Source organism: Camelina sativa, chromosome 4 (assembly GCF_030686135.1).
Source record: "Camelina sativa cultivar CO46 ecotype springtype chromosome 4, ASM3068613v1".
Lineage (NCBI taxonomy): Eukaryota > Viridiplantae > Streptophyta > Magnoliopsida > Brassicales > Brassicaceae > Camelina > Camelina sativa.
In genome coordinates, this window is record NC_141883.1 from 15,068,392 (window position 1) to 15,124,528 (window position 56,137).

The following is a 56,137-nucleotide window of genomic DNA, read 5'->3' on the forward strand; positions in this document are numbered from 1 at the left end:
ACACTAATTTTGTAGTGTTGGAGATGGACAAGGAACCTGAAGATCCAATTATTCTTGGAAGGCCATTCCTAGCCACTGTTGGAGCAGTTATTGATGTCAAAGAGGGTCTTGTGACCTTGAACATAGCTGAAGATATAGCCATGAAGTTCAACATCTATAACCCAACCAACCTTCCTACCATTGATGATCAACCTTTTACTATAAAGGACAAAGGGGGTCAAGAAGGTTCAAGTGGTGAAGCTACTCCAAAGGTTAAGCTCTCCTTTCAAGATGATTCTGTGGAAAAGCTTAAGAGGTCAGTTCAAGAGTTGACTAGTATGGTTGAGGATCTTCAAGTTAAGCTGAACAAGAGGTCCTTAAGGAAGGCAAGACCAAGGCTCAAGATCAAGAAGAAACATGGTTTGTGTGTTAAGGGTGAGGTGATCAAGGATCAACTTCACAGTGATCAAGAGGTTCCAGGGAGGATTTCATCACCTCCTTGGTATCTAAACCAAGTCTAAAAAGGACACCAAAGTCAAGCTTAGTGACTTTAAACAAGCTCACTAGGGAGGAAGTCCCTAAGGTATCCTTTGTAAATATGGTTTATTTTCCTTGTAGTTTTGATGTGTTTTCTTTTATGTTTGTGTTGGACAGGCCTTTAGGTGAAAATGTAGTTGGGTAAGGAGAGATTTAGACTTGGAGAAGGAGACTCGCAAGCCCACTCGACCTACCCACGAGAGGCACTTCCACAAAGCTCTTGCCAACACCTTCTTTGCTAGGAAAGAAACTGGGAATATTAATGAGGGGGAGCTAAAGATGATTGATTTGGCTCTCAATGGAGTCATCTTCCAAGCAAGAAATGGTACCATCATTCTTGGGAGCACTGTGGAGACTGACCTAGCAATGGTGCTCATTGACCACATGATTTACTTGAGAAGTTGGGTAGGCAAGTTGGAGAATAAAGGATCAAGAGGAGCACTAACCATTGGAGGCATCATTACTCCAATCCTACAAGCTGCTAAGGTTCCACTTAGAGGAGAAAGGGTTTCACCAAGATGGATTGACTCTAGCTACCTCACCTCTACTCTCATCCTAGCCAAGGAGATGCATCAAGGGAATCACATTTTCAATTTTGAACTTCCAACACTTGGGAAAAAGCAACTGATTTTGCCTAACCAAGAGCTCACCACCATTCAAGAAGGAGTCAACATTGACTTTTGGCCAGCTGAGGAGCATTTGTTTGATGGGATAGTTCAACTTAGAGTTGATGAAGCTGGAGATGTGCAAATGGCTGATGGGGAGGAGCAATTTTACTTTGAGGATTATGAGCTCAACCCAAGAGATAGTAGAGGAGTGAGGGAGGCTACCAAGAGATTAACCCTTTTGCAAAAATGGAACAAATGGCATGGGAAGAGGTTTGACAAGCTGAAGAAGAAGGTGACCAACATGGCTAAGTCTATCAAGGGCTTAAAGAAGGAGATTGCTGAGTTGAAGAGTGGGAATTCTTCACCTACACCATCGAGCCCTTTGAGGAGGAGTAGCTCAACTAGAGCACTTTCTAGAGTTGCGAACCCTGTGGAACCAGCTAGGGCTTCAATGTACGAGCCAAATCAGAGGAAGAGGAGCTCAAGTACCCGAGAACAACCATTTTCAAGGTACTCGACCGGGTCACTCGAGCACCCACTCGACCGAGCACCTCCAATGCACTCGGCCGAGTTCCAGCCCAGATCAACCTATGGCTTCCCACCTCCAGCTGCTTATCCAGGATATCAAGGTTACCCTCCCATCCCACCCCAGTACTTCATGGATCCAGCACTCTACCAGCAGTTCTACCAGCAGCAAGGTCAACATTTTGACACTCGTGGTCCAGCTCGACCCCCCCACTCGAGCACGTACTCGACCGAGTCCCGGTCGATTCCCATCGTCGAGCTGCCCCAATCTCCACCTCCAAGTCACCAACAAGACCCCAACTACTCCTATGACAGCATGCAGATGGATGTGGACAACTACTTCCACAACCCGTAAGGTACCACTATCACCTTCACTTGTAGATATCATTGCATTTGACATTGTGTTTTGTTTTTTTTGTTTTTCATCTTGAATCCTCAATCAAATTTCTTTCACACAGGGACTGTGTGATTTAAGTTTGAGGGAGGATTTGAGATAGTATTTGACATTTTGTTTTGTGATTCTTATTTCAAATTTTTAGCATCATCATGTTAATACTTGCATAGCATCAAAGGCATAGAAAAACCCTAAAAATTTGAAAATTTTTGCAAAAATCTTTATAAAAAAAAAGAGTGTTCATGTAGTTTGCACTGCACATTAGGATCTCGTTTAGCATGTTTCATGTAGGATTGTAAAGTATTTGCATTAGGGATCTATGATGAGTATTCCCTTGTTAGCTTGTTTATTCACTAGACTAGGATCAATGCCCAAGTTAGTAGTACTTTGATGCTAGTTGAGTGGTTAGAAGAATAAGATTGAACCAAGCCTTGAATTCCTACATTGCATTTGGTCTAAATTGAAGCATGTTGAGATTTGAAACCATTTCCTATTTATAAGAACCTAATATTGACTTTCAATTATCAATGTGTGCATTGCTTTAAACTCATGGATACCATATGCCTTGTGTAGTTCTAGTTTGCATTTTTCAAACTAGATAGGACTAGGTGGTTCACTTGTTGGGTTTGGGACTTGGCTATTATGAAAAGAAAAGAGGAAAAAGAGAAAGAAAAGGTTAGAGTCTTTAGGAGGGGAATGTGTTTAAGTAAATTTAAAGTCTAGTGAAAGAATGGGAAGAATAAGGTTGTTTAAAGATGGTTCTAGTTAAAGAAAAGAAAGAAAGAAAATAGAAGTCTAGCAAAATGCTTATATGTCTTAAGAATAAGAAGAAAAGAGAACCATAGCAAATAAGTAAGAATCCCCCATTCCGCTGGAAAGATCAAATAAGAAACCTCTCCTAAGACTTTAAAACCAAAAGAGAAAAGGGTGAAAAAGAAGAAAAGAAGTTAAAGGGTAGCACTAGGATCAATTGGGTTTAGATTGATAGGATAAACACTTTGGGTGCCTTTGGGTAGACAAGGTTTTGTTCTTGTATGTATCTAAGTGTTCTTACCTTTAGCATTCTTCTAAAGCTCAATCCATTTTTTATGAGAGAACCTTGATATTGATAAGCCCTACTCTAAAAAGAGACCATCATTGTCTCTAAACCTTTTACTGCCAAGCCAAATGAGTTTAAGCATTGCATAGAATTGATTCATGTTCTTGATTAATGAATGTTAAAGGAAATGGTTGATTTGAATGCATGTGGATGTCTAAGGCTCAAATCAGTGAAGGTTGTGATATGCTTGTCTAAAGTCTTTATGTATAGCTCATTCAACTTGCATCATAGTACTAGTAACTTGGACATTGATTCTAGATAGTCTATTTGCAAGCTTTAGGAGCTGAGATCCCACTTTCAAACCTCACCTACCTTCTTTTGTCTTTGATTATTTGCTTGAGGGCAAGCAAAGACTAAGTTTGGGGGTGTTGATGTTCATATATTTTACCTTGTTTTCCCTTAGTTTATTCACAACTTTTGCATCTTTTGCTATCCATTTAGGCCATTATTATGTAGCTTTAGGACTAATCATGCATTAGAGTATAGTTGCATTGCATTTGCATCTTTTCATGCATAAACAGGTGATTTTAGAGCTTAAGGAGCATGGAAGCAATGCTGAGGAGAAGTGAAGCAATCCTGAGGAGAAAACAAGAGAGTTAAGGCTGTAGAATCAAGGTCCGGAGTCCAACACGACCGCACCACTCGACCACCACTCGACCGTGTGCTGAGGAGGACTCGACCGAGTGGAGAACGCACGAGAGAAGCCAGCTCGACCAGCCACTCGACCGAGCACTGGTCGAGTTGACCGAGTCGTTGACTACTTTGACTTTTTGTATTTTTAGGGCTTCCACCTCATCTCCTATATAAAGCCCTTGTACCTGCAGCCACCAAAGGAGCCCAGCTTTTTAGAGAGTCTAAAACCTAGTTTTTACCTTTTTTAGATTTTATTCTTTTTGCACTTTTCTTTTATTTTAGATTTTGTACTTGTTTGAGAGAGAAAGACTAGATTCTTATATTTTGTTGGTTTCATAACTTTCAAAGTATTAAGATTTCGAGTTTTATTCCTTCATCAATATTGTAGATCTCTGTTTGATCTTTCTAATGATGCAAGTTTCATTATTTTCTGGGTTTTTGACATATTTCACCATGTGTTCTTGTGAGTAGTTTGTTTAGGACCTTGAGGATGGGTTAGGCTGGGTTGATCTTGTGGTTGGTTTGATTTGGTCAAGCTTGATTGTTGTAGATCTATTCTAGGCTAGATGATCTTAATGCTGATCCTATATCTGAGAAGGTAGGGTTTGATTTCAAGCATCTTAGCATCACACCAATGTCTAAGGAGCATAGATAAGGCTAGATCTAGAGCTTACCATTAGGCTTGCTAAGAGATTAGAAGTCTTGTTTGGTTTGAGATGTATTGCTTAATGCCTGCTTGTGTAGATTCTTTTCTTTGTGAGAACAAGTCTAGAAATGCATAAGTTTGATTGTTTCTTGCCATGAGAGTGGATTAAACATGTATTAGAATAGTATGTCTAGAGATCTGCTCAAAGTTTGCTTGAGATTTGTTGACCAAGTTAGATAACCACAATGATTAGCTCAGCCCATGAATCCCTCCTCAAGGCCTTCTTTGTTTATTGAAATCTTAGTCTAAATATCATTGCTTGCTTGTTGTTTGATTAGTTTTAGCATTGCTCTGTTTTTCTTGTGTTGCTCTGTTTTCACGTTTAAGTCTAGCTCGACCACGTACTCGACCTACACTCGGTCGAGTGCTGCTCGAGTTCATCCCCAGAACTTGTGTTTTTGATTTGTGATTGTCTTGTTTCATTCCTGTTTCATTTCCATTGCATTCACGTAGTTTCCTGTTCATTACTTGTCTTGCATTAGTTCATTAGCATAGTTTCTATCTCTGTTCTAGTTTCATTATAGCTTTAATTTGTCTGTTCTGTTTGCATTTAGTATCTTGTTCTAGTTGTTTTTACTTTCTGCATTTCATATCTCATTTTAGGATTGTTAGTGACAAACAATCTTTACAATTGGCTTGACTTAGACTCATATGCACATCTTAATTGTTCACAATCACTCATATAGGATTGACACCTCTTATACTGCAACTGCATAAGGGGAATTGAAACACCCTGACTTCTATTCATTCCATATATCATCATTCCATACATCTTTCTTTCACCACACCACAAAGAAAGTCAGTTTCATGCGTCCAATCTTTTCTCTTGGTGTAATTTAACCTCAAAATTTCAGTTTGCATTGCTTTGAACTGGAATTATTTATTTCGATTCGGAGAAACTTGTGTTCGGATTTGAAAGAAGAAATATATTGATCTTATGTTTTGTACACTGATTCTTCCCGGAACAGTCTGATGGAACTAGAAGATATGTGGGTTTGACCTGTCATCACTGTAAGAACTATAGTGAACTAGAAAGTATTATCATTTGTTCAAAGTGTAACAAGAAGCGCTATTGTTGTGGCTGCATCAAGAGATGGTATGTACTAGTTTTTTATTTCTGTTGCCTTACTTAACCAGTCTGGAGAATATGAATCTTTATAGGTATGCAGAGACAACGAGTGAGAGAGTTAGATCTGCCTGTCCATTCTGTAGGGGGAATTGCAATTGATATATATACAGAGCAGAATCATGAACAGAGCAGAATCATGAACTAGAAATTGAAACATAAATTAGAGGTATGGTCACTTGGTCTTTTCCTCTGCTATTCTTTGTTTCAATTTACATTCACGAGCCTGGTTTATTTCTAGGAGCCTGTGTGACCAAATCTGATATTACTATATGCCAACTCGATCCAAGTGAGCGCATATCCTGGTAAATTTTTAAAGCTCTAGTAGCATTTGAGTTTTCATAGGTTGGAGAGAATTTTTTTTTTGTAGAGAGGGGTAATGTTCGACAGTGATAATCATCTAACGGCTTAATCAATGGAACTATCAAATAAATCGTTTGGGGGAATATCTAAGGTGGTTCTAGTAGGTTACTGATGAGAATATGATCTAATTCTTTGAATTGTAACTATCTAAATCTCTTCATCCCTGTACGACAGTAATCTCTGCCGAACATCCATTGCCAATTTTTACAGAAGCTGTTCACACCATCGTGATACATGTGAGATATGCCTTACTTGCTGCAAGGACCTTAGGAAGCTTTCCCAAGCAAGTAAAATTTCATGCCCTACAAAAGAGCGTGGTGGTTGTGGTTCTTGTTTAACACTGGAATTGAGACGCTTATGCAAAAATCATTGGGTTAAACAATTGATAACGGATACAGAGGAAGTCACTCTGCAGTTTAGCGCTCCATATCTGGATATTGGTCATGAATGTTCATTATGCACTACCAACTCTGGATCCATTCGAAGGCAGGCAACAATTAGAAAGAATCTTCATGATAATTTCTTGTACTCCCCAAATGTTGTTGATCTAGATGAAGAAGATAATACTCATTTTCAGTCACATTGGATGAGGGCGGAACCCGTTATAGTTAGAAATATTTTCCAGAAGACGTGGTTATGTGGAGGGCTTGTAGGAAACTTATTCCAAAATCTAATCGGAAACAAGAGACTTTGAGCAAGAAAGAAACAAAAAGAGTCAGAAGAGGGAAAATACATGAAAGTTTTGGATTGCTTGGAATGGAACACTGTCAGTCAACCCTATTCTATGTGTATTTGTTTCCTAAGGATAATAGTCCATACCTTCCCTTTCTTTTGCAGATTAAAATGACTATACATAAATTTTTAAAGGCTACATAGAAGGCCGCAAGCATTCCGATGGTTGGCCACAATTGTTAAAACTGAAAGATTGGCCTCCATCAGCCTTATTTGAAGAGCACCTTCCAAGGCATAATTCTTAGTTTATTACTGCATTGCCTTTCTTTGATTATACCAGAAGGATGTTTAAAGCCAGATCTTGGACCCAAAACATACATTGCCTATGGTTTCCCTGAAGAACTTAAGAGAGGAGATCCAGTGACAAATCTATAATGTGATATTTCTGACGTGGTAAGTGCACCTGCACCTATTCTATCTCAATTCTTCATAGACATATATCCATGGTTTTGTACTTTATGACTTGATTCTAAACTGATTAAAGAGCTATAAAACTGATACTGAGCTGTCCCTCCTTCCCTTCTGTTTTGGTGATTAATTGTTATATGAATTGGAGTTAGGTCAATTTGCTGACACACACGACTAAAATGGATAAACCTCCCGAGCAATACCAAAAGATAAAAGTGGAACGTACAAACTATGCAGAAGCCAAGTTGAGGAAACATGTGAAATCGATAGACGAGCAGAAACTGGGTAGCCCAAAGGAAACTGAGGATAGTGGCAATGAGAACTCAACGTGTGTGCATGGGGCGGCTGTTTGGGAAATCTTTCAAAGAGAGGACGTTCGAAAATTTGTTCAGTTTTTGAATAGTCACAACCGTCACTCGGAGAACCAACTTGTAAAATTTGTATGTATCAATAGACGCATCTCTTGTAAGGAATTCATATTGAATTAATTTATGTTTTTTTTTATCAGGTTGATCACCCAATTCATGACCAGACTTTTTTCTTGAGTAAAAGTCAGCAGAAACAGCTGAAGGAGAAATTTGGTAAGATTTTGTTCTGTACTAAACTTGAATTTGGTAAGATTCTGTTATGTACTAAACTTGTTCAACTTGTGAAATCGGTGTATCTTCTTTGCTTGTGGCTAAAGGTTGATTTTGTGTGTTTTTTTTGTCATATGCACATATAGAACCATGGACCTTTGAGCAACACCTCGGCGAGGCTGTTTTTATCCCTGCAGTTTGTCCTCACCAAGTCGGGAATAGACATGTACGCAATCAATAAACTCAGTATCTCTCCTTTCATTCCACTGAATCAGTCCTCTTTGCTCATTCACTGCTTCTTCTTTCCGTAATGCAAAATTTAACATTTAGTCATTTGAAATGATATTGATTCTAAACTTCAAACCGGGTTTACAGTCTTGTATAAAGGTGGCATTAGATTTTATTTCTCCTGAAAACGCAGAGGAATACGTTAGGCTAACACAAGAGTTCCGGAGATTACCGAGAGACCACAGAGCCAGCGAAGATAAACTAGAGGTACACTATGGTTTCATTATATCTGAATATTTTGAATCATGTCGAAAAATTCGCTTGTTATTGCTAAAAAGAGTAGTTAGAATAATGTCTTTTTGATCACTGCATTGTAGCTTAAGAAATTAGTGTTGCATGCAGCAGCCACTAAAGAGGCAAAAAATTTAATGGAGAAGTCCACATCTTTCGATATATCAGACTGAACCACTGTTTGGAGCAAACGCTCCATGGCGATCGTTAAGGCGACACTACTTTTCAGGTTGAGAATCTTCCTCTCTATGATCTCGTTAATTTGAGTACTCGTCTTGTTTGAAGCACAATTTCAAAATTGCTATCACTATCACTTTCACAAACCCATTAAATCAGCACTGGAATTCTCACTTGTGTTTACTCAAAACTCTAATTTGTAGCATTCATTTCCTTTGCCTTGTATGTTCTATTTTAGCAAGTTGTTTCCTTATCATACCAAATTTCAACGGTTTCATTCTCAACCCCTTGGAATCGTAAACCATAAAACCCCTCTTTCCCTCTCTCAATTTTTACAATTATATATTTTACATTTATAGCATCAATACACAACGTTGAAACACAAATTTCCAAGGAGTTCTAGTTCTAAATTAATCAATTTACATGGATGTGAATGTTTATGATTTACATATATAGCATCAATACACAACGTTGAAACACCAAACGTCACCACTCACCACGTTTTGCACTCTTTATATAGTACATTTCATACGTTCCTATTTTTTCAGTCTCTTACTCTGATCTTCTCTTCTGGTTAACAAAACTTAATGCCTAATGAAGAGCAAAGCAAAGCTGATGAAGAAATGAAGAGATTAGCAGAACAACAACATATAGGCTTTTGCTTATTGTCTGTAAAATCATTCACTTTGAAGGGTAAGTAATGTTCGAGTTTCAAGCCACCCTTTACATAGTACATTTCATAAGTTTGTATTTTTTCTGTCTCTTCCTCTGATATTCACCTATTGTTAGCAAAACTCGATGGTTATTCAGTAGGAAAAGAAATCTGATAAAGAAATGAAGAGATCGACAGAACTGCAACAGGTTGGCTTTTGCTTATTGTCTTTAAAATCATTCACTTTGAATGGTAACTAATGTTATGTTTCAAGCCACTCTTTACATAATACATTTCATAAATTCCTATTTTTTATGTCTCTTCCTTTGATCTTCTCTTATGGTTAGCAAAAAAAATGGATATTCAAGCACAAAAAAAACTGATGAAGAAATGAAGAAATTGGTAGAACGACAATAGGTAGGATTTTGCTTATTGTCTGTAAAATCATTTACTTGAAGGGTAACTATTGTTCAAGTTTAGGTGTTATATCACAGAGGGTAAAAGCGAAGTTTCATATGAAAAGCCTTCAGCTGATGAACACTCTCTATGTTGTGCAAGCATTGGAGATGGAAAAAGAGATCATGAGTGAAAAGCTGAAGCGCATAAGACACATTCCTGGTATGGAGGAAGAAACAGAAATACGGCTACACTTACAAAGCCCATCAAGATGCGAGCAAGAATTTGTTCAAAGTAAGCAATTCTAATCCTCATGAACATTTTTGCTGTTGATCTAGTGAGATATCTTCTTCTCAGTTTAGTTTTGTTCTGTTAACACATGTGTCAAATGTAATAGCCTTCAATTTTCTTGCATAGGAAATAACGAGTGCGCCAGTTCCCCCAGGCAAAGCTTATAATGTGGAAGGGACCCATGACGTGGGAGAAGAGTGAAGACAAGCGGAATTCGGAATGTTGAAAAGTTTTTTAGAACATATATCAATATATTCAGAATTGTGTATTGCTTTTGCTCTTTGCTCCTGGCCTGGACCAACAAACCGACATATAAATATGCTCCAATTATGTATCGCTTTTGCTCTTTGCTCAAACCCGCAAGACCACTAGATTCGTTAAGGTAACATATGAGTGATTTGAACGTTTTGCGGGTTTGAGCAAAGAGCAAAAGCGATACATGTATCTTTGGAGCATATTTATAAGAAGGCAAAGGTACATATTTACCTTCTATCTTACGTATATTACCTCATCATGCCATGCACCTCTCATGACATATCCACCAGTATTGTTGCAAGTTGCCATATTGTTGGATTGGTTTTAGCTTTGTTAAATGTGCTTCTTTGGACCAGGATAATCGCAGACGGACATGTTCCCTGGGCATGTAAAGAGTTAACAAAAATTTACAAGGAAGAGATGAAAAGTTCTTCGTCTTTCGATTGGTAGTAGTCTTCCATAGACATCAAAACTTATATTTACTCTACTCATCATCTGATCCTAAAATGTGGTGGAGGATCATCATAATTTGTTCAACTTTGTTCTGATGTCAGATCCTGATGTCCATGATGATGAGCTTGTGGAGGATGCTATGTTATTGAAGTCATTGACCACTCCTAAGTTTAGTAAACTTTCTACATCAGTTTTTTTGTTTGCTGCTTAACATCCAATGCTTGTTTAATTCATCTCCTATATAATTTCTCACTTAAACACTAAATGTTTGGTAGTTGGCACACTTAACACTTACTATAGAGTTAATGTTTATACTCGGTTGGTACTTGTCACATCCAAAAAAACACTTAAACGATACCTCTACAATATATATTATAGTCTTCATTTGAAGCTAAACACATAACATGCTTCTACTTACACACCTACCCAGACCATTAACCCTTCGGTACCCTTGAGCTGTGTACAAAAGCTTGGAGTACCAATGGGAGGCAATTGAGAATTTGAGCCATATATCTCTGGAACTTTTGTGGAACTTCATTATGCTCTATAAAAGGATCTAATATCTCGATTGTGCGACTCACCAAATTTATAACAAGACCAACCCAGTGAGAATTTCCTCATTTCATATGGACGTAGAGTACATCAACGCTCCTAATGAATTTTGTTTTGGTTCCATCTGCAAATTTCCCCCATGTAGTCGGTAATCCATTGATGTATGGCTTCAAACTTGTACTCCAACGATATTTCCCTTTCTCTGCATCTGGCTTTTTATTCCAATGGTCATAATTGTTTTTCAGAAGATTAATAAACCATGGGTTTAGAAATGCAGCCCTTCTCTCTAATATGATTTTACCATGTTTCCTCCACAGTAGTGCCATAAGGACCTGCATATGCTGCATTGGGCGTATAGCATTTACATAAAATTCTATATCACTTCATTTTATTCAAAAAATATGCATAGGTGGCAAACATACCGTAGTCATTTAGTTTTTAACTGTCTCTTCGTCTCTCTAAATTCATTGTATCATTTCCTTCTCTTCATATTCTTCTTCAATCATTTCACCTATAATGATAATCATCAGTTCTTACTACATCTTCAAGATCTACATCTTTTCTCCGAGTCTTGTAGGCAATCACCAAATCGGTTTCTCTCTTTAATTTATGCTTTTTTTTTACTTCACGTATTGTTTTTACCAAATTTTGTTACGGTTGTTTTCAGTTTTAGACTCGAGCCATGGCCGAAGAGAGTTCCAGTAAACGTCCAGAACACATATCAGAGTGGGAAGACGAAGCAATAGAGGCCATCAACATGGTCGGTGAGAGTTCTAGTAAACGTCCAAAACGAAATTCAGATTTCCAGTGGGAAGACGAAGCACTAGAGGCCATCAAACACGCGTTTACTAAGACGTGAGTCGTGGTTGAGGAAGAGACAACAGATTAATTCAAAGCAATTCTTCATATGATGAATGATCATACAGTACTAACATAGAATCGACATGGTAACTTATGAAGTATTAATAGACATAGATTTAACATACATGATAAAATATGTACATGTATTTCATATAAAATAGAATTTTAGAATGGACACATAGTTAACATATAGAATGTTTATAATGGAACTTATACAGGAATATATCATATGCGTTTCTATTCTATATGATGGTGTGACACGGGATGGGAGATTGTGCTGAGAAAGTGGCTGCCCTGCCGATTTTCTCTTTTCTACCTTATGCTTAGTTCAAGAAGTCAAGTCTCAAAAGACAAACACCACATTCATATTATCATAGCATGTTACTTTAGGAATTAATGCTAGTTTCTGTGGCCATTTTCTCCTTTCTGACTTGTGCTTTCTTCAATATGTTTGTGATTGTTAACAAGAAGGAGCAGGGAGCTATCAAGAAACCAACAACTCGCAGCAAACATCACTCGTGATGAGCTTTCTGTAAATAGAACTTTGGTTGACGAAACTGCTCCTAGAGAGACAGTGTTGTCAACTAGCTTAGGAGGTGAACAGCCACAAGGCAAATCAGTTACTGGTGGGAAAGTTGGATGCACTTTAAATTAATTAAGATTTCAAATTATGACTTTGGACCATGTAACACTGTAGGACAAGAAGAGAGCAAGGACGAAGTAGATGAAGCCACGAAGAAGAGTGAGCACCGCGACAAGAAGAGGGAACATGACAAATATGCTTCTGTGGCAACAGGTACAACCATTCTTATTTTGACCTTCATTTTCATCACCTCTAGTCTGATTGAAGCATTTGACAGATTGTTACACCTCTCTTGTAAACTTATGTTTGTATTATGATCATGTGCAGATGGTGAGTCCAAGGCCAACCAAAATAAAAAGGCGAAGGCCAACTCTTCTGACCCACTATCAGTTTCTCCTCCCGATAAAAATATGTGTGGCCATGGGTTGGTATTATATCTAACTTACCAAGAACTTTTGATGCGCGTGGTAAGATAGTTGGCCCAAGCCTTTCAAGCTTACGTGAAGACCTAACTAAGAAAGGTTATAATCCATATTCTGTCAAACTCGTTTGGAATTATAAAGGATTTACTGGTTATGCTTTGGTACACTTCAGAAAATGCTTTAAAGGATTCGAAGACGCCTGGAATTTTGAGGAGCATTATGAGAATGGTTATTGAAAAAAGTAGCTGATCTGAGTTTTTTTAAGAATTAAAGTTTGTTGGTTTGTTTTAACATTGAAGTTATCTTTCTTTCTTGAAAGGTGTTATTTGGACTAATCATAAAATATTTGGATGGATTGCTACCGAAACTCATTGGAAAAAAACAAATGAGGTTTGCAACTCTCATCTTAGGGATGGGAAAAGTTTGAGAAGTCCATCAGATCTTGAACAAGGAAAGGTGATTTTAGATGCGCGCCTTTCTGAGAGCTTAGATCAGAAAGTTGAGAAGATAAAATAAATAAACTCAAGAGATCAAACAAAAAACAGATATGATTGAACGGGTTTGCAATAGGTTGAAATCTTTTAAACTGGAGTTATCCATGAGTTACAAAAATGGTAAAAGAAAGCTTTAATAAAATAGGATCTTCAATGTCTTCTTGCTGACATATCTATGTATATATAATTTGTGTTTGTTTTTCCATGTGTCTTCTTGATGAGAAGATTTTGAGCAGAAGTACATGTCCATGCAGAAGTTGTATGAAGATATAGAGCAAGATCATGCAACTTATTCGTTAGAACCTGAAAAAAGAGGACGAATCTCGAGGAGCAACCTATGAACCTCGCGGATAGGGACACACTACAAGTAAACATGCTTTTTGTGACCATCAAAACCGTCACAAAGTGGTCCTAAAGTCGCTGTTTACGACCAATGAAGGACTAACTGAAACGGTCCCTAAAATTTGGTCGCAAATTAATACCGTCACAAAGTGGTCGCTTATTTCCACAGATTAGTGAGTACATATTGTTGATGTTCATATATTTTACCTTGTTTTCCCTTAGTTTATTCACAACTTTTGCATCTTTTGCTATCCATTTAGGCCATTATTGTGTAGCTTTAGGACTAATCATGCATTAGAGTATAGTTGCATTGCATTTGCATCTTTTCATGCATAAACAGGTGATTTTGGAGCTTAAGAAGCATGGAAGCAATGCTGAGGAGAAGTGAAGCAATCGTGAGGAGAAAACAAGAGAGTTAAGGCTGTTGAATCAAGGTCCGGAGTCCAACTCGACCGCACACTCGACCAGGCACTCGACCATGTGCTGAGAAGGACTCGACCGAGTGGAGAATGCACGAGAGAAGCCAGCCCGACCAGCCACTCGACCGAGCACTGGTCGAGTTGACCGAGCCGTTGACTGCTTTGACTTTTTGTATTTTTAGGGCTTCCACCTCATCTCCTATATAAAGCCCTTGTACCTGCAGCCACCAAAGAGTCCAGCTTTTTAGAGAGTCTAAAACCTAGTTTTTACCTTTTTTAGATTTATTCCTTTTGCACTTTCTTTTATTTTAGATTTTGTACTTGTTTAAGAAAGAAAGACTAGATTCTAGTATTTTGTTTGTTTCATAACTTTCAAAATATTAAGATTTCGAGTTTTATTTCTTCATCAATATTGTAGATCTCTGTTTCATCTTCTAATGATGCAAGTTTCAATATTTTCTGGGTTTTTGACTTATTTCACCATGTGTTCTTGTGAGTAGTTTGCTTAGGACCTTGAGGATGGGTTAGGCTGGGTTGATCTTGTGGTTTATTTGATTTGGTCAAGCTTGATTGTTGTAGATCTCTTCTACGCTAGATGTTCTTAATGCTGATCCTATATCTGAGAAGGTAGGGTTTGATTTCAAGCATCTTAGCATCACACCAATGTCTAAGGAGCATAGATAAGGCTAGATCTAGAGCTTACCATTAGGCTTGCTAAGAGATTAGAGGTCTTGTTTGGTTTGAGATGTATTGTTTAATGCCTACTTGTGTAGATTCTTTACTTTGTGAGAACAAGTCTAGAAATGCATAGGTTTGATTGTTTCTTGCCATGAGAGTGGATTAAACATGTCTTAGAATAGTATGTCTAGAGATCAGCTCAAAGTTTGCTTGAGATTTGTTGACCAAGTTAGATAACCACAATGATTAGCTCAGCCCATGAATCCCTCCTCAAGGCCTTCTTTGTTTATTAATATCTTAGTCAAAATATCATTGCTTGCTTGTTATTTGATTCGTTTTTGCATTGCTCTGTTTTTCTTGTGTTGCTCTGTTTTCACGTTTAGTCTAGCTCGACCCTGTACTCGACCTACACTCGGTCGAGTGCTCCTCGAGTTTGTCCCCAGAACTTGTGTTTATGGTTTGTGATTGTCTTGTTTCATTCCTGTTTCATTTCCATTGCATTCACTTAGTTTTCTGTTCATTACTTGTCTTGCATTAGTTCATTAGCATAGTGTCTATTTCTGTTCTAGTTTCATAATAGCTTTAATTTGTCTGTTCTGTTTGCATTTAGTATCTTGTTCTAGTTGGTTTTAGTTTCTGCATTTCATATCTCATTATAGGATTGTTAGTGACAAACAATCTTTACAATTGGCTTGACTTAGACTCATATGCACATCTTGATTGTTCACAAGCACTCAGATTGGATTGACACCTCTTATACTACAATTGCATAAGGGGAATTGAAACACCCTGACATCTATTCATTCCATACATCATCATTCCATACATCTTTCACCCAACCACAAAAAAAGAGTCAGTTTCAATAGTGGTCGTATATTAGCGACTATCCTAAGTGGTCGTAAGTAGAGACTAAATAGCAACTCTCTATTTTAGCGACTATGTTGAGAAGGACTGTAATAGTCAAAGTTAGTGACTAAATAGCAACCTGGAGTGTTAGCGACTACTTTGATACCTTTTCTGGTAGTCACATAATAGAGACTGAGTTATGACGATTTGTTTGGTTGTAGATTTGCAACGTTTTGTTCTCATAATAGGGTCACAAATTAGCAACCAATATGCAACTTTTTATATTCTGCTTACTAATGTTCATGGTCACAAAAGGGTGAGTTTATAGCATCTAATTTGTTATTGTTTTGTAGATTTTTTTTTATAAAAAACTAAAATTAAATACTAAAACCGATTTAGATTAGGATTATACCCCAAACAATTGTACCAAAAAAACCTGCAAGCATCCTTACAAAAAACCTGCAAACATCCATAAAACATCCTAACAAAAAACCATCATTTGATTTACAAACAGCTGCGTTAGCTGCTGTGGCTTGTTGTTGAAGAGGTGGTGTTATTGCATTAGCCATAAAGTCGCTGAATCCAGGATAAGTTTTTTTGAAGTAGGAGTTTACCATCTCCAAGCTTGTTATACGACTTTGAACGTTGTGTTGCTCCTCATCACGCCTAGCATTTTCTTCCTCAACTTTTACGAGCTTAGCATGAGCAGCTTCAAGTTGGTCTTGGAACTCTAAGATTGGCGGTGAAGAGCGGTTGAATAACATTGTTTTCTCTTCCCTTTGTCGATCGTCTCAGCTAGTTGGCCAAGTCCAAAGGGTTTTCCCTTGTCAACTGTGACAATACTCTAAACACACAAAAAAAGATGATGCAAATCCAATTAGATTGAAACAGACATTGTTAATGTTCCATGAATATTCATACTGAGAAAGGAGAACCATGAATAAAAAATGCAGACCAATGAACATTAGCAAAACTAGACAATAAGTATTAGCAAAAGAATGTCATCATCAAGAAAGGAAAGTCAAAAAATACCTTGAGAAATATGTCATCTTTATCTTGAATGGTGAGGGTCCGTTGAGATGAATGGTCTGAACCATCAAGATCATCGGCATCAAGCTGATTCAATGTCTCTTCTAGGTTCTTCTCATAATCTTCAGCTAGTTGCTTAGCCTTTGCATCAACAAAAGTTCCATCTGCCCTTCTATGAGTTGCCATAAAAACTTCACCAACTGATACAAGGCGAACCAATTTATCCTCCTGTAATGACACAAAAAAAAGTTACTAGTGTCACATGTAAAAATTAAAGGCAGCTAAAAATGCATTACCAACTCCTTACCAAGTCTAGTTGTACTTGCAAGTAGGATTTCTATCTGGATAAGTGTTTATGGACGCCAAGCCCGCAACGATCAGAATTTCTGGACTGGGAAGCATTAGTGCTCTTTTCAACAGAGTCGGGAGTGTTCCAGTGCTCCATCATTTTGACCCAAAGTATTGACTGAATCCAAATTGGATTATGACCACTCAGCTTTGCTTGGCTCACAATTCCTTTGAGCCTTCTTTTGGCGACCCTTATGAAGTTTTCTTTAACCACCTCAGTTATCCCACTGTCCCAGTTGTACTTCCGCTACACAATATACAATACAATATTGTTAAGCTAAGTGTGAATGATTATAATCATGGTATGTAGTCATAAAAACAAAAAACTATAAAGGAGCATTACCGCAAACGTTCTGAAGTATCGTGCTTGAATGTCAATAGGTGTAACCTTCCAACTGTAGTAAGGACCATCAAACTTCCTTCGAAGTATTCCACTTATCACTCGGGCCAGTTTTCCTTTGTCCCGACCAAACATATTAGACAAATATTAGGAGAGCAATTGAAAGTAAAGAATATAAAACCAAAACAAAAATGTTGCAAAACGAAAACCTAAGTGATATAATCAAACGAAAATTCAGAATCAAACACAACAACCTAAGTGATATAATCAACACAAGAGAACCAAGCAATCCTATGTAATCAAACTTAAATTCAGAATCAAACACATCTTTTACGAAATACATCAGATAAGTCAAAACTTATACACAACAATTTCCTACCCATACTTGATTACGAAGACAAATAGGTGAACCATAAAGAAGAAGAAAGAGATCTCTCGTCATATCGTCTCAACATCGATGATAGGAAACTGAATCAAGAGTGGTATATGTTGTCGTCCAGGAAGAACCAACAAATCATCTAATAGCTGTTGGTATTCTTGATGATTTGGCGGATCCGGATCTGGATCCTCAGGCGGTGGCAGTGGTTGATGCTCCGGAATAAAAGGCGGTGCTTGATGTGGGGAGATTTGGTACAGTTGTTGTTGATGCTGGGGAAGCTGGTAGGAAGGCTGTGGTTGCTGGTGCAGAGGCTGTTGATGTTGGGGAAGTTGGTACGCTGCCGGTGGAGGCTGATACAGTGGGTGTTGCTGGTGGTATTGAGCCACTTGCTGCTGTGGCTGAGGTGGAGATTGTGAATTAGAAGGATATTGTGACGGAAGAAATGGAGAAGCCAAAATTGTTTCGTTAGAGGTTGATGGGTTAGATGAGTGAGAAGACGTTCCAATTCTGCTGTTCGATGTCCCACCGCCACCGCCACGAAATGTCCCACTGCCACCACCAGCAGAAGTCCCACCACGACCTAATCTACCACCACGAGTTTGGACAGACTTGCCTTTGTTCGCCATTAGAACAGTTGTAGAGATCGATTTTGAGAGATTGATTTTGGGATAGATAGATTTCGAGAGAAAAAGACGAAGAGATGAAGAATCTCGGGAGAAAGTTTTGGTAGAGAGAGACCCTTAGGTTTCCAAGAGAGAGTGAGGGGTTTCGAGATAATGAAAAGAAGAAGTGATTAATGTTTTTGATAACCGTGTTAGATGGTTAATCGAGTCACACATTAGTCGCAAACTAGTCACAACTTGATTTTGGGTGGGGGGGAAAGTTTGGCGGTTATATTTCACTAATAGAGTCAAAACTTTTGCATATGTGGTTAGTAACAAATTAGTCACAAAAGAGTAGTCGCAAAACGGTGATAGTTCTGATAACTCTCTAATTTACATGTTTTAGACACCTTTTTTTGTCCACATATTGCATTATCTATACCCTAACATTAGCATCTTTAGGTCCTTTACTGTAGGAATTTGCATTTAGGCCATTTAGGGTGCTACATTGTTGCATTTGTGCATTTTGGTTATTAACATGTGCTTTAGAGCCTAAAATGGGGAAAAATGAGGTCAAACCTGAGCATGTACCCGAAAGAGCAATTGTGCAAGAAGAACAGTCCAAACCTCAACCCGATCAAAGGGGATCTAAGAGCAGGAAGGACAACCCGAAGACCTACCTGAGGAATTACCCGACTAGATCCTCGTGCACCACCTCAAGCAGACCCTCGAGCAGGACTTAGCAGCTAGGTTAAAAGGTTTTCCATATATACACCCCCTTCTTCTTCCTCTCGCCCTAGCAAGCCGCAGAGACTCAACCCAGAGAGCGAGAGCTTCTGAGAGAGAGATTAAGCGACTCAAACACTTTTTCTATTCTATAGGATTCGATTTTGTTTCTTAGGCTATTCTTTTTAGTTTCAATTCTGCAATACAATGCAATTTTCATTACTACTTTGTTAGGATTCGACCAATGATATACTACTTTTATCCTATTTTCAATACAATGCAATTGTCATTCATTTTTGTTTCTATGCTTTCTATCGTGAGATCTGAGTAGTGAATTAAAGTTTCTAGGGATGTGATATACAAATATGTGTTCTTGATCGGTTAGGATGTCTTAGCTTGAGTGTTTATTTATATAAATTTCCTTCTAGATTGATGTTCTTAATGCTATTTTCAGACCGAGAGGTTGAGACTAGATCTATAGTTTTTTGCCATCGAGAGATGTTGTTGAAATGCTTGAATCAATCAATGCTAGAGATTTACTCACTTAGCCTAAGAAATTAGATGTGTAACGAGTTTATTGACAATAATGAATCGGTTTGTAATGTCTGCTTGGTCATGTTTCTCCAACGAGAGTTGGGTAGGGGAGTGACCAAGGTTGATTGTTTCTATCAAGAGAGTGTTTTAGCAAGATTTAAGAGATTCATTGACTAGGGAATATTTGCTTGAGGCATGATATCTTGTGTTTTTATGTAATTTTAGAGCTTAATCTTCATTGTTTTGTGCATATTCATGAGCATTTAGGTTGTTTAGGTTGCATTTTGCATCAAATTTGTTATCTCAGATGTTGGAGTAGAGATTTACAAGGAAAGTGTGCTTTGGAGCCAAATAAGTCAATAATTAGCAATATAATGGAAGACACACATTTGGATGCACACAAGATGATTGATGATTCGGAACCATTCTGCAGTCCCTTAAAGATCGACTCGTATGAAGACCTTTCCTTGGGATTTAGCTCCAGCGTTCTTCATCTAAGTTATTGGAAATTGAGTAATCTTTGCAATGGAGGTAATGTCAGGCCAATCAGATGTGTGTGTAAAGATTTATACCTGTTTGAGTGAACGTATATACAGCCAGAGTGAAGACAGGAGCCACACGCGGCCAAGACCATCGACCAAACCATGGCCGTGGGAGACCATCGAGCACCACCATCGGCCAAAAGCCAACCAATTTAACTCACTTGGACCATGAACAGGAGCCACACGCGGCCAATATCATCGGCCAAACGTTGGCCGTGTGCAGCCATCGGTCACATGATGCGGCCAAACCGTGGCCGATCGAGCTCAAGGCGATGAAGGACAGGGAGTATCAGCGGCCAGCTCAAGCGGCCAAGTCATGGTCGATGGAGCCACACGACTTCACCAATCGGCCAAACTGACCCCATAGCTGCCTAAGTCCACATTTGTTTTAGTTTTAATCCGGGTTTGACCCAGTTTGGTTTGGGTTGACCCGGGTCCTTTTCTATTTTCCTATAAATACTCTAACCCTGCTAAGCGGAGACTTATCTTCTGCTTCTCTGTGGTTTTATTTTTTTTAGCAGCTTTTTAGGGTTCTTAAGTTTTCTTACTCTTGGTTTGTTGAAGGATTGAGTACTTCTAAGTTTTTAATAATAATCTCTCCTTTATTTCTCATAATCTACAATATCTTATTATGATTTCACAAATATCAAGCTTGTACCTTTGTGTAATCATGATGATGAGTGAGTAGTCTCTTAGAGTCTTTGGGTTTTGGTAGATTAGGATGATTAAGGAGTTGGGTTATGGAGTTTATGTTTATACTGCTTTAGATCCTTGCTTATTGGTTGCTAATACAGCTAGATCAGCCTTGATCATGTTGATTCTAGACTTTAAGAATTTCATGCCCAGAAGGTGTTTGATGAAATTCATGAACCAAAACTTTTAAATGCTTTGCATTCCTTACCTTTGGAAATTGTTGAATAGGGTGCTTAGTGGCTAGATAGACTTGATTGTAATGCTTATTGATCATTTAATTGCCTTTGGAAGAAGTTGATGATTGATTAATATCATGGAAATGTGTTAATCTTGCTTAGTGTTCTATGGTCTAAGGATCTTGCTTAGTTTAAGTTGTTTGATACTCCATAATCCATCTCTTATCTCACTCCTAATCAATTACGTTAACCCTTAGATTCTCCTTAGGTTATTGTTGAGTTGATTTTCTATTTCTTTCTTGGTTTATTTGTTGAGCATTTTACAATTTGTTTGCCTTGCTTAGTTAAGATTGTTACAATAAACCAATTCCTGCTTAAGTTTAGATTGAACATCTTTGTGCATTCTTAGTGAGTTAATTAATGCAAATTGTGGATTGATAATTTAATTGAAGTAAAAATTACAAAATCAATTTCGCGCTGTTGCCCGTTTGCATTACATTTGACCATTAGGATTTCAAATTTGCTTGAGCCGACTCATTTAATTTACATTGTTACTTACTTGGTTTGCATTGGTGTTTTGAATTCTCTTTTGCAAGGTGTATGAACTTGAGAAGTCAAGGCCAAGCAGACTTGATTGAGCGTGTTGACGACATCTACCGTTTTGAGCGTGAGAATCGCCGGTTAGCAAGACAAGCTATGGACAACAGTCCACCTCCTTCTGCTGGTTATAATGGAAATGACCTGCCCAATGATGATAGAGTTCCAAATCATGTACCAAGACAGGCCCCTCTCATTGGAGCTTATGATGCACCAAATGTCAATGGACACCACACTGGTATTAGAGCTCCACCAGTTGAGAACAATCACTTTGTGATCAAGGCCAGTCTTATCAACATGGTGCAGGGATCAAAGTTTCATGGTTTGGCAATGAAAGACCCCCTTGATCACTTGGATCAATTTGATAGGTTTTGTGGGACTGTTAAGATCAATGGTATCTCTGAAGATGCCTTCAAGCTGCACCTCTTCCCATTGTCTCTTGGTGAAAAGGCTCACATTTGGGGAAAAAATCTGCCTCACAACACCATTACCTCCTAGGATCAATGTAAGAAGGCTTTTCTCTCCAAATTCATCTCTACTACAAGAACAACAAGCCTAAGGAATGAGATATCAAGCTTTGCTCAAAAGGGAAATGAGAGTTTTTGTGAAGCATGGGAAAGATTTAAGGGGTACATCTCTCAATGTCCACATCATTGTATCTCCAAAGAGTCACAGTTGAGTACACTCTATAGAGGAGTCTTGCCTAAGTATAGAATGCTTCTTGATACAGAAAGCAATGGAAACTTCTTGGGTCAAAATGCAGACCAAGGAATGTTGTTGGTTGAGAATCTTGCTCAAAGTGATGGGAACTATGGAGAGGATTATGATAGAACTCCAAGGGACTATACTGATATGAATGAGCTGCACCGCAAGGAGATCAAAGCTTTGAATGACAAGATGGATAAGATGATTATGGCAAATCAAAAACAAGTTCACTTTGTCAATGAATGTGAAATTTATCAAGAAGGTATGAAAGCTTGTGTTGAGGGTCAAGAGAAAGTAAACTATGTAGGTGGCCAAGGGTATAACAAGTTCAATCCTAATTACCGCAACTACCCAAACCTCTCTTACCGCAACACAAATGTGGAGAACCCACAAGATCAGACTTATCCACCACAAAAACCTCTTGGGTTTCCTTCCCAACCCAGCTATCATCCTCAACCTCAAGGGAACTACCAAGCCAAGCCTCAAACCTATTCCCAACCGCAGCAACAAATGAATGCACCACACCCTCAAGGTCAAATAGATGACACAAGTTCTCTACTTAGACAACTCTTAGAAGGACAAGGGAGAGGTGCCATTGAACTTGCCACACAAATGAAGAACATGCACAACAAAGTTGAGAATGTTTATAGTGAGTTAAATGCCAAGATTGAGAGGTTGCAAACACAGGTCCAGGGACAAGCTTCTTCCTCTTCAACAAGACAAAGGGTTCTCTACCGGGAAAACCAGAACAAAACCCAAAGGAGTTTTGCAATGTCATCTTCAAGGAATAAGTGAACAAGGTTACTAGTATGAGTTTCAAAAAAATCAAAAATGGATCGCCATGCTGATGAGAATGAACGGTCTATTGAAGAGATATCTGCTCTTCTATATGGTTCTACTGCTGAGATTTTGGTGGTTGCTAAAGGTGAGAAAACTGAGAAAGAATTTAGGGGTAATGAGATAGTCACCAAGGAGGTTAAAAAGAATGATGCACCAAGTGTTGCTCTTCCTCTTTATAGTCATCCACATCCATTTCCACAAAGGGTTCTTACAAATGCTAAAAAAAAAGTGCTCTCAACTTTCAAAGCTAATATGAATAGAGTTGGAGCACCTTTGCCTTATGTGGATAGCTTGTATCAAGTTCCTATCCATATAGAGTTCATCAAAGCTATTCTAGCAAACATAGAGAAGGTGGAAGAAATCATGAGAACCTTTGATTCATCAAGTGAATAACAACCCAAACCAAAAACATTTTTCAAGCTTGAAGATAGAGGCAGATTTACTATACATTGCTCACTTGGTGCTTTACAACTTGATGATGCCTTATGTGATTCAGGAGCAAGTGTTAATGTGATGTCACTTGAGATGGTAAAGATTCTTGGGATCAAAGACATGAAGCAGCCCTCTTCTTCCACCATGTTTGGAGATGCTTCCTCAAAATCTCCACTTGGTTTGATTGAGAACTATCCACTCATGGTTGGTGATTGCACAGTTCCAACAGACTTCATGGTAGTCAATATGAAAGAAACCAACAAGCTCCCTCTCATACTAGGAACTCCCTTTCTCAACACTGTGGGGGCAAGCACTAATTTCCCAAATAAGAGAGTAACTCTTCTTCATGTGAATCCCAACACATCATATCCTATCAAACCTTCCTCTACAATGTTTTGTGGAACAATCACTAGTGAAGAAGTGGCAACTAAGGAGAAGCCAAGAGACTTGAATGATCAAGTGGAGAACTTAGCTCAATCTGATAAGGATGTTTCTGGACACCGCTAGTAATGGAAATTTCCTCAACAAGGATGTTGATGAAGGTTGGGATCTAGTGGAGAACTTAGCTCAATCTGATAGGCACTACAATGAGGAGTATGATCGCACAATACGATCTTTTGGAGAGGATGATGCCAAGTACAAGAGAGACATTAAAGTCCTCAATGACAAATTGGACAAACTCCTCAACCACCAGCAACATGTCCACTCAATCTCAGAGGAAGATCAGTACCAGCAACAAGATGGGGAGAATGCTCAGCTAGAGGATGTGAACTACATCAACAATCAAGGAGGTTACAATAAAAGGCGCAGCAACTACATCCTCAATCACCAGGCTCTCCATCCAACCACTTCACACGGCATTAACCATGGCCTACCTATTGCCAGGCAACTCGACCCACCGACCCAACCATCTAACATAAATTGATCACACAATATGTTATTAGCATCCTCATCCCTCGACTTGCTATCCATGATGCAACAGGTCCTGTCCACTCAGAAGTCAGATGCCGTACACATAAATAAGCGACTCGATGATCTTGCCAGTCCCTTATCCGCCAACTACCAAAATCTGCATATCAAGTATGATGCTTGGAGTTCTCAAATTCAAACGCTTATAGATAATTCGGCTTCAACTTCAAAAAGCCAGGAGTATGCGCTTGCCATAGCCCTACGGAATGGACGACACCTACCGACTCGTGAGACACCACCAACCATTACTGCGGACAGCAATGACCTAGATGGGGAGGATCTCCGTGAGCCACCAACTTCTGCTTAACCGCCAAACCATTCCGCAAAACAACCCGACCCTATACCCGATAAATGATCGAGTGCATATTCCGGTAAGCCCACCACAAACCGACAAACAAGGCGGGGAGAAACAGAAAGAGAGACGATTCATCCATCCGCCTTACAAGCCACCGTTGCCATTTCCTGGATGGGTTTGCAAAGAACTTCTTGAGAAGTATAAGGTATTGTTCGAAAAACAGATGAAGGAACTCAAGCTTCGCTTGCCTCTAATGGACGCTTTCACTCTGATACCCCCTTACCAAAAATTCCTGAAAGATGCGGTGATGGAACGAATCAAACAAGTTCAAGGAATGGTTATACTCAACCATGAGTATAGCACTGCCATCTAGAGGACTACTGCACCTAAGAAACTGAGCAACCTGGGATCGTTCACATTACCTTGCTCGATTGGACCTATGACATTCGGAATATGTGTCTATGACTTGGGGGCATCAGTGAGCTTAATGCCTTTAACTGTAGCCAAACGCCTTGGATTTGATAAATTCAAGCCCACCGACATCCAGCTAGTCCTGGCAGATAGAACTACAAGGTTCCGAGAGGAGTATTAGAAGACTTGCTGGTCAAGGTATGATCCGTAGATGTACTAACCAATGGATGTAGAACCAAGGGATCCGCTAATCCTAGGACGACCATTCTTAGTCACCGCAAGAGCAGTGATAGATGTGAGGAACGAGAAGATCCATCTGAAGCTCGGGGAAGACCTTACTATGCAGTTTGACATTTGGAAAACTATGAAGAAGCCCACAATCGCAGGGTAAAACTTCTGGATAGAGGAATTAGAGAAACTGCGCGAGGCGGCGTTTGAGGAGGTAACAATCGGGGATTGCCTACAAACAGCGCTAACAAAGGATGGTGAGGAGGGATTCATATACCAAGAAACGAAACTCTATAAGGAATTGCTTGACACCTATAAAGCAGTCATCGAGCCAGAATTAAGTGAGGATATGTGGGAGGCTGAGAATGAAAGGATGATGCTCGACAAACAAAGCTTAAGCAAATCAGTTGTCACCTCATGTGTTATGTCATGCAGCTGTTTAACACCAGCCCACCCGACCACCAGCCCGATCACCAACCCGACCATTTCGCCGAGTAGGATGATCTAGCACCACTTTGAGTCACAGTTCCAAACCACTGATGATTGGTCCGAGTCAAGGGCGACTAAAGTAGAACTCAAACCTGTTCCATACGGGCTAAGGTATGTTTTCTTGGGACCTAATTCAACTTATCCAGTTATCGTCAGTTCAAACTGATATCTTGTTTGTTGGGTTTTATGCCTTGTTTTTACATAGTTTTGTTGCATAATCTTGTCATTCTAGGTTATTTTAGGAGCATATGCATCTAGTGTGTTATCTCTCAGGTTCTTGGAGTAATCTCATCATATTTGGAGCGTTTAGACCTGTTTTGGTGCAAATAATCAAAGAGGAGTGAAGTTGGAGAAGTGACAAAGGATCAGGAGCTATGAGCGGCCATGTCCTACGGCCAAACGATGCCCGATTGAAGCCATCGGCCAAAAGAATTGGCCAAGTGATCACTGAAGCAATTCCTTGACGTCAATATCATGGAGCACCATCGGCCAAGCCCATCAGTCAAAGCCTCCAAGGTTGCCACCATCGGCCACACTCAATCGGCCAAACCCTGCCCGGTTCACTTGATCAGACGAAAAGTCAGGAACCATCATCGGCCAAGCCAATCGGCCAATGCTTGACCGATTGACACCATCGGCCACACTCAATCGGCCAAACCTTGCCCGATTGCCGACTGAGTCCACACTTTTTTTAGCCTTAATCCGGGTTTGACCCGGTTTTAACTGGGTTGACCAGGCTCCCTCTTATTTTCCTATAAATACATTAACCCTATTAAGGGGAGAATTGTCTTTTGTTTATCTCTTGTTTAGCATCTTTTAGGGTTCTTAAGCTTTTCTACTCTTGGTTTGTTGAATGATTGAGTACTTCTAAGTATTTAATATCAAGTTCTTCTTTATTTCTCCTAATCTATAATCTCTTATTATGATTTCACAAAGATCAAACCCTTCCCTTTGTGTGATCATGATGATGAGTGAGTAGATCTTTTAGAACTTTGGGCTTGGTAGATTGGGGAGATAGATGATTGATCTTTGATACCTAAGGCTTTATTTATGTGACTCCTTTCTTGTTTGGTGATTATAATGCTAGATAAGCCTTGATCAAGTTAATTCTATATATTAGAAATTCTATGCCCAGAAGGTGTTTGTTGAAATTCCTTAACCAAACTATTCAACAGCTTTGCATTCATAGCCAATGGAAATTAATGATTTGGGTGTTTAGTGGTATAAAGACTTGATTTTAATGCATGCTTATCTTGTGATTGCCTTTGGAAATTGTTGATCGTTGCTTGATTTGCATAGAATCTTTTTCATGGAAGTGAATTGATTTACATAAGTGTTCTTAGCCTAAGGAGTGTTCTTGATTGTTTGCTTAGATATGTAGGATTGATTAGCTATCTCCCAAGTCACTTACCTTGCCCAAGGTTCACCTGTTTAAATTTGATTTAATGTCTGTTCTTAGTTGTGTCCTTGTTTGTTTTGAGTTTGTATTGTTGTGAGTTTGTTTTGTTTTCTTTCTTTAATCCTTTTTGTTAGTTAAGACTGTTACAATAAACCAATTCCTGTTTAAGTTTAGATTAAGCATCTTTGTGTACTCTTAGTGAGTTGATTAATGCAGATTGTGGATTGATAATTTAATTGAAGTAAAAGAACTACATCACTAGCTTGCCAGAAAAAGAGCTGAAGTTGCTTTGCACTCAATTAAGAAATTATAGAAGAGCAATAGGTTACACTCTAGACGACATCAAGGGTATATCTCCTGATCTCTGCACCCATAGGATAAACCTAGAGGATGAATCGTATTCTAGTGTGGAACCTCAGCGTAAGGCTAAATCCAAACCTAAAAGAAGAGGTAAAAAAGGAAATTCTGAAGTTGCTCGACGTTGGAGTTATCTACCCTATCTCTTATAGTACTTGGGTATCCCCGGTGCACTGCGTTCCGAAGAAAGGTGGAATCAGTGTTGTCAAAAACGAGAAAGATGAGCTAATTCCCACAAGGACAATAACAGGTCATCGAATGTGTATTGACTATAGGAAGCTTAATGCAGCCTCTAGGAAAGATCACTTTCCTCTACCTTTCATCGACCAGATGCTGGAAAGGCTGGCTAACCACCCCTACTACTGTTTCCTTGACGGGTATAGTGGGTTTTTCCAAATCTCTATACACCCTGCCGACCAGGAGAAAACAACATTTACCTGCCCGCATGCCAATGTATTGGTCCCCGCATGCCAATGTATTACCAGGTGGTCCTGGTTTTGGAAAACAAATGTTCTATGGTCAGGCCCCTCCTAACATGATTCCTCCCTAGGTAATCCACCATGTTTGCTCTACGTTAAGTAGTTGTGTGCAATTTTGCACAAAGATATTTGGTTTATGGGACTTTGAAGTAATGTAGTGGTTAGAGTTCACCATATATGTAGCTACCCGTCTCTTAAACTAATGAAGATCTTTGATGTTGCAGGAATTCATTTGAGCTCTCTATAATTGGATACAAGTGCATTGAAGCTTATGTGAAGAACAAGAAAAATCAGAATCGGGCAAAGAAACCTCTTTTGGTCAAGAACAAGACAATTTTATTATGGATTCCAAATTTAACAACATTCAATGGACCTATGAAATAATAAAGTTTCTTAATAAGTTCTTAATTTTATTTTTTTTCCAAAATTAAGAATAAATATGTTTAAAGAAACTTTGGTTAAATCCTTTGATGGAGGAAGCCTGCAGGCAAGTAGGAGACTGTGAGGGAGAAGAAGAGAAAGCCGTGAAGAAGAAACGACAACGAGAGATGAGCTGACCCGAAACAGAGCAAAGACGGGAAAGGCCAAGAAATCCTGAACCTTTAAAAATGAATAACTAAAGCTATGGTGAAAGAGTCAAACAAAACAAAGCTATGGTGAAGAGAAGCGGAGGTTGATGATTTTTTTTTGGAAGCATTTTTGTTTTTTTGATAAGAATGTAAATATGATTTCAAGAAATGAAAGTTTAGATAGTGAATCCTAAATACATGGTCCCATGCTAAAAGAAGGTAAAAACATGGAAGCATAAACATTCGAGATTCAAATCATAACTAAAACCATAAGCGGTGGAGCTTATGGCAAGGCTAGCGTATAACAAGCTTTCCAGCTCTCTGCTAATAATCATAAGGCTCCAAAGACAGGAAGGCGTCGAGAACAGTTCCTCTGGTTACCATGGCTTTAAGCTCCTCAACGTTTGGGTTCGCAGAGAACTCTTTCTTGTGTATCTCAACTGCATACCGGTCTTCATTGTTTCTCGGTATACTGCACAAACAAAGAAACGATCAGGAAAATCTATGCAAACATGGTTCCTAAATGGAACCAGCAGAAAGTGAAGCACAAACTTACTGAAGTTTTGCCGTAGGAGAGTTTGAAAAACTATCTATTGTGACTACTGGTTTCCAGTCAGAACTGCTGCCTTAATCAATAGATTTTGTCTTCGCAACCTCGTCACATTCTCACAAAACGTTAAAGAGACTTGAATACAAATAAACTACAAAGTTCAAATTCAGTTTCCCAAATTTATCGGGATATTTCCCGTTGATCCCAAAGTTTACCGTTAGACGAGGACAATGGAGACGAAGGGGTCAGTCCCCAAGGAAGAGCTGTAGTTTCAGTATTTGGCTTCCGTCATATAGCGGGATATGAGTTGCTCTTATGCTTGGAATTGATATTTATTCAGTATCCAAGAATCCTTCAGAGGTGACAGTCTCAGACTGATGATCTGATTGAACTACCGCTAGGGAAATTTTGTTCCTCAAAGTGCTCATATCAAATGGATTCGTTTGAACTTCTTTAAGTGAAACAAATGATAAGAGAGGTTTAGTTGTACTGTTCTCTCCGGTCTTCCGATCAGCAGGAAATTGCAGAGGAGATGTGTTGATATTCCTACGCCTGCTTGAACTTGTTTCTGGAGTAGTAAACGAGTTCTCTGTAAGTGCATCTAAAATACTTGACTCCTGTTTAAACACAACATTTTTCTGAATTAGTTACATCATTAACATATATTCTGAAAGTCGTGCAATAGTGCGATTAGGACAAAGCATAAGCTAGTCAAACTCGAAGAGATAAAGATACCATACCAAGAACATGACAGTGGTATAATCCAGACTCCTAAAGCTTGCATATTAGAACTCAGCTAGCCAATAAAAACACCGTAACGCAAAAGCTCGCATGTTACCATACCTATGCGTTTGGTTACCAAGTCCAAAATAGGCAGCCAAGGTCTCCAGCTGTCCACACAAAGGTCAAAGGAAAACAGAATAAGCATCCAATAAATAACTACACCAGAGCCATTTCAAAAACAGTTACCTTCATATCACCAACTCTACTCCCAAATCTTTGAGTAAGCAACCCCAACAAGTCAATGATACGCTTTGGCTTTGGTGGATTTCGTCCGATCTCATAAAATGCTTCTCTGATCCTCGGACAATCAAATCATAATAAACCCTCAAACCAGAACATCAACACAACCGAACAAAACGCAAACAAACAAACCCTAAACCACAAAAGCTCCAAACTGTGTCATTTTCGAGCTCACATTGTTAAAATTTCATATGTTTGGTCTAAGAAACCTAAATTTCTTAAAGAAGAAAATTATGATTTTCGCCTCTAATTCAAATTTTACCAAACAATACACCAAACAAAAGTTAAGAGGATAAAGAACCGACCGGGCAGGATATCGTAGACGTGGTCGGCAATATCTGCAAATGTAGGAGAAAAAGCGAAGTCGTTGAACTGCACGGACTGAGGCGAGATCAGATTGACGTCAATGGGTCTAACCAGGGTCGAGTATGTTTTAAGCACCAGTAGCTTCTTCAGGCAAACCAGGATCGATCCGAATTCCACAATCGCGTTCCATTGGCCAGTTCGGAACGGAATTGTCGTCTTGATGTTGAAGAACACAATCTTTTACCGATCCTCAGCCGGAGTTCCACCACTAATTGTAATTGAATAACTAAACGGGCTTGAACACAATTAAAACTGTATATATAATTACCCCTTTGTTCACCACCTCATTTTCAACCAATCAAAATATTTTCTAAATTATTTCATTTAAGAACTAATAAAATTAAATTTAAAAGTAAAACAAATTAAAAAACAAATTTTGTATACTTTTAATTAAGGAAAGTTAAATATTGGTTTGGTTTAACTTTTACAATTAGAACGAAATTATGTATTAGTTTGGGTTTACTAATAAGATGATTAGAGTATAAATTTTATAATTAATACAAGATTATATGTCAATTTAAATTTACAAATGAAATGGTTATGATTTAGATTTTATAATTAAAACGAATTATATCGTCTTTCCCAGACCAAAAGACACCTCGGCAATTATTCTGCTTCTGCTTGCATTGTAAAAGCAACCTGCCATTCTTAATTGCGAAGGAGGGTATAGAACCACAGCGGTATTCTGCTTCTGCTTGCATTGTAAAAGCAACCTGCCATCACTAGACCTACCACCTCTTATGTGAGTCAGTTCTGACGCAATGTTGGTATTGATTCTTACGTCACATCACAGTGTAACTCGCAAGTTTGTATTCAAAGATCGAGAGAATGATGGACAACTACTCATCTACCTTCATTTACATGGTTTGTGGAGGTTAGTTCAACATATACAACAAATACCATCACCTTGTAGTTAATGTTGATCCAGAGCAAATTAATAACATAAATCATAGTTTTAAGAAGACGAAGAAAACAGATTTTGATGCAGTGGGATAATATAAACGCTCAAAGTTCCCAACAAAACACAATCGAAAATGAAAAAAAAAAGAGAGAAACCTTGGCTATTACAGTGAATTTTTTTTAAACTTTTTTCCAAACTTAATTTCTTCAACATTGTTCCCAAAGTACACCACACTTCTCCTACAAGTGCGAGGTCTCTTGTGGGATCAACTTCAAACCCTTTCCTCCTCCAGATCCGGTCCTTGGTTCATCATGGAAGATATCAATGACATGACATAATTAGTAATGATGAGAAAACTGGAGGCCCACCAAGATCCGAAGGGTCATTTTCCGACTTGAGAACTTTCATCTTGTGAGTTGTACAATCTTAAACATAGTAGAAAATTCCTATCTTGGAGAGGAAAAAGACATACTCAGCTTCTTAGATGTAGACTAGGAAGAGCAATGTCAAACAGCGATTGGGTCCATAGCTTATCCCTCAGATCACGGTGAGTATTTCCATTTTGAAGGTTCTAATCATTGTCCGCTAGTCACGTCTTTTGATCCTGAAAAGAAAAAGCAGAAGAGTCTGTTTAGATATATTGGAACAGCAGATTTAGAGACAATTCAGAGATTGGTAAAATTGTTCTAGAGAACCTTTGGCAGCCGTGGATCACCGCCTACATTTATGCAGATTGGCTAACATCAACTGGAGCAAGAAGCAGCTTTTAAATAGCCAAAAAGAGATCCTCTGGAGCAAGAAGCAACTGGTACGGTGGTTGTACGGACTGACGGTTGTGAGAACTAAGGTTTTCACCTGAGTTCCGAAGTGAATTAAGTCCGGTTGTTTCACTGTTTATCACCGTTCTAGTTCCAAGCAGAGTAAAAGAGTAAATAGTTATTTGCAAAGTGAAAGTGAGGTATTATTGCCAAGTGAAAGTTTTTTCGACCCCCTTCTACATCCCCACCCCCTCTTATTTATAGTCTAATTACAATTAAAGTCGAATAAATTTACTCCGCAAATCCCGTGCTCTCATTAATTCGATTTATTGCTTGATTTTTGAACCATCTCCGAACTCCGAGATGCCTTGCCCGACCGTTATTCTTTTACTTCGGTGTTCCGCATCTCAGCCGAGCGGCTGGTTTCATTTCGTCCTGGCCCATTTTATTTGTCCTTCTTAGGCCCATTCTCAACGTCTGTCCAAGGCTTAAGCCCATGATCCGAAGTGACGGATCACGGTACCAACAGTTGCCCCCCAAGTCTCCCAAGCTACTTAGTTCGGGGGACTTTTCTCTCTCAATTAACCGCTTCGGGAAACTGAATATTTACCAAATCCCATGATTTGATTGCGATAATGATGGGATTTTGTCTTCCCGAACAAGCTCTGGACCCCCACGATTTTATACATTAGAACACGCTACAAGAGAGAGAGAGAGAGCAAACCGGTACCTTTCGCTTCCCTAGGTAATCATTGCTCTCTCCCTCGACCTGGTGTATAAAGGTGAGTTATTTACTTTGTTTTTTGACATTTCTTCGTAAGAATTTCCTCCTGTGTATTGCTTCTTTCTCCTCTCTTATTTTCGTTGTTCGCCAACAAAAGCTGTTTTCTTCTCCTTTCTATCGAACGGAAAGCATGTCGCCGCCCAAATCCACCCCGGCTAAAGCCGCAAAACCGCTCATCCCCGGGGTTTACGGTCCCCACACTCCTTCTATTCTCATAGAAGACGATATTGCAGAGATCAGGGGGTCGTGTTGTATCCCATCGGAGGTAGAAATTCGCATCTCGGGTGCCAACGAGTCGCCGGAGAATCCTCCTCCCGGTTACTGTTGCGCCTTTGTCAAGTTTTTCTCCGCGTGCGGATTGTCTTTCCCACTCCCGGAGCTCATCGTTCAGATGATGTTCGAGCTTAGGTTCGCTCTCCCTCAAATGTGTCCGAACTTCGTTCGGACTGTCCTTTGCCTCCAGACTCTCGCGGAGGAGCACGGCTACAAGTTGTCCCTTCCGGACTTCCTCCATATCTATACCGTGAAGACAGGGCGAACCAAGGGTACTCTGTACAAGAGCCCGCTCTCCGGCCTAAAGGTCTTTGACGACCTCCCGGATAAGGACGAGATGTGGCAAAAGTCATTTCTCTTTTTCCTTGTGAACAAACTCACCTTCGGGCCCCGCGCGAATTTGTTCGTGTCAAAGTGGGCCTCGAAAATTGGTAGCGTAGAGTACTCTAAATGGTATTAGATGTCCTTTCTCTCTTCCATTACTAATCCTTTTATCATCATTTTTGCAGCTCACTTCGAGCGTGGACAGCTTTCCTCGGCTCTGCAAATGTCAGATCGCTTGGGATTCGTTCTCGTGTGAACGGATCAGAAAGTCTGGAGTCCGACTTAGGAGCTGTTCCTACGTTACCTCTACCGATCCCCGCTTCTTTGACACCTCCGCCATGGCTTACAGAGAGGAGAAGAACTTCAGGAGAGAACTGGAGAACGCCGAGAAGGAATCGAAAAGGCTAATGTACAACTCTTTGGCAAAGGGTAAAGCTCGCCTTCCAGCGAGGAGTGCTGACTCTTCGGCTTCGAAATCAATTGAAGCTCTACCCTCAACCTCGGTGAACACCGCAACTCCTGCTCGGGAGCCCAATGCTGAGCTGACTTCGGATCCAGCCGCCCCCCCTTTGATTGTTATCTCGGATTCGGCTGACAAAACTGGTGAAGGCAGTGCGCTTGCTACGGTTACCGAGAGTGGCCGAGCAGCTGGCGGTTCTCAGCAGATGGAGGCGTCAAAGAAGAGAAAAGAGCCCGAAACTTCTTCCTCCCCCCGTGAAAAGGCCCGGGCCCAAACTAGCTCCTCTGGATACGGGCGAAGCAGATCTGGTTCGAGGGAAGGACCCTTTGAGAAGAAATCCGGGGAGCTCCCTTTGGCTAAAGAATTCGGAGGTTCCTCCGGTAGACTTCCACCAAAAGAACACTGTCACTCTCCCCGAGGTAAGAATTTTGTCTACCACTTGTTCTAACTCCTTTTTGCATGATGCGATGGTGAGCTAAGTAATCTTCCTTGGATGCAGCTTGTCCTCCCTCGCCTGCGGACTTAATGAGGAGTTTTGCTCGCCCCGGGGCTCGTGTTCCGCCATTTGCGGACATGACCGAGACTAACCGTGGAAACTTCTTCTGATTCGCGGATAACGTTGGTGAGGTGAGTCCAAACTGAGATTTCCTTATCTAGTCGACGTCAGTTGGAAGGCGACACTAACCCCCTATTTTTGCAGATGATGATTGAGTTCAACAGTTCGGTTGCTTCATATGAGGATCAACTTTTTGCCGCTCCTTCGGTTTCCAAGCTGTTGAAGTTAAAAGGCAGGGTGGCCGAGCTGGAGGCCCAGGTAGAGGAGTACGCTCGTCTAGAGGCGGAAAACGCCGAGACCGTGGAGAAGGCCGAGCAGATTCGGTCGCGGATGAAGAAAGCTGAGCTCCAAGTGTTAGACCTCGGGATCGCAAATGAGGACCTTAGAGGGAAGCTGAAGAGAGCCGGAGACCTTTACTATGAAGCTTCAGCAAGTGAAAAGGCCGCCAAGAACAAGCTTCATGAGATCGAACTCCGAAACCAACTCCTAGAGGCAAGTCATGGCTGCGTGATGGATAAGGCCCGAAGAGAAGAGCGCCAACATCTAAGGCGGTCCCTCCGACCCTTGATTGAAGATGTAAGAGCTCACTTTGAAGAGAGGGAACGTCTGACCGCAGCTCTGGTTAGGGCTGCTGAGATTAAGGCGAACCGAGTGCTCATCGAAGAGATCTCAAAGGGTGAAATTGCGGACCTTGAAGCGGAGCTCGAATCAATCCGTGCTGACGAAGAAAAGGCCGCCGGTGATGTTGCGAAGGTATCCCTCCGTGACTTTGATATTTCAGCCTTCTCAAGCCTCTTGGCAGATACACCCCCTGAATTGCTATGCAGCGAGCCCCCACTGAGCATCGTGATCGATGAATCCGGGACTAACATCGGGCAGATGTCAAACCAGGAACTGGAGGTGATTAGGACTAACACTCCCAAAGCTTACGCGCCTGAGGTGTCGTTGTCCGAGCTATTCCCTGATGTCTCTGAGGAGCTGACCACAGAAGCAGTGGAGCGCAGTTCGGCCCCTGATCCCCCTTCTACTTCGTGAATCGTTTTTTCTTGGGGTTGTTTTGGGCCTGTGTTGCCTCCTCTCTTGTTGCTTTTGCTTTTCCTTTAGTTTTTTTTTGTATGCTTAAAAACTTGATTCGGGAGTTTTTTGGTCTTGGTGACCCTCCCCATAATATTGCCTGTTTCAAAAGAATCTTTTTGCTATATTAACTAACCAAGCGAATTCACAGCAAAGTGCTTGGCCAAGCCATGAATTGTACTTAGCCGTTAAATAAGTTTAAGCTTAGTTTGTCAGGACTTTTTTTTTTTTTTTTTTTTGCGAAGTGGGACTTTGATTTTAGGGACGCGAAGTTAGACTTCGGCTCTGTAGGTGCGAAGTGAGGTCTTGGCTCTTTTTTTTTTTTTTTTTTAAAAAAATAATAGAAGGTTACACGTGTTTTAGCCTTAGGACCTCAAAAAGGTACGAGGTAAGACTTCGGTTTAAAGGACACGAAGTAGGACCTTGGTTTGAAGACGTGAAGTGAAAACTTTCAGACTCTATTCATACGAAATAAAACCTCGATTTAAAGGTACGAAGTGTGACTTCGGTTTTTAAGGATACGAAGTGTGACTTCGGTTTTTAAGGATACGAAGTGTAACTTCGGTTTTTAAGGATACGAAGTGTGACTTCGGTTTTTGAGGATACGAAGTGTGACTTCGGTATTTAAGGATACGAAGTGTGACTTCGGTTTTGAAGGATACGAAGTGTGACTTCGGTTTTTAAGGATATGAAGTGTGACTTCGGTTTTTGAGGATATGAAGTATGACTTCGGCTTATACTGTATGTGCGAGGTAACGCAAAAAGTTCTATGAAAAACTTTAATTTTACTTTATGCTGATAGCTGGACCCGAAGTGGGCTGCCTACGTCCCCTTTCGGGATCAAGCCAATCGTAGTTCGATACAATATTCAATACCGAACTAATTATAAAAACGTTTAAGGTGTAACGAATTCCAGGACCTCGGCACGGCATTCCCACTTAAATCTTCCAGACGATAGACGCCATTTCGGACTTCGTAGGTAATCTTATACGGACCTTCCCAATTTATCCCCAGTTTTCCTGCGTTGTTCTCTTCAGTGTTTTCATGGACTTTCCGAAGAACTAGATCGCCGACTGCCAAGGATCTGCTTCGGATTTTGGAGTTATAGTTGCGGGCAACCGCGTTCTGATAGTTCTGAATCCGAACTGAGGCTCGATCCCGACGCTCATTGATGGTATCAAGGGTGTCTTGTAGAAATTCCTCATTTTCCGCAGCACGGAGTGGGTTTAGTGAGGTACGGACTCCAAGTACTTCTATGTCAGCCGGGACCACAGCATCGACTCCGTACACCAAGGAAAAAGGTGTTTCATTAGTAGCCCGGCGAGGTGTTGTTCGGATCGCCTAGAGAACGTCTTGCAGCTCGTCCGGCCAGCGCCCTTTACGAGAATCGATCCGTTTCTTCAAGTTGGCTAGTATGACTTTGTTCATTGCCTCGGCTTGTCCATTACCTTGTGGGTAACAAGGAGTTGACTTATGAGTCGAATTTTCCACTTCGCACAGAAGCCCTCGAACTGCGAGGAGATGAACTGCGGACCATTGTCTGTGACGATCTCATGAGGAACGCCGTAACGATATATTATGCTTTTCAGCACGAACTGTTCTACCTCTTCGCTTGTTACTTTCGCATAGGCCGCTGCCTCTACCCACTTGGAGAAATAGTCGGTAAGAGCTAAAACGTACTGCACTCCTCCCGGTCCTCGATGCAAAGGGCCAATGATATCCATGGACCACCTCATGAACGAGTAGAGCGCGGACACCGAAGATAACAGTTCGGAAGGTTGATGTATCGACGGAGCGTGCTTTTGACACTTCTCGCAAGTTCGAGAATATTCTTCACAGTCAGACACCATGGTAGGCCAGAAATACCCCTGTCTTTTGATTTTGTAGGCCAGAGTTCATCCTCCGGAGTGATTTCCGTTGGGGCCATCATGAACAGCTCGCATTAATGCCATGGGTTCCTCTCCAGCTACACATGTAAGATATGGACCAGATACTCTCTGACGTAGGAGAATTCTGCCATAGATGCAATACCGTGCGCAAACGATTTTGAGTTTCCTGGCCGCCCACTTGTCAGCTGGGAGCTCTCCGTTTTCCAGATAAGCCCAGATCAGGCTGCGCCAATCTTCTGCCCCCCCCCAATCGTTGGTGTTCGTATTGCTTGATGGAGTACCCGATTGATCGACGGCCGGTGAGCTGGAGCTTTCCGGACCTTGGTCTGAGTTCGGTTCGATTAGAGGTGGATGATTGGTTTCTGGAACGGGAGTGATGGGAGCTGACTCCACTTGTGGTGAGGAGTCTGTCAGTGTCCTGCGAACTACCTCTTCGACGGCCAAATTTTTCTTCATCGCTCGTGTTATGACATTGGAACTCTTTAATTTTATGCTCGGAAATTCGATGACTTCGACTGGGATAATCCTTGTCATTGTCGGGTCCGAAGTCGACGCTAGAGCCGCCAAAGCATCTGCAGCGGAGTAAGCCTCCATATAGCCATCCTTCCTCTCGTACTCCCCCAGAAATTGATTGGTAACCAGCTGGGAATCACAAAAAGCTCAGAGCTTCCGGACGCCGATCCCTACTGCGAGGCGTAAGCCACGAGGAAAGATTCGTATTCGGCCTCATTATTTAATGCACTAAACGCCAAACGAAATGACTGTTCAATCACTTCACCGGTAGGAGAAGTGAGGCGAACTCCAATCCCTGCACCCGATTTAGAAGATGCTCCATCCACGTATAAACTCCATGGGATCTCGACACCGTCGCTATCCGAACTAGCTAGTGGGAGTTCTATCAGGAAATCTGCCAGCACTTGTGCTTTAGCACAAGTTCGAGTTCGGAACTCGATGTCATATTCACTAAGCTCGACGGACCACTTAGCTAACCTCCCAGACTAGCTCGGGCTATGTAACACCGTCCGAAGTGGTTGCGTCGTTAAAATTATGATTGTATGAGATTGAAAGTAAGGCCGCAGTTTTCTCGCCAAAGTCACTACCGCTAGAGCCAGTTTCTCCATCATAGGATACCTGGATTCCGCCCATGTGAATGACTTACTGACATAGAAAATTGGTCGCTGCTCCCCCCTTTCTTCACCTAACTCTGGTTTAGCCAAGACCGGGGGTTCGGACAGGTATGCTTTTAACTAAGCGAACGCCTCTTCGCACTTCGCATCCCATAAAAAAATTTTCCCTCCTTTTCTCAATAGTTGGTAAAATGGGAGGCATTTATCTGTAGAGCGGGAGATAAAACGATTGAGAGCTGCAATTCGCCCGTTAAGACGCTGCACTTCGCGTAATGTCTTAGGAGAACTCATGGATATGAAGGCATTAATTTGCCTCAGGTTCGCTTCAATTCCTCGCTCCGTAACGATGTACCCTAAAAACTCCCCCGATGGGACTGCAAAGGTGCACTTTGTGGGGTTAAGCTTCATCCCGAACTGGTTCAGGATATCGAAGCAAACTTTTAAATCCGAAAGGTGCGAGCTGGCTTCCATGGATTTCACCAGCATGTCATCGATGTAGACTTCCATAGTTATCCCGAGCTGATGCTCGAACATCCTGTTCACTAGTCGTTGGTAAGTTGCTCCGGCGTTTTTTAATCCAAAGTGCATCACCTTGTAACAGTAGGTCCCTCGATCTGTAATGAATGCGGTTTTTTCTTGGTCGTCCGGGTTCATAAGGATTTGGTTGTGATGTTCATATATTTTACCTTGTTTTCCCTTAGTTTATTCACAACTTTTGCATCTTTTGCTATCCATTTAGGCCATTATTGTGTAGCTTTAGGACTAATCATGCATTAGAGTATAGTTGCATTGCATTTGCATCTTTTCATGCATAAACAGGTGATTTTGGAGCTTAAGGAGCATGGAAGCAATGCTGAGGAGAAGTGAAGCAATCATGAGGAGAAAACAAGAGAGTTAAGGCTGAAGAATCAAGGTCCAGAGTCCAACTCGACCGAACACTCGACCAGACACTCGACCGTGTGCTGAGAAGGACTCGACCGAGTGGAGAATGCACGAGAGAAGCCAGCTCGACCAGCCACTCGATTGAGCACTGGTCGAGTTGACCGAGCCGTTGACTGCTTTGACTTTTTGTATTTTTAGGGCTTCCACCTCATCTCCTATATAAGGCCCTTGTACCTGCAGCCACCAAGCAAACCAGCTTTTTAGAGAGTCTAAAACCTAGTTTTTACCTTTTTTAGATTTATTCTTTTTGCACTTTTTTTTATTTTTAGATTTTGTACTTGTTTAAGAAAGAAAGACTAGATTCTTATATTTTGTTGGTTGCATAACTTTCAAGATATTAAGATTTCGAGTTTCATTTCTTCATCAATATTGTAGATCTTTGTTTCATCTTTCTAATAATGCAAGTTTCAATATTTTCTGGGTTTTTGACTTATTTCACCATGTGTTCTTGTGAGTAGTTTGCTTAGGACCTTGAGGATGGGTTAGGCTGGGTTGATCTTGTGGTTTATTTGATTTGTTCAAGCTTGATTATTGTAGATCTTTTCTAGGCTAGATGTTCTTAATGCTGATCCTATATCTGAGAAGGTAGGGTTTGATTTCAAGCATCTTAGCATCACACCAATGTTTAAGGAGCATAGATAAGGCTAGATCTAGAGCTTACCATTAGGCTTGCTAATAGATTAGAGGTCTTGTTTGGTTTGAGATGTATTGCTTAATGCCTGCTTGTGTAGATTCTTTACTTTGTGAGAACAAGTCTAGAAATGCATAGGTTTGATTGTTTCTTGCCATGAGAGTGGATTAAACATGTCTTAGAATAGTATGTCTAGAGATTAGCTCAAAGTTTGCTTGAGATTTGTTGACCAAGTTAGATAACCACAATGATTAGTTCAGCCCATGAATCCCTCCTCAAGGCCTTCTTTGTTTATTAATATCTTAGTTTAAATATCATTGCTTGCTTGTTGTTTGATTCGTTTTTGCATTGCTCTGTTTTTATTGTGTTGCTCTGTTTTCACGTTTAGTCTAGCTCGACCCTGTACTCGACCTACACTCGGTCGAGTGCTTGCTCGAGTTCGTCCCCAGAACTTGTGTTTATGATTTGTGATTGTCCTGTTTAATTCCTGTTTTATTTCTGTTGCATTCATTTAGCTTTCTGTTCATTACTTGTCTTGCATTAGTTCTTCATCAACATAGTTTCTATTTATGTTCTTAATATTATAATCATTTTGTTTCATTTGCATTTAGTTCTTAGTTCTTGTAGTTTGCTTTCTACACTTTGCATTTTCATTATAGGATTGTTAGTGACAAACAACCTTTACATCTAGCTTGACTTAGACTCATATGCACATCTTGATTGTTCACAAACACTCAGATTGGATTGACACCTCTTATACTACAATTGCATAAGGGGAATTGAAACACCCTGACATCCATTCATTCATAAGTCATCATTCCATACATCATTCATTCACCACCCACAAAAATAGTCAGTTTCAATTTGGCGCCGTTGCCCATTTGAGTGTGTTTTTGTGACAATTAGGATCAAAAGAAGTCTAAGATTAAGTTCGTTTATCCACTTGTTCACTACTGATCTCGTTTCTTCTACTGCTTGTCTGTGATTGAGTTTCAGGTACCAGCTCGACCACCAACTCGACCACCACTCGACCGAGCTGTGATCGAGCACTTGATCGAGCCAGAAGCCGGATCCAAATAGCCATTACTTCCCAGTTGACTCGACCACCCACTCGAGCCTGCGCTCGACCGAGTACCTGTTCGAGTCAGTAATGATGTACCACAACAGTATGTTCAATTACATACCCATGCAACATCAACCAGTATACCAGGCTGAATTGTATCGCTCTCCATGGTTCCAGACCTCACAAGCTCAAGAACCTGACTTAAGAGCTATGATGCACTAAGCAGATTGAGGAAGCAAGGCAGTTTGCTGAGCTGCACCAAACGTTGAATTCTTATTCTATTGGACTGAATAACCAGTTGGAGAGACTGCGCTCTACAATCACGAACATGGAGAGTTGCATGACTTCTACTTCCTCTCCTACACCAAACCAACTTCAACACCCAAGGGAATGCACTGCCAAGGCCATTCATCTCAATGAGGCAGTTGTCACTGAGGACAGTGAAGTTAAAAATGGGGAGGATTGGTCATTTCTTGAAGCTCAAAGTGAAGATTGTGCAAAACAAGCTGAAGTTGACAAAGAACTCGACCCCCCACTCGAACACACACACGATCGAGTGACTGATCGAGTTTCCAGTCGAGTTGATGTCCCAGAAGCTGTTAAGCCTGCTAAGTACATTCCTCCTGCTTATAAACTACCTCTACCATTCCCAGGACGTTTCAAAGCACAAAAGCTGAAAGAACTCAGAGAAATTATTAAGAAAAGGGAAAAGTTGGCTTTGCAACAAGAGAAGGAGTTAGCTTTACAACAAGGGGAAGTCATTGAGAAGGAAGAAGTCATGGCTTTGAAGGAAGAGGTTGTGATTGAAAAGAAGGAAGTGAGGGCCATTCAACAGGAGGTTGTCATTGAAGAGAAGGAAGAGGAGAGAGGACCAGCTTTGGAACAATATGCCCCATATCCTCTCTACAAAGGCATGTTACTTGACATATCCAAGCAGAAAGCTCAGAATCAAAACAGGAGAGATCAAGAAGAGATTGGGAAAGCTATTGTACCAACAAAAGTTGAAGATCCAGGTCCATTCAATCTACCTTGCTCCATCATCTACCTTCACTTCAACAAATGCTTGTGTGATCTTGGAGCATCTGTTAGTGTCATGCCCTACTCTATAGCAGAAAAGCTTGGACACACTGAATTCAAGCCAAGCAATCTCTACATAAGTCTAGCTGATGGTTCACACAAAGATGTATTTGGTAAATTGGAGAGCCTCCTAGTCAAGATAGGCAAGGCAAGAATTCCCACTGATTTCATCATAATAAAGATGGATAAGGAGGTAGAGGATCCAATCTTGCTTGGGAGACCATTCCTTGCCACAGCAGGAGCAATCATTGATGTTAAGAGGGGCTGATAAGGTTGAACATATCTGAAGGTTTGACCATGAACTTTGATATTACAAATCCATCTAACCTACCAACCATTGGAGGTCAACCATTTAAGATTGAAGATAAGGATGATTTTGGGGTTTTGAGAGAAGAAGAGACTTCAACAGCTAAGGTCACATCTCATGAGGAATCAGTTCAACATCTTAAGGGTTCAGTTCAAGAGCTGACTGATCTGGTGAAGGATCTTCAAGTTAAGCTCAACAAGAGGTCTTTGAAGAAGGCAAGACCAAGACTCAAGTTTAAGAAGAAGCAAAGCTCAAATGTTAAGGAAGTAGTGATCAAGAAGGAACACCAAGGTTACCAAGTAGAACCAGGGGGATTTCATCACCTCCTTGGTATCTAAACAAAGCCTAAGAAGGCAATCAAAAGTCAAGCTTAGTGACTCTAAACAAGCTCACTAGGGAGGAAGTCCCTAAGGTATCCATGTACATATTGTTTAAGGTTTTTGGTATATTGATTTTTGTTTTGGTATTTTCATGATCAGGGAAGCAAGGGAGACCAGATAGAAGAGGAAAAGAAGACTCAGCGTCCAGCTCGACCCCCCCACTCGGACATGCACTCGACCGAGTCACGGTCGATCGCTGTCGTCGAGCTGCCCCAATCTCCATCTCCAAGTCACCAGCAAGACCCCAACTACTCCTATGACAGCACGCAAGAGGATTTGGACAACTACTTACCTAAGGTACCACTATCACCTTCACTTGTAAATATCATTGCATTTCATATTGTGTTTTGTGATTTGTTTTTAATCTTGCATCCTCAATCAAATTTCTTTCACACAGAGGACTGTGTGATTTAAGTTTGGGGGAGGGTTTGAGATAGCATTTGACATTGTGTTTTGTGATTCTTATTTCAAATTTTTAGCATCATCATGTTAGTATTTGCATATCATCTAAGGCATAGAAAAACCCTAAAAATTTGAAAATTTTTGAAAAAAATCTTTATTAAAAAAAAAAGAGTGTTCATGTAGTTTGCATTGCATATTAGGATCTTGTTTAGCATGTTTCATGTAGGATTGTATAGTATTTGCATTAGGGATCTATGATGATTATTCCCTTGTTAGCTTGTTTATTCACTAGACTAGGATCAATGCCCAAGTTAATAGTACTTTGATGCTAGTTGAGTGGTTAGAAGCATAAGATTGAACCAAGCCTTGAATTCCTACATTGCATTTGGTCTAAATTGAAGCATGTTGAGATTTGAAACCATTTCCTATTTATAAGAACCTAATATTGACTTTCAATTATCAATGCGTGCATTGCTTTAAACTCATGGATACCATATACATATTTGGATCATCTTCTTCCTTTTTACCACTCTTGTTGATCCAAGTAGCTGATTTCCTCATTAAGAATCAGTTCCCCTACCCCTAAACCAAACCTTCTTTCAAGCCATGTTTATTCTTGTGTGTGTGAGGCCTATTTTTGGGATTGAGCTTGGTAGAAAGTGTTAGGTTTGAACTGACAAGAGTAAAGCCTTGTGTAGTTCTAGTTTGCATTTTTCAAACTAGATAGGACTAGGTGGTTCACTTGTTGGGTTTGGGACTTGGCTGTTATGAAAAGAAAAGAGGAAAAAGAGAAAGAAAAGAGGGTAGAGTCTTTAAGAGGAGAATGTGTTTAAGTAAAAGTCTAGTGAAAGGATGGGAAGTAAAAAATGTTGAGAATGGTTCTAATTAAAGAAAAGAAAAGAAAGAAAAAGAAAGTCTAGCAAAGTTCTTATATATCTTAAGAATAAGAAGAAAAGAGAACCATAGCAAATAAGTAAGAATCCCCCATCCCACTAGAAAGATCAAATAACAAACATCTCCTAAGACTTGAAAACCAAAAGAGAAAAGGGTGAAAAAGAAAAGAAGAAGTTAAAGGGTAGAACTAGGATCATTTGGGTTTAGATTGCTAGGATAAAACACTTTGGGAGCCTTTGGGTAGACAAGGTTTTATTCTTGTATGTGTCTAGGTGTTCTTACCTTTAGCATTCTTCTAAAGCTCAATCCATTTTCATGAGAGAACCTTGGTATTGATAAGCCCTACTCTAAAAAGAGACCACCATTGTCTCAAAGCCTTTATTTCCAAGCCAAATGAGTTTAAGCATTGCATAGAATTGATTCATGTTCTTGATTAATGAATGTTAAAGGAAATGGTTGATTTGAATGCATGTGGATGTCTAAGGCTCAAATCAATAAAGGTTGTGATATGCTTGTCTAAAGTCTTTAAGTATAGCTCATTCAACTTGCATTATAGTACTAGTAACTTGGACATTGATTCTAGATAGTCTATTTGCAAGCTTTAGGAGCTGAGATCCTACTTTCAAACCTCACCTACCTTCTTTTGTCTTGATTATTTGCTTGAGGGCAAGCAAAGACTAAGTTTGGGAGTGTTGATGTTCATATATTTTACCTTGTTTTCCCTTCGTTTATTCACAACTTTTGCATCTTTTGCTATCCATTTAGGCCATTATTGTGTAGCTTTAGGACTAATCATGCATTAGAGTATAGTTGCATTGCATTTGCATCTTTTCATGCATAAACAGGTGATTTTGGAGCTTAAGGAGCATGGAAGCAATGCTGAGGAGAAGTGAAGCAATCATGAGGAGAAAACAAGAGAGTTAAGGCTGAAGAATCAAGGTCCGGAGTCCAACTAGACCGCACACTCGACCAGACACTCGACCGTGTGCTGAGAAGGACTCGACCGAGTGGAGAATGCACGAGAGAAGCCAGCTCGACCAGCCACTCGACCGAGCACTGGTCGAGTTGACCGAGCCGTTGACTGCTTTGACTTTTTGTATTTTTAGGGCTTCCACCTCATCTCCTAGATAAGGCCCTTGTACCTGCAGCCACCAAGCAAACCAGCTTTTTAGAGAGTCTAAAACCTAGTTTTTACCTTTTTTTAGATTTATTCTTTTTGCACTTTCTTTTATTTTTAGATTTTGTACTTGTTTAAGAAAGAAAGACTAGATTTTTGTATTTTGTTGGTTTCATAACTTTCAAGATATTAAGATTTCGAGTTTCATTTCTTCATCAATATTGTAGATCTCTGTTTCATCTTTCTAATAATGCAAGTTTCAATATTTTCTGGGTTTTTGACTTATTTCACCATGTGTTCTTGTGAGTAGTTTGCTTAGGACCTTGAGGATTGGTTAGGCTGGGTTGATCTTGTGGTTTATTTGATTTGGTCAAGCTTGATTGTTGTAGATCTCTTCTAGGCTAGATGTTCTTAATGCTGATCCTATATCTGAGAAGGTAGGGTTTGATTTCAAGCATCTTAGCATCACACCAATGTTTAAGGAGCATAGATAAGGCTAGATCTAGAGCTTACCATTAGGCTTGCTAAGAGATTAGAGGTCTTGTTTGGTTTGAGATGTATTGCTTAATGCCTGCTTGTGTAGATTCTTTACTTTGTGAGAACAAGTCTAGAAATGCATAGGTTTGATTGTTTCTTGCCATGAGAGTGGATTAAACATGTCTTAGAATAGTATGTCTAGAGATTAGCTCAAAGTTTGCTTGAGATTTGTTGACCAAGTTAGATAATCACAATGATTAGTTCAGCCCATGAATCCCTCCTCAAGGCCTTCTTTGTTTATTAATATCTTAGTCTAAATATCATTGCTTGCTTGTTGTTTGATTCGTTTTTGCATTGCTCTGTTTTTATTGTGTTGCTCTGTTTTCACGTTTAGTCTAGCTCGACCCTGTACTCGACCTACACTCGGTCGAGTGCTTGCTCGAGTTCGTCCCCAGAACTTGTGTTTATGATTTGTGATTGTCCTGTTTAATTCCTGTTTTATTTCTGTTGCATTCATTTAGCTTTCTGTTCATTACTTGTCTTGCATTAGTTCTTCATCAACATAGTTTCTATTTCTGTTCTTGCTATTATAATCATTTTGTTTCATTTGCATTTAGTTCTTAGTTCTTGTAGTTTGCTTTCTGCACTTTGCATTTTCATTATAGGATTGTTAGTGACAAACAACCTTTACATCTGGCTTGACTTAGACTCATATGCACATCATGATTGTTCACAAACACTCAGATTGGATTGACACCTCTTATACTACAATTGCATAAGGGGAATTGAAACACCCTGACATCCATTCATTCAAAAGTCATCATTCCATACATCATTCATTCACCACCCACAAAAATAGTCAGTTTCAGGTTGTAACCAGAAAAAGCATCCATGAAGGACATCAGTACATGGCCCGAAGTGGACTCGACTAGCCTGACGATATGCGGAAGTGGGAAGCTATCCTTAGGACATGCTTTATTCAGGTCGGTAAAATCGACGCAAACTCGCGACTTCCCGTTCTTCTTCTTTACCACTACAGTATTGGCAAGCCACTCAGGGTACTTCACTTCGCGTATTTGCCCTCCACTTAGTAAGCGGTCTACCTCTTTGTTAACAATTTCAGCTTGTTCCGGGCCCAGTTTCCTTCGTTTCTGCTTTACTGGTCTGAACGTCGGATCAACATTTAGCTCATGTGAGATTACCGTCGGACTGATCCCGGGCATTTCGTCTACTGGCCACGCAAAGGTAGTCATATTTTCTCTCAAAAAAGAAATCAACTTGGTCCGTAGTTTGATACTCAACCCAGCTCCGATCTTGATCTCCTGATCTGGAAACTTGTCATTAATAAATATCGACTCGGTGAGGTCGCCTTGGAGTTGCCTCCGGACCGGGTTCTTCGGGACCTCAAGCTGTGGTTGCTATTGGACTAGGAGCTTATGGCTCGCGAGATAGCAGCTCCTCGCCGTCCTTTGACTTCCTAAAATCTCTCGAACTCCTTGCGGAGTTGGGAACTTGACACACTGATGGTATGTTGAAGCCACTGCCTTCATCTGGTAAAGCCAAGGTGTTCCCATAATAGCATTATAGGCCGTAGGTCGGTCAAAAACTGTAAACTCTACCATTCTTACTACTCCTTGAGTGGAGACCGATAGTGTTATTGTTCCTAAGGACATTGAAGTCTCACTCGTAAATGAGACCAAGGGTGAAGGTGGTCCCGAGACATGCTCTCTTCCAATACCCATTCTAGTAAGCGTTTTGAGGAATATCAGATCCACCGAACTCCCAGTATCGACTAAGATTCGGCACACTTCATGGTTGGCAACATCGAAAGATATGACTAACGCGTCGTCATGCGGAGTGTCTAGCTCCTCGGTTTCTTTTTCTGAAAAAGTGACTTCGGGTAAATCACTCGTAGTGATTTTAATTCGCTTAGGCTGCGGGCTGCGAGCTTCCGTTGGTGGTCTTTTATTGTTGTGATGGAGTTCCGGAAGAGGCGTGAATCTCCCATTATGACGTCTATCCTTTTCTTGGGAGTTGAACCTTCCTCGGATTGCTTAAGTTTCTTTGGTGGTGGAGTATCTTCTTCGACCTTGGAAGCTGATTGTGGGTCAAGCTCGGAGATAGTCACGCTTGGCATCTCGCCTAACACAAATTTCTCTGCGAGGAGATGCATCAATTTTTTGCAATCCCGGGTGGAATGACCATTTGTCTTGTGAAGCTCGCAGTACGTGTTCTCATCTTGAACCCACTTGTTACTTGGGAGTACCGCGCTCTTGGAGTGTGGAGAAAACGGAGGCTTGGACAGTGAATTCTTTGGAGATCCCTTTTGCGGAGATTGGTTCACGGCAAATGTGCCTGCTCTAGACTTCGAGGTTGAAGGCGGAGTCTTTTTGATTGGGACTTCGAACTTGGGCTTGGTTATGACTTGGAGCTTTTGAATTGCTGCGGCTTTCTCTTCTTCTGCAACTATCCAGTTCGAAGCTCGATGGAGGGCGTCCTGGATGGTTGCGAACTGGTTTACAGTTAGCTCTTCGCGAAAACGGGACTCATGCCAGAGACCATTCTTTAGTGCTGCCAGGGCAGTTTTATCCGAGAGCCCCGGGATTTGGACCTGTATTTCCTTGAACTTAGTAATATACGACCGGAGTGACTCTCCAGCGACTTGACTTAGATTCCACATTTTGGCGTCTGTTACCGCCGGTTCGATCAGACTAGAGTATTGCTTGACGAACGAGGTGGACAACTCAGTGAAATTGTTATTGGATCCAGCCGCAAAGGATGCAAACCAAAGCAGGGCCGGTCCACAAAACGTTTGAACGAACAACTTACAGTATCCGACGTCCGTTTCGTGAGGCTCGAGGTCCACGCGGCTGACAGTCAGTAAGAAGGTCTTCAGATGAGTCGCCGGGTCTCCTTTCCCTTCGTAGCTTGTGAACTTTATTTTCCCGGTATCCTTGATGCGAACTCGAGCTATGTGACTTGAGAACGGAGTTTGCTTTGATTCCTCAATTACTCGGGAAATATCAGGTGCTGAAGTAGTCGCATTGTGCACCATAGACCGCATATCCCGGATTTCGCTCCGCATAAGGTGGATCTCGGGGTTGGTGGCATGACCAGGAGTCAGAATATTTCCGTCCACAGGGGGAGGAAAACGAACCTGGACCTCGGAAGATCCGGCGACGTCGTGCTGAACTGGAGTGTGGCTATCGCCAACCAACGGTGGTGGTGCTTGAGTACTTAGTTGGGGTGGGAAAGTGTTTCCCGGAGTGGCGGTTGCTGCTGCCGGCTGCGAGGTGAAAGGTGGAACGATGCCGGTGAAATCCAAAGCACGCCTGCAAGGGTTTGGATCGAAGAACAAGAGGTCGAACCGATCGGCATATGCGCGGTGAGAGGTTGAAAGATCGGTTATCGACGTAGTGACTGCCTCCAAGCGGGTGGAGACCTGCCCTTCCAGGGTGTCAAAACGCTCGGCAAGAGCAGCGGATGCTGCTTGCTGGCGATCACACTTCTCAGTCAAATCCTGCAAGAGTTTCTGAATGGTTTCTAAAGTTACATGGTTGGAAGAGTCAGTAGCCATAGCAGCGTTTGTACGAAGCGGATTCGGGTAGGAAATCGGAACAAGCAAGAGTATAGGTGATAATACCCCCCTCTCTCTAGCGCCAAATGTGAGAACTAAGGTTTTCACCTGAGTTCCAATACCCATTCTAGTAAGCGTTTTGAGGAATATCAGATCCACCGAACTCCCAATATCGACTAAGATTCGGCACAGTTCATGGTTGGCAACATCGAAAAATATGACTAACGCGTCGTCATGCGGAGTGTCTAGCTCCTCGGTTTCTTTTTCTGAAAAAGTGACTTCGGGTAAATCACTCGTAGTGATTTTAATTCGCTTAGGCTGCGGGCTGCGAGCTTCCGTTGGTGGTGTTTTATTGTTGTGATGGAGTTCCGGAAGAGGCGTGAATCTCCCATTATGACGTCTATCCTTTTCTTGGGAGTTGAACCTTCCTCGGATTGCTTAAGTTTCTTTGGTGGTGGAGTATCTTCTTCGACCTCGGAAGCTGATTGTGGGTCAAGCTCGGAGATAGTCACGCTTGGCATCTCGCCTGACACAAATTTCTCTGCGAGGAGATGCATCAATTTTTTGCAATCCCGGGTGGAATGACCATTTGTCTTGTGAAGCTCGCAGTACGCATTCTCATCTTGAACCCACTTGTTACTTGGGAGTACCCCGCTCTTGGAGTGTGGAGAAAACGGAGGCTTGGACAGTGAATTCTTTGGAGATCCCTTTTGCGGAGATTGGTTCACGGCAAATGTGCCTGCTCTAGACTTCGAGGTTGAAGGCGGAGTCTTTTTGATTGGGACTTCGAACTTGGGCTTGGTTATGACTTTGAGCTTTTGAATTGCTGCGGCTTTCTCTTCTTCTGCAACTATCCAGTTCGAAGCTCGATGGAGGGCGTCCTGGATGGTTGCGAACTGGTTTACAGTTAGCTCTTCGCGAAAACGGGACTCATGCCAGAGACCATTCTTTAGTGCTGCCAGGGCAGTTTTATCCGAGAGCCCCGGGATTTGGACCTGTATTTCCTTGAACTTAGTAATATACGACCGGAGTGACTCTCCAGCGACTTGACTTAGATTCCACATTTTGGCGTCTGTTACCGCCGGTTCGATCAGACTAGAGTATTGCTTGACGAACGAGGTGGACAACTCAGTGAAATTGTTATTGGATCCAGCCGCCAAGGATGCAAACCAAAGCAGGGCCGGTCCACAAAACGTTTGAACGAACAACTTACAGTATCCGACGTCCGTTTCGTGAGGCTCGAGGTACACGCGGCTGACAGTCAGTAAGAAGGTCTTCAGTTGAGTCGCCGAGTCTCCTTTCCCTTCGTAGCTTGTGAACTTTATTTTCCCGGTATCCTTGATGCGAACTCGAGCTATGTGACTTGAGAAAGGAGTTTGCTTTGATTCCTCAATTACTCGGGAAATATCAGGTGCTGAAGTAGTCGCATTGTGCACCATAGACCGCATATCCCGGATTTCGCTCCGCATAAGGTGGATCTCGGGGTTGGTGGCATGACCAGGAGTCAGAATATTTCCGTCCACAGGGGGAGGAAAACGAACCTGGACCTCGGAAGATCCGGCGACGTCGTGCTGAACTGGAGTGTGGCTATCGCCAACCAACGGTGGTGGTGCTTGAGTACTTAGTTGGGGTGGGAAAGTGTTTCCCGGAGTGGCGGTTGCTGCTGCCGGCTGCAAGGTGAAAGGTGGAACGACGCCGGTGAAATCCAAAGCACGCCTGCGAGGGTTTGGATCGAAGGACAAGAGGTCGAACCGATCGGCATATGCGCGGTGAGAGGTTGAAAGATCGGTTATCGACGTAGTGACTTCCTCCAAGCGGGTGGAGACCTGCCCTTCCAGGGTGTCGAAACGCTCGGCAAGAGCAGCGGATGCTGCTTGCTGGCGATCACATTCTCAGTCAAATCCTGCAAGAGTTTCTGAATGGTTTCTAAAGTTACATGGTTGGAAGAGTCAGTAGCCATAGCAGCGTTTGTACGAAGCGGATTCGGGTAGGAAATCGGAACAAGCAAGAGTATAGGTGATAATACCCCCCTCTCTCTAGCGCCAAATGTGAGAACTGAGGTTTTCACCTGAGTTCCGAAGTGAATTAAGTCCGTTTGTTTCATTGTTTATCACCGTTCTAGTTCCGAGCATAGTAAAAGAGTAAATAGCTATTTGCAAAGTGAAAGTGAGGAATTATTGCCAAGTGAAAGTTTTTTCGACCCCCTTCTACATCCCCACCCTCTCTTATTTATAGTCTAATTACAATTAAAGTCTAATCAATTTACTCCGCAAATCCCGTGCTCTCATTAATTCGATTTATTGCTTGATTTTTGAACAATCTCCGAACTCCGAGATGCTTTGCCCGACCGTTATTCTTTTACTTCGGTGTTCCGCATCTCAGCCGAGCGGATGGTTTCATTTCGTCCTGGCCCATCTTATTTGTCCGTCTTAGGCCCATTCTCAACGTCTGTCCAAGGCCCAAGCCCATGATCCGAAGTGACGGATCACGGTACCAACAGTGGCGGGCTGTTTAGCCAGAGTTGCCTGTTTAGGCGGTCCTGCAGGACGAGTGGTCTTTGTGACGGTCCTTCGGGACGAGTGGTCTTTGTGACGGTCCTTCGGGACAAGTGGTCTTTGTGACGGTTCTTTGGAACGAGTGGCCTTCGTGGCGGTCCTGTTTAGGACATTTGTTTGGCTTTGGTGGTGGTCCTGTTTAGGACATTTGTTTGGCCTTGGTGGCGGTCCTGTTTAGGACATTTGTTTGGCCTTTATGGCGGCCCGTGGGGCAGTGAGATGATCCCTGTGTGGTCATGAGGTATCCCAGTGAGGGGATATGTGGTTAGAAGGACATTGTGTTGTCTTACGCGAGCAACGGTAAGGAAACTTGGATAAGGATAGAACTCAGACGTGTTCAGAATTGTTTGCTTGCGACTCTTGGGGGACTAAGGTTCTCCAAGTACTGTCATATTCTAAGACTTTGTGGCTTGGGAGTATGGTTGGTATATCGACTTCGGATGACGATCCGGGGGTATGCTATAGGGTGGAATTCCGAGAGACGAATATTGGACTTCCTTACATATTATGGCATGCGGGCTTAGGCCCAATGAGGAGCCAATATTTTGGCATGCAAGCTTCGGTCTGATGAGGAGCCAATAAAAACTCAAGGTTTAGGCCTGTGAGTTAAGGAAAGTCCAAAAGTCGAGCGCATATAATGCCTGGAACCTGAGTCTATTGCCTAGAGGTGACCTTTTGTAGATCAGCCGGAGGAGTGCGGGCCGTGGAGACGGTTGCACGGGAGTCCTTGGCTGATGGTTGTTCGAGATTCGAGGACAAATCTATGTTGGTGGAGGAGAATTGTAACATCCGCAAACCAAAATCCCGGTTTAGGGATTGCATCGGGCGATGCACTATGTTCATCGGTCGATGCATAGCTGGTTAGTGTGGACAAGTTTAAGTTAAACGCTGCGTTTTGGGTGAGGAAAACCCTTAAATCGAGCTTTTTTCTCTTTAGTCGTGTTTAGCCGCTTTTGAGAGAAAGGAAAAGAGAGAAAAAGTTCCCCAAATGTTCTTGAGTGTTCTTGGTTATTTCTGGTGTTTGGAGGCGTTTCCTATAGAGATCTGTAGTTAAGATCGTTGTAGGAGCTTCCTAGGAGTGTGTTCTTGCATGTTTAAGGTTCAGAACTTCTTGGCAAAGGTAAGTGTATGACCAAGGCTTATCTAAGCTGGAGATTTCTCTAATCTGTTGTTTATGTGTTGTTAGGCTTGTTAGAATGTGATTTAGGGTGTTAGGAAGCTTTCTTGTGGCTTGAGATCGAGTTTTGTAGGTGTAGGAACAAAGATTCGGCGAGAAGCTTCGGGGAAAACGATGCTCGGCATGTGCGTCGGTCGATGAACTTTGTGCGTCCGTCGATGCAATGCGAGGACGACGCAGATTGACCTAGGAGCGTCGGTCGATGCCATGTAGAGGCCTTGGTCGATGCAACTAGGAATTTCGTGCTATGTCGAGCATGCGTCGATCGATGCAATGTGAGTATCGGTTGATGCAAGTGAGCCTCGCATTGGTCGATGCAGATCATGCGTCGGTCGATGCAATTTCCCTTTTGTATCGGTCGATGCAGTGCCTGGTTTGTTTTGTTGATTGTTGTTTAATGGTTAGAGTAATTCTATTGCTTGTGTGTATAGCCCAGTGGATGGGAGGATTGCCTTACTGAGTATTTATTAAATACTCATGCATTGCAATTTGTGTTTGTGGTGCAGGTAAAGGCAAAGTGTGATCGTGAAATCAAGGCAGTGAAGAGGAGGATGTTCTAGGGACTCGATTGGTTGTTGTCTGGCATTGCTAGGTTGCTAGAGTTGGGTCATTAGAACATTGTTTGGATCGTTGGTTCTATGTTCCCCTGTGGTTGGTTATTGGAATTGATATATTTGATTATTGCTTATAATATTAGTTTATTATTGGTTATTTATTGGTATTGGTTATTTCGCCGTTGGTTGTGATTGTGGTTAGGTGGCTAGTGGGTATGAGACCACTAGTTGTACTTTATTATTATTATTATTTATTATTTAAAAAAAACGGGTCAGGTCCTTTCAGTCTCTACCTGCACCACAAATACAATGAGATCCGTGAGTATTACCAAAAATACCCAGTGAGACGATCCTCCATTCTACGACCTATACACAACAAAATCAAGAGTACATCCACAAGTAAAACATAACAAATCAGCCATTAGATAGAACACCCAAAAAACACATTCACCACACCTACATATCATCACACAAAACAAGTCATACAACCCAATCGCTCAGATAAGCTCATGGTCAAGCACTCACCTTATCAAACTGATTATAACAACAAATACAACCAGTTGATACTCTCCTAACGTCTGCAACAGCCCAGAAACGCCCACAACAAACCACACAACCAAAAACGACTTTATAGCAAAACTGGACAGAAACATCATAAAATAACAGTTTCAAAGACGAGATCCTAAACAAAGAACCCAACCGTTAACTATCAAATCCTTTCGGTGAAAAGCTATCCCTAGACGTAACGAAGCTTCCCACAAAAATTCTGCACGATCAGATCTCAGGTGAAACCGCAATCGATCCCGAAACACCCGTTGATCTCAATCCGCAAGAGAGATGAAACGCCCCACGAAACTGACGATATCTCCTAGAATATTAACTCAAATTCACTTCTAGTGTACGAAACTGACGATATGTTCCTTCTCCATCTTTCTAAGACAAAGCTTTGTTGATCTCTCTCCTTCTCCTTCACACCAAATAGACCAAGGCTCTCTGTCTCTCTCTTTTTCTGTGACTCCCAATGTCGACACTCCATCAAAACAAAGGAGGTGACACTTTAAAACAAAGTCTAGGGCTTTAGGATTTAATTAAACCGATAATTAAACCGAAATTAATTAAAATTCACTCTTTTGATTTATTCAACACAACCCAAAATATAATTCCAGAACACGAATGTTATAGTAAAATCTAACTCAGACCAATATTTAACTTTCCTTAATTAAAAGCATACACAATTTATTTCTTTAATTTGTTTTGTTTTTTTTAATTTAATTTTGATTTTTAAATGAAATAATTTATAGAAGATTCTGATTGGTTGAAAAGGAAGGATTGAACAACAAGGTTCACCCTAGGAGTGAACCCAAGTATTCAGTTCTTGGGTTCAACCCCTTTGTTCACTTCTCTTTAATTAAACCAATGAGAATGTAACATGTCATAATACAATTAAAAACTTTTTTATTCATTTTTTATAAAATAAGAAAACAAAATCTGTATATATTATTATAAAATTAATAATTTAAATCTTTTTTTTATAAACTCAAACCGGTATATAATTTCATTCTAATTATAAAATCTAAACCTTAACCATCTCATATGTAAACTCAAAACGACATTTAATTTCATTCTAGTTGTAAAATCTAAACCTTAACCAATTCATTTGTAAACCCAAACGACATATAATTTCGTTTTAATTATAAAATCTAAACCCTACCCATTTTATTTGTAAATTCAAACCAACATATAATTTTGTGTTAATTATAAAATCTAAACCAAACCAATATTTAACTTTCCTTAATTAAAATTATATAGAATTCAATTTCTCAATTTGTTTTGTTTTTTTTAATTTAATTTTGATTTTTAAATAAAATAATTTATAGAAGATTCTGATTGGTTGAAAAGGAAGAAGCGTACAACAAGGTTCACCCTAGGAGTGAACCCAAGTATTCAGTTCTTGGGTTCAACCCCTTTGTTCACTTCTCTTTAATTAAACCAATGAGAATGTAACATGTCATAATACAATTAAAAACTTTTTTATTCATTTTTTATAAAATAAGAAAACAAAATCTGTATATATTATTATAAAATTAATAATTTAAATCTTTTTTTTATAAACTCAAACCGGTATATAATTT

At 40.8% G+C, this 56,137-nt stretch overlaps 1 protein-coding gene, 1 non-coding gene and 3 pseudogenes across 4 annotated transcripts; 2 read left to right on the forward strand and 3 right to left on the reverse strand.

Annotated features, from left to right (window-relative positions):
• Window positions 1–5,434: 5,434 nt before the first annotated feature.
• On the forward strand, window positions 5,435–8,380 carry LOC104783727 (lysine-specific demethylase JMJ27-like; annotated as a pseudogene).
• A 13,766-nt stretch (window positions 8,381–22,146) lies between these two features.
• Window positions 22,147–22,253, reverse strand: LOC147945744 (small nucleolar RNA R71). The gene has a single exon (XR_015598010.1). It is a non-coding gene; the product is annotated as a small nucleolar RNA R71 (small nucleolar RNA).
• A 6,641-nt stretch (window positions 22,254–28,894) lies between these two features.
• Window positions 28,895–30,938, reverse strand: LOC104783725 (protein NEN2-like). Of its 3 annotated transcripts, XM_087509065.1 has the most exons (6): window positions 30,646–30,938; window positions 30,287–30,392; window positions 30,161–30,207; window positions 30,058–30,088; window positions 29,324–29,934; window positions 28,895–29,239 (listed from the first exon to the last, which is right to left on the reverse strand). In XM_087509065.1, exons 2-5 carry the CDS (start codon window positions 30,290–30,292, stop codon window positions 29,650–29,652), a joined length of 369 nt encoding a protein of 122 aa, XP_087365191.1. In that variant the 5' UTR covers window positions 30,293–30,392; window positions 30,646–30,938; the 3' UTR covers window positions 28,895–29,239; window positions 29,324–29,649. The 3 variants fall into 3 exon arrangements, 2 of the variants coding, with proteins under 2 accessions (XP_087365191.1, XP_087365192.1); XR_015596140.1 differs by lacking the exon at window positions 30,058–30,088 and having other exon boundaries at window positions 30,646–30,934; XM_087509066.1 differs by having other exon boundaries at window positions 30,287–30,896.
• Window positions 30,939–34,731: 3,793 nt separating this feature from the next.
• LOC147945745 (uncharacterized) lies at window positions 34,732–35,797 on the forward strand (annotated as a pseudogene).
• A 918-nt stretch (window positions 35,798–36,715) lies between these two features.
• Window positions 36,716–51,823, reverse strand: LOC147945746 (uncharacterized; annotated as a pseudogene).
• Window positions 51,824–56,137: the final 4,314 nt, after the last annotated feature.

What these genes read in the sequence shown, in the direction of transcription:
- LOC104783725 (XM_087509065.1), bottom strand. An exon ending in CTTGGTAACCAAACGCATAG is followed by an intron (nt 30,089 to 30,160) that starts GTATGGTAACAT and finishes TGCAAGCTTTAG; the next exon opens with GAGTCTGGATTATACCACTG. An exon ending in ATACCACTGTCATGTTCTTG is followed by an intron (nt 29,935 to 30,057) that starts GTATGGTATCTT and finishes GTGTTTAAACAG; the next exon opens with GAGTCAAGTATTTTAGATGC.